Source organism: Erithacus rubecula (genome assembly GCF_903797595.1).
Source record: "Erithacus rubecula genome assembly, chromosome: 3".
NCBI classification, from domain to species: Eukaryota; Metazoa; Chordata; class Aves; order Passeriformes; family Muscicapidae; genus Erithacus; species Erithacus rubecula.
Window position 1 is genome coordinate 41,569,512 of NC_136689.1, and position 64,408 is coordinate 41,633,919.

The following is a 64,408-nucleotide window of genomic DNA, read 5'->3' on the forward strand; positions in this document are numbered from 1 at the left end:
TTTTAATGGTAAATGAAACAGATGTTTAGTGTCAGTTTTTTCCTTGTAAGACTGGATGTAGACTTCTCATGGGCTGGTTGTGTGCTTGTCTGTACTTACATCTGTCTGTGGGGGTGTTCCTATCCTGGTGGCCACGTCCTTTCCAGCTGTGTCTGCATGCCCTTCTAAACAAAACCACCCCTTGAAACATCTTGAACTTCATGTTGTTCACACTGACTTCTTAAGTCAGGTAAGTCACTTAGGGTCTCCTTGCTTGAATCAGTGCCTGGCCCCATGATTATACCTGGAATCATTAAGAAACTCCTTTTTCTCTGGGAAATCTGCAATGAGTTAAGGAACAACTTTCTTCCTGAGACATTTCAGTGTTAACAAAAAGATAATATATTTGTAGGAATAAATATGTGCCTTTAGAGAGGAGCTAACAAAAAAAAAAAATTCTTCTTTTACATAAAGAGCTGACAACTAGAAGGTATTTTGCTTTATTTTTACAGTGACACTTATCTTTCTTTTGGTACTATAATTTCTCAGTGTTTAAAGTTCAATATGTGGGTATATGAGGAGACTGGTGAGGTGGGAGGGTGGAATGGATTCCTCCTGTTTTATTGTTTGGTGAAATCAGGAAATTCCACAGTTGAAAACCAGGCTTTAAATTTGTTTTAGTGAGTGAAAAGGGGATGGTGGAGGAAAGGAATAACTAAGTGGGGCATGTATGCTTGAAGCTTTCTCTCTGCTATATTCCAGGACTTGATCTTGTCTCAAAGACTTCAGAGGAAATGAAGTCAGCATGCAGAAGATAAAGTAATCTAACTGGAGTACTTAAGTAGGTAGGTGAAAACTATGTGATTACATTTATTTGCATTGGTAAAGATGGGAATTTAGGTTGAGACAAGAAAGCTTGTATTTCTTCTGGTAGTATATACCAACACAAGAGGGAAAATGTCTTCAGTCAGGTGTGCATGGAGATCCTATGTGCAAGATGCTTATAAATCATAGGTGAAAAAGAGATGTTGCTTCAAGATCTCCATGCTTTTGACAGTGTGCTTAAGAAGCATATTATCGTTTGAGAGTGCATTTTGTTCTGGCAGCAAAAATCTACAGAATGATTTTTTTTGCCTGAAACATTTAAGCTGCTGAAGATAAGATTGGGACTTCTGTTGGTTGAAAAGAACAAAACAAAATCTATTGGCAAATAATCTTTGCAAAGCACTTAAAGATTCAGGAGTAGTGTTGATCTTTTTCTTCCTTTGAGATTTATATACATATTAGTGTGTCTCTGAAACAAATAAGTAAAATAAGTAAAAATGCTGGCAGTAAAATGAGCTTTAAAATATGTATTATTTTATAATAATTTTCAACTCTTGTCTCCCAGAATAGAATTAAAGTGGAAAGATGTCTTAGATTTTGGAGAATTGTTGCCTTACCATCTTGCATAATTATGCTTATATATATATTTATATAAGCAACTTCAGATATGCATATATAAGTACTTTATGTTAAGACATTGTATATACCATTTTACATTTTAGAATTAGGATGTTGCTAGTGTAATGCTCTGTAGCACTGCATGTTTCTGAGTGAGTTTATTTAGGCTTTGATCTATGGTATACATGAGCAGTATGATGTGAATTTTCCATTCAATTACTTCTCATTTTGCATTAGTAAATAATGAAGAATACACATAAAAGGCCTAAACCACTTCCATCTATGCAGCTTGTAGTGCATGATTGGAATTTTGTATGTGAAGATAAGGCAAAATAAATAGTATAAGTAGAAAAGTTAGTCTGCACATGTTTCTAAATTGCAATGTTTCAGTGTATTTAAAGAAGCTGCCTGATGTCAGTAGGGACTAATTAAAGGAAAACCAAAGCAAGTGGTAAATAGGTTCCCATCCGCACTCATTGTGTAGGAAGAGTGGGAGAGATTTTTCAGATCTAGAGTATCTGACCTGAAGAACAGGGAACATTCTTAGAGAACATTCTTGGGTCATGGGGCTGAGAGGAGCCAAAGGAGGCAAATAGAGACCACAGCTGTTAGGAGGCATGGAAATAGTTGCATAGCTAAACAGTTTCAGACTATTTAGTATATTGTAAGAGCTAGATTTTGGTGTGAAATTTGAATATTTAGAAAATTGAGGAAAGTCTAGCCCCTTGCAAAAACATCAACTGTATTTTACTCATCTGTGTGTGAGCAGCCTTGGGAGCTTGCTGCTGCTGGTGTTCTTGAATTTTTCACATTCTCATCGTCTTGGAAATTTCTAGAGCAAAACACTAATTGGAGGCTTTGGAAATACTGGCAGCACTTAACTGTCTTTGAACATGTACATATCTAGCTGGGTCTATAGATCTGTGTGCAATGGATTCAAACAAGAGAGTTCAAGATGTTAATGCTGCTCTGGCATAATAACCAGGTTATCAAAGCATGAACTGTGTAACACAGTAATGAAAATTAGTAATCATTATCATTTTGAGGGGTACCATTAAAATATTTAATTGTCTCTCAGTATAAAGTTTGAGCTTATTAACATCTAAAAAAGAGACTCATATAATGAAGTGTAGAAGTGAAAATAGATAATAGGGTTAAATCTCTGTCAAAGTGATCAAGGGGAACTCTTACGAGATTTTTTAACTCTCAGGAATATATGCAGAAAAATTAATTAAATTCAAGACAAAATTTAATTGTGAAGATGACATGCAAAATGGTTGCAAAACCGTTTCCTTTATGTTAGAATGCTTATTAAAGAATATTGGGATATGCAGGTGCATGAAGGAGGTTTCCTCAATGGACCAACCCCAGTATTACTTTCTGTTCTTGTTGAGGACTACATAATACCTAGAACCTCTTTGGTTGTATAGGGACCTCAATTGCATCTGGAATTTCTGTGTTACTGCAGTTCTAATAAAAGTGGAAAGTGCCTGTATCTGATAAATGTCTTGAAATACAGGAAATGTGGTGCTTTTTTCTCCCAAAGGCTCCAAAGAACTCTTCAAGAGCTTCAGTGGAGCTTTGTGTGGCAATACTTGGAAATGAAGTTTTGCTCTTGCCTGAGGTGAGAATATAGATTCAATAAGATAATTTCTATTCATTGCCTTTTGTTGTTTACAAGACTTAGGGTAATATTATGTCCTGTTACCTTAAGAATCTGGACTGAACCCTGTCCTTTGATGTTATACCAGCTGTAACCTTTCTACTAAGTTGTCTTTGCAGACCCAAGATACAGAATAAACAGTGTAATGAGTTGTTAAAGGCAGAATCAAGTGTGCTTGTGTCCTAGAATAGAAAGTTATTCAGAACTGTTTTGTTCTCATTTGTTTAGTGTGTTTAAGCTCAACATGCCTTAATTTTGTACTTTCTGAGAGATTTTCATTCCCATTATCCATAGCACTGAATTTTGGCTTTTGGGAAATTTTTATACTGTATTTCCATTTTTCTATGACAAGTGTCTTTATTACTGGCCCACTGGTGTATTTAATTTGTAAATGTATGCTTGTTCCTATCTATGTGTATCATACATAGATAACACCATCAAGCTTTCCTTTAAATTGATGTGGGGGTGGGAAATTTCAAGGCTAAAAGGGAATCTTAAAGGCATAACTCCCATTAATCTTACATTTTGAATAGCTTGCTTTTAGTTGAATTTTAGATCATGGTAAATATAGCTGTGTGAATCAGAACAAAGCATGACTGTGAGAGCAAAGCTTTGAATAGTTCATTTTGGTTATATGCTGTGTACATCAGTGTCAAACTCTTACAGTTCTGTGTTCAAAGCCTGTATGTTAAAAACGAAGGGGAAAAGTTATGAATTTAAAGTGCTACTTTAAATTGCATACAGCTAGAAAGCCTGCATGTTGTTAATAAAATGCACATGCTCTATTCCTCCACAATTAAAAGCATTTTTTTTAGGGAATTATACTCTGTATTTCTTATATCTTCGGCTTTGAGGTTTTTTTTCTTTCCCCTAGGAAGGTTTTCAAAATGGATGCCTGGAAGCTACTTCTTCTTCTCTACATTTTCACCTTCTCTACAGAGGCAGAGGAGTCTGGTAATACACTAAAGAAATTACTCTTCAAGTTGATAGCAAAATTGCTTTTTTGCATTAATACCCAATGTCAGAGAGAGATGAAGAACTGATGAAATTTTTTTCTAACTATGAATTATAATTAAGGATAATGTGGTCTGTTTTTATGAAACTTATAACTACAATATGAGCGTTTCCCTTAAAAATGCAACAATTAATGCAATAGCTCATGAAATTTTGGGTTTGTTCATGCATGCTGAGGTTTCATATTTGCAAAAGTAACATAAAGCACTTACAATTGTAAGACTGCCAAAAGCAAGGTAAGTCACAGTATTTAGCAGGTCCATTTTGGTAGTCAGGTCTTCTGGAAAATCTGTTTGAGAAGTGTTCTGCCCAGTTGCAGGATATTTTCTGCATTACCATTGAATTTTGAGGAAAATATAACTGTTCCATCCATGCTCTACTAGTGTTATATTCTTCTGGAATTTGTGGAAACATGAATTTAATACCTACTGCAAAGAAATGTGCTTAGTACTCTTTAAGTTGGTGTGAATTAATTTTTTTCTCCTCAAAAAGTAAATAGTAATTAGTAATGTATGCTTGCAGAATGGAGCTCAAAGTGCATGACTAGCTTTTCCTGTGCTCTCTTGAGAGCAGGCCAACACATTGCAATGGTTGTGTTTTGCATACAGAAGTGTTTAATATGTGTTTACTACAGATTTATTCTGAGTGGACTGTGAATGAAAACTGTGTTGTAGATTTCAGCATCTCTCCTTTTCCTATGAATGGTGGTACAGAAGGTGTATCTTCCGACCCTCTGTATGATAAACAGGGGAAAAGAAGGAACTAGTGGGTGATGATAATTTAGCAGAATAGATGGAAGGGTTTTTCTGCAAAAGCCCAATAGATTTTGGATTCTAAAAAGCAATTAGGATTGCTTTTCTATCAGATTACACAACCTTTAGGGAAAGAGAAAATTTATAACATGTTTCTTCAATCAGCAGGAAAGCTTCCATGACCAACATATTTTTCCTGATAGATGGATCCTGGAGTATAGGGCAAGGAACTTCAAGATCATGCACAATGATCAATGACAAGACAAAATCTGTGTTAGTGTGATTCAGCACAGCAATATGACATACACTGAATTCTTGTTGAATACTTTTTATAACAAGAATGATTCCTTATAGAAGGTACAAAAATTACATTACAAAGAAGGAGGCAGCAAAACAGGACAGAGCCTCCAGTGCCAGAAAATCACTTCATAGCAAGTGCTAGTAGCCAAAAAGAGGCTTGTCCAGAGCCTCTGCTGACAGGGTAGTGGATGCAGCAATGGATTTGAGCAGTAATGGGATCTATGCCTTTGAAGCTGACATAGGGGTGATAAAATCCCCCTTGAGAGCTGTTTTTAATAGCTGGTGATAGAGAGAGAGTTTGCAGTGGAAAATCCTGATGCACCAAAAATCATAAAAAATGTCAGTCAGGTCTGTCAATGCAAACATCTCCCTGGCCAGGATAAGGAATAAGCCTTTTGTTGGGTGTGTAAAGAGAAATATCCACATGGCTTTCTGCAGTCCCTGATAAAAGTACCTGAGCTAGCTGCACAGCAATGCAATTGTTTTAGCAAAAAATACTGCCTATGTTTGCAACTCACAACTTGTACTTTGCTTCAGTCAAGAACCACTACACTCCTTGGTATGGTAAATAGCTTCTGAAATAAGACAGTGCTTCATGTTAAGCCTTCATATCCATAGTTCTTCAGTGTCTGAAAGGAGCCAGAGCAAATGCCCCTAGCAGGTATCTTAATAAAAAGAGGGAAACAGACAATTCAGTAATATTTTAAAAAGAACCTCCTAGAAATACAGCTTTGCCATCTCCAGCTGACCATATTGCTTCAGTGGGATTGTCAGCAGCCACTGTCTGTCAACAAAACTGAAGTCTCACAGAGACACTGTGCAGAGGCGGTGTGAGAAAATCCATCCTTGGGTCTGTGGGAGATACTGGCAAGATGTGAACAGCAAATCCATGATAATTCTGAGGTGCTACCCAAGAGTTTTCCTAGATGAGCAACAGAAAGTAGTATCTCTTACTACATTTTTGACATGGCAGCAGTGGCTTGGATGCCACACAGCCTGAGAGGCTACCAACCCAAAGTTCAGTAGTGCCTTTAGTTAACGTAACAACTTTTATTCAAATGTCACATGCTGGTTTTGGGGCTGAGTTTAGTCTGACTTGGTGCTGCATTGCCAGTTGCCTTATCATGTGGGAAGACTGAAGTACAGAACATACACCTGCTCTTTAACATTACATATTCATGCCAGCTATGTAGATTGATAATACTGTAGAGGTGTTTGTTAAATTGTGAAAAGAAAAATGGAGTGCAAGACAAATCAAAAAGCTGCTCTCTTCTGACTGTGGTGTAAGTGCATGTAATTGATTTGGTATGGCAAGAAGAGACAGTTCTGGAGCAATTCTTCTCTCTTTGCTTATTCTTATAGGGACTATGACTGTCCTTTAAGGCTCATTGTTGTCTTCCTGTGTGTTGTGTTCACATAGAGGTGATATTTTACATGTGTTGGATGTAGGTGCTTTGTTCTCCTTGTTATGCCATAAAATTGATTCAACCCAGTTCTCCAGGTTTCATTCCCTTTGTGATCAGAAACTTACTGAGAAAGGAACACTGGGATGACCACACTGCTTGTTTAAGGCGTTTTGTAATAACAGCTGAGCCTCTCATGCATCTTAGGCTGGTGAGATCTTGAACATCCCAAAACTGGCTGGTGGGGCTGTTGGGATACTAGGGACTAAAATGAAGAGCTTAACCTTTCTTCCTAAAGACAGAAGCAACCCCTTGTGAATTATATCTGCTCAGGTGGTTTGCAGAGAGAACAGCTGGGCCTGATTCAGTATGAGCTCTGCACTCCCACCCACTCTTTTTCAAGAGCTGAGCAGACTCCCAGATGAAAAAGCATCCCCTGGCTCCTGCAAGCAGAGAGAGAGGAATGCTGTGGAATTGGAATGCACTGCCATGGAGCAGCATGACTGACTGACACAGTAGCACCTCCTGGTGTTTCATGGCAGGGAACAGGGAGATTTAATGGGAGATACAGCAGTAAACTTAATATATATACAGCACACTTGTTTAGAGAGAGAAGTTAAGAAAAGCATATTGGGTTTAATCTCAGTGATGCATGTATTTATTGCTAAACTCTGCATAAATTTGTCACATATAACAAAGATCAACTTTCTGTGAGTACTGTTTTATCTTGTTCTATCATCTGTTTTAATATATTCACTGACCTTCTTTCCTGTGATAAATCTACTCATTCCCTTTTCTCCAGTCACTTTCTCTAAAACTGACAGATTTTTCAATTTAAATAATTGCATTTCAGGGACAGCATATTGACAGGAGGAAAAAAGATACCTTTGCAGCAGTAAGATAGGGCAGCTTAGCAATGAGGATGCTTGTAGGAGAACAGGTGGTGCGAAAAGAGTTTGGCAACACAGAGGTGTTTACTTCTGCCAATAAATAAAGATTATCAACAAGGTATAGAATACCTACTAGTAGGTGCTTTTCACCTTCTCATGCACAACATAGTAGCACTAAATATGAACTATTTACTGCTGTTTTGTTATTATTGCTGGTACACTGAGGACTTGGCAGAGAACATTTGAAGAGCTGAGAGGTGTGGATGACCAATTGTCAGGGCAAAATTACTTACCCTGCACACTGCCTCCAAATTATATGACAAAAAAAGACCCAGGTCTTAAAAGAATTTCATTGTGTACACGTAGCTGTGTGCTGTACATACTGGAAGAAATATCCATTAGATTTTGTGTTCTTGTGTGTTTAGACATGTATGCATGTATAGACATATTTAACCGATTGTTTTGTTGTGAGCTAAAAAGATAAGAGGCATAGATTTTTGGTGTTCCCTTGAGGTCTGAATGTCAGATTTTTTTAGCTCTTGTTCAGTGTTACCTTTTACATTCAAACATTTTCACACTGCTTTCTGGCAGATCATACCCTCTAGGGGGCAGTTTGTACCACAAGTGAAAATATTGAAACATAATGATGGTCCCTCTGAGATGTAATTATTTCTAGAAGTATTTGGTTAAAGAACTGAACACATTTATCTCTTTCATAAGAGAGGGAAATAATTTCACTTATGTGAAATAATGGAAACAAGCCCAAACTAGCAAACACAGAAAGCAATCTTGTGATTGCTAAGAGTTTCAGAGTCAATGAGTGAAAAGAGAATAAAATTAGGTAGAGTGCTGTTTTACAGGTAAAATTGCATGCCTCTGACTTCTTTGCAGAGCTACAACAATGAACAGTAATTCATCTAGGATCACAGAATAAAATTCAGCATGAAAAATGAATAATCAAGGTAGAGAAGAAAAAAACATGTGATTTAGCTGAGGTTTTAATAAGAGCAAGATAATCACATCACACTATTGGTTGTTATTATAAGGAGCAATGCAAGCAATTCCATGACTGAGGTAGCCATCACCTCACAGCAGGTGTTTTTCACAATGGTTATGACATTTCATGTAGGCAAGGCTGCCTCTCTCATGTTTGTTTATTTGGGCTGTTCTACATTTGCATGTATCACCTGTTCTTGTGACGAAATGACAAAGCACAGTCAGTCATCAAAGTTCCCTTCACAATTGGAATTTGTGTTGTACATTCTCAGCTGGTAGCAAAGCTCACGGGGGCATTTTCAAGGTTCGGCCCTTTGAGGACCCTAGGCAGCTGGAGAACAGACATGTTTTCAGTTTGGGTATGTGTAGGTATCAAGTAATTTAGTTCTTAGTATTTGCAAGTTCACCTGGATATACCAGTGGACTGATGGTGTTTTATGTTTATGAAAAATCTATCTCACTGATTCTTATTTCTGGCTTTAAATCTACCAATATCAAATTTTCTTCCATGATTCTAACAGATAACAAGATCACAAAGACTGTATGTTTATAGTTTCCTGTTTCCTATATTATTTTTCAGAATGCAGCATTGATCTTTCTATAGCAATTGATATTTCAAGGAGCATGCAGCCAGCACCCACAATGCTTGTGAAACAAAGACTGAAAGCATTCATCCCCAGACTTCTACTCCAGATGAAATCATTGCCAAATACCAGCTGTAATGCTCCAGTCAACATTGGGTTCAAGTTCCAAGTATTGGCACAGAACAAACAACTAATCTTTGACTCTGGTTTTGAAGACTATAATGAAGAGATCATCCACAAATTCTTAGATGCACAGACCACTGTGGACACCTACATTAATGCAGACTTTTTGCAGGCACTTGAGGAGAACTTTTTTAATGTGACCTCTGCTAAAGTTAAGGTAACTTAATGGTATGAACATATGTCTTGGAAAAAGTAGGCATTTCGATATATACTCTGATGCTGGGTACTCCAGGAAGACAAAAAATAGTTCAGGAATAGATGATGCTAATATGCAGAATCACAGAATGGTAGACATTAGAAAGAGTCCCTGGAAGTCACCTTCTTTCATCCTTGTGCTCAAGGAGAATCAACTAGAGTGGGCTGTCCAGGGCCATGTCCTGATGGCTTTTGTGTATCTCCAAGAATGAAGACTCCTCAACATTTCCAGGCAACCTGTGCCAGTGCTCAGTCACCTCCATGTTTTCTTAAGTTTATATAGAACCTTTTGTTTTTTAATTGACCTGATATAACTTGATATATCAATTCCAATTCCCTAGGGACCCCTGTAGTGAGATGGTACCCAGAACATTTGGCTTAATATATGTGGTGATGAATATTCATACAGACAACCTTCTTTTATCTACCATGGAATGATTGTACTTTGGGCAATGGAAAGTGGTTTTCTTTTAGGAACTCTTATTCCTAAAATGAAACTATTTTCTTATTCCTGATTCTGTATCTTTGTCGAGAATAGTGACAGCTTGAAGCAGAAATCTCAGATAAAGGTCATCTGAGAAATTTGTTTGCAGAAGTTTAGTCATGTCATTAACTTGTCAAATAATTTCAAATAACAAAGCTGGGTTCTACTTACAGGTAACTGATGATCAGGAAAATCTGCCTAGATGCTGCAGTTAATTCACCCATATTGAAGTGAGGTGAAAGGAGAAGCACAAAACTTCATCTAATCTTTTCTGAAATGAGTGGGAATTCTTTCAACTTGGGTTCAAGAAATTCAGATGTCATTGGAGTGTTTCAGGTTCAATGCCTTGACAATTTATTCATGTTAAGGCACTGACTCTGTGAAACACTGAGCTTGTCCTGTGGTAGCTGTTTGAATATTAGCACTTCCTAAGTGCTTCCTAAGTGCAGGAAGACCTTCCTGCTTAGTTCTTGCCAAATACATAAGGGGTTTCCTCTTCCAACTTTATTTTTGCTTTTCTGAAACACCAATTTTAATCTGACACGGAGTGAGGAAGCCATATTAAAAATTCCTCTGCTTTCAGAAGAAAGTTGGCATTCCATTTTTTACAGCATTTGCATAGGTGTTTGTGACTTACCAATTTAACTTGTCATTTGGTGTGCATTTAATGAGTTTTTTCGCAAAGATTTCTTTAAATGTCTAAACAGGGAACATGACCACATAAGATTTTGCTTGTTTTGAGTCTCAGAGAAAGAACTTTTTTGACATAAAAGTAAAAACAATGCTTTTAACCTCCTAATTGGCAGTTCTGGAGATCAGCATCAAACAAGGCCTCTTTCTGCTTAGGCTTATTATTATTATAAATAAATATGCTGCATATCTCATCACTTTACCAGTGGATTGATATTCTTCTCTGACAGTGTTTATGTACAAATTGAAAGTACAAGGCTTTAGAATGCACACGAAATCACAATTTAATCTTCCCAGGATCCTGAGAAATAGCATGCTTGTTCTGTAAAGATTATTAGTTACAAAACTCAACAGAGACCATGATTCTCTGTTGGTTGAATTTCTTCTTTTCTTTGTTATTTGTTTGCTTAGCAGCCAAAAAGTTGGAAAGGGAAAAAATATATAAATATCTGCATGGGGGGAGGACTAGACCCAGAGAGGATGTGCTTCCTGGTGTGACTCAGTCGACAGCCAATGGGAGCTGCTCTTGCAGAAATGGGAAAATTTGTTTGCTCTAAATTCTTTTCCACATTCACATATATGAGAACTCTTCAGATATCAGAGAAAGTTTTTCAGTGCAGAAGTTAAAAAAGAATTTAACCTACCTCCCACCTCACATGCTTAGATGACAGATATATTACAATAGCTGTGGTATATTCAGCAAGAAAAATCCCTCAAATTGAAGTGCTGTCAGGAAAGAGAGGCTTTTGTGTCCTGTTCTCGTTGTTCCTCACTATCATTTTCCAGCACATGTTTCAGATCTACCACAGTGTAGTGCAACTTGACCTTCTCATAGCCATTCTCAATGTGAACTCTTACAAAGACTGAACTTTCAGTTCCTTTGCAATTGACTTGTCATTGCTTTCTTTCCTGGCAGGTTCTATTAGTATTTTCAGATGGACTGGATGATTCACTGGAAAACCTGAAGAAAGCAGCAGACTCACTTCGCTTTAAAGGTATTACAGTACCACATTGATACTTCAGCTTCCTACTACCACAGGCCTGATGTACACCTCCCCCATTGCAACTTTTCCACTTAACACTGCCTCTCCATGCTCATGTGGCATTGCCCATGAATCCCTCAGAGAGTATTTGCCTCTCTGTGTGAAGCAGTGTACATGATGACAGCAGATCATGTCAGAGACATGCAGGGGTGCAGAGGTTCTAGCTTCTGGAGTCCAGCTCTAATAGCTGGAGCAATCCAGGATGGACCTCTCTCTCTGATAAGAACAGCAATAGAGGTTAGATACAACTTTGACCTCTCTAGGAAAAAGAGGGTTTGAATTTGTGTTTAGGTACTGAGTAGCAGTGATTTCTTTTAACACACTGTATTGAAACCATGAAATGTAAGACTTTCAGGGAATTGCTGTTATTCAAGTTTATATTGTTGGCTAAATTGTATGTTTCGGGTATTCACTAATTTATATCTGTGCTTATGTTGGAGGTCTTGATGCACTTCTATTGGTTGGTCTGGACAATACACAGAACTTGACTGAATTTTGGGAAGTAGAGTTTGGCAGAGGGTTTGGATACAATGAGCCTCTGAGTGTTGGATTTGCAGATATTGCAAACATCTTGCAGAGAAACCTTGTAAGTCCTTCTGTGATATAAACAAAAGGGGGTGGAAATCAGTCTTTGTTTTATGATTAGTATATGTAAATGAAATATTTCTTATAATTTTTCAGGATACCATTGCAGAAAGAAAATGTTGTAAGGTTATTTGTAAGTGTCTAGGAGAAAATGGTGATCATGGTGTCCGGGGAAATCCTGGAAGGAAGGTAGGAGGTCTAAGACAGACATTACATAAGAACTGCTTCATTTCTCAAAGTGTTTCTGGTTTTTGTAGTGTTTCAGAGCATGCATGCATGTCCCCATAACATTTAATATTAGAACAGATGAAGGAGAAGCATGAAATGTGATCCTTTCTCTGCTGCATGCTCCTGTGCAAAAGTATTTTTGTAATGAAAATGATTTGTGCATATAAAAATCATTAAGCACTCTACCACACTAATTCAGCAGAAAATGGAGAGGAATTTAAAAAAATTAAGTCTGATTAATCAAGAGGCTTATATGTTGGGAAGGAGAAACTTCCAAATGACAAGCAGAGAGCAGAAAATAGTAATTTTTCACTAGGTATGTGCCTTATCTTTTTGTCACTGGTTATTCCAAATGTCCTCTCCTGTAAGTCTGTTTAGATCCAAAGGAATTACTTCTTTTAATATTTTTAATTGTTTGTTTTAAGGCTTTTTGAATATTACAGATATCATTACTTTTACAGCATACTAGTAGTATTAGTTATTGAAGTTTTAATATATGTAGTCTCCATTTGAATACTAATCATTCCATTATTTCTTCTTATTCCAGTAAAATGGGAGATAAATGGTATCTGCAGTTCACATTCTGCAGTTATGTGATTGCAGTTAAATGAAGTTTTGGTTTTCTCTTAACAGAAGTATAATCTTCTAATACTTCTTCATAAACCAATTTACTGTTTTGTTTGGGATTTTTTTTTCATTATTCTTGATGCTTTTCTTATACTTTTCTGTTTTACTAAAAGGCTAGATTAAGGTGTTTGGACAGTGTTCAGAATGCAAATATAGTTGTTTTGCAACTAGAAATCTCCTTTGTTCAGTTTCTCTCTGCTCAAATTTTGCCCTAAGGGTATGATATTTGCATGACTTCCAATACAAAGTTGAAATGTTCCTATGTGTTTGCAAGGCATTCAATAACTTCATCCTAACAAGTTTCCAACTGCTTATATTTTTCATTTCACCTTAGAATTTTATTACTGTGTAATGCTTCCTTTTCTAAATCACTAGAAATATGTTTAATTTGACCAGGTATCCCAATGAGTTTTATTAAGCCATCAGAGAATTTCCTGAAATAACAACTGAAACTTTATATTAACCATTGTTCTTTTCTTGGGTTTGTGTTTGGGTTTTTTTCCCCAGCCACATCAAATACATAGGACTGTACAGAGTGTCTGTGTAAATGCAGGGATCCTGCCCTCCTGAGCATAACCAGATCTAATTTTCAGGGAATGTTTTCTATCTCTGTGTGCAGAATAATCTGATAGAGATGAGCCCAGTGTGCTTGGAGAACAGCATTACATTTAAATTCTCATTTTTCAGGGAAGTATAGGTTACAGAGGATCTCCTGGCCATCCTGGTGAGGAGGGTGGGATTGTAAGTAAACATTTATCTTCCTGCTATGATGTTGTTAATTGGTGCCTGAACCTGTCTGCACTTATTCATTGAGTACCTATCAATGTTAACCCAAAATTAAATGAACAGGTTAAATGAATGTTAAATGAACAGGTAAATCTGCTCCTCAGTCCCTCTGCACCTCACCGTAGATAACTACTCTGTTAAAAAAGCAGCTCACCAAAAGTGGGTTAGATATTCAATTAAAAATCCCCACCTTCAAGTATAGACACTCCATTTGGAGATTGGTAATGCACTATAAACATGGCATGATAGTGAGAGCAAAGAGCCAGGTGCAACTCAAATTAGTAATTGAAGTTTTCTTATGGCCCATATGAAAATTTCCAGGTGACTTACATTTGTGTCCTTAGTGCAATGAATGGTGATACAGTTCTGTCTTGCTTTAGTCTTATGTGATGAATTAAATGGTGATCATCATTGTATGGATGAAATTGAACATTTTCTTTTGTTTCTTAGGGGGAGAGAGGCCCAGCTGGTTTCAGTGGGACTCAAGGAGACAGGGGATGTCCAGGTGTCAGAGGCCATAAGGCAAGTATGTTACTTTGAAAGATTTCCTAATTTTGTTTCCTACAAATGTGCTATCTGGGAACAAATCTGTGTGCTGTCTTCCTGGAGCATGGATGAATGACAAGATCCAACTTGGAGACGGTGTTTACTGTCTCATTTTGAGAAGTATTTTGTGTAACACAAGCATAGTTGAATAGCTCAGATTTTGATGATTAAGGAGCTTGATGGTGACTTTTTCACCACCAGTGAGGCATTAGTTACAGCTATAAAGCTTTATGGAATGGGAATGAAAATGAAGTCTGTACTGTCTTCTCAGAGGAAAGGAGTAAATCTCATATGTGGCAGTAGAGGGTTTAACAGTAGGGACTTCCAATACTGAGCTTGGCATACCTCTGCATATCAAGCTATTGTGCCCTGATTTTCAAGCTCAACAAAATTACCATAACCAAATTTTATCTATGTTTATTTTCAATTTCAGGGTGCCAGAGGCTATAGAGGAAGTCAGGTATGTGTTTTAGTGTGTGATCCATTTTCTTTGAGAACAGTGTTATGCTTCCTGTTAAGTTCATGTTACCCTGTAAAATGAAATTATTAACAAGGAAGGAAAATAGTGTGAAAAGTTCACGCATTCATTGTACTTTTCCTATGGTTCTTTAGGTATGGATTTAAGACATCTGTCCCATTAATCAAAATCAGCAGTCATAATTGTATTTTTATATGATTTCAGTCATAATTGATTTAGTCTAACTGATAGAAAAAGGATTTATTTATTGACTAGTTTAATAATCTGTTAAGGTGGTAATTCTGCCTGCTGAATCTCATTCTAATTGTTGAGAAAAAGGAGCACAGGGAAAAGAAGGTTGTGACTAATATTTATTGGGGGTTTGGACCGCATTTTTACTAGATCATTCTTGACGTATTTTCAATATCCAAACTTCTCTTCAAGCTGTGTTTGTCATCTCATCTGCTAATATTTAAATTCTGCTTGTTTAACCTTTCAAACATACCTGTTCATCAAGGGGATGGTCACTAATTTGATGATAAAATGTGAAGCCTGGAGGACAATGATCCATAATGGTAATAGTTTCCAAGCTACAGTGATTCAAATGAAATTAACTTGTATTGAATGCTTTGATATAAAACCACTTCTAAAAAAGACTTGTGAGCCTGAAAGATTCAGATGTTTGCCTCCATAACTGAGCAGCTGTGAGAAAGTTCAGAGAATGTTTCTGAAACCTCAGCTCTATCTAAAGTAGTGCTCTGTACTTACATTTTAATCTTCTCACATGTTTCTCTCTGCTTTTCCATTTCTACTCTGTTCTCTGAAGTAATTTGTCCTCTTTCAAATATCCAAAATGTCTGATTATAGAAGAGGGAGAGGGCTTGCTGGTGGTTTTGATTTATTAAAACTAAATAGTGCTGTAGGACTTACCAGTTGCATGGACCCTACTGAAATCCAGTGAATACGTGAATATCTTTATTGTGTCGTTATATCCACAAATTTTATTTTAAATATAAATATGAAACTTTCAGTACATTAAAATGTGGTTCAATTGTGCCACCTTAGTAAGGTTGAAGCAGCTTATTGAAGTTATTGAAGTCTGCAAGGCATTTTATTGTAGCTATTTGAATAAAGGAAATACTGAATGTTTAATAGTATGAAGTTTGGCTCAGGTTTTCTGAGGTAGGAAATGACTGATGGAAAAAATAATACTTTAATTTAATAAAAGTCATGATTACTTAGTGCAGAGAATTTTTCTGGAATGCTTATTCAAGGAATTCTTGTTTGTTATGTATTAATCTAATCAAAATGTATAACCAGCTGTTTTTTCTTGTAGTAGATACAGAATTGTTTTAAATGAAAGAAGTTCTTATTCAGAAATTTTAACTAGGTGGTTTTGTAAAGTCAATTTAGCATCAAAACGTACAAAGCAATTGTATCAGTGGTCTCTCTCAGAGTGAGACTGCTGATGGTTTTAACTTGTTCTTGTGCCACTTTCAGAGTTTGTTGAATATCATTTCAGCTCTCTGGTTAGTTGTGTCTCCTCAAATAATTTCTTACTACAAATTAAACCACCACAGTTAATTCCTTCATTTTTATCCTAGTAAAGGAAGATGGAAGAAGTTTCAAAAAATCCGGTAACAATTGAGTGTGTTATTTGGTTGAGTCTGAAACATTGTGGAACATGCATATATGAAATAAGATTCTCATAGTTATAACTTTATTTAGATGCCTCACACAAGTTAACACTGCAAACTCCTTAAGTTTGATATGGGTATTTTGTGGGAAAATGACTTCCATAAATGTTTGCAATGTGCCTTATCATTTTTGCAGGCAAAGGGAAGAGAAAAACAAGGTGAATTTGAAAGGAGACTGATATTTATGTAGCACTGGTATTTATGTAGTCTTGCTGGAACAGTTATGAACTTTCTTTAAAATCCTAAAGTCTAAGATCAGTCTTCTGTAATTATTTTTTAATCATGGTTATTCTTTCTGGCTTTTCAATCCATTGTTCATGTTATAAAAATATGTAAAAAAGCAAAAAAGAACAGTACAAACACATATGATGGTTGAAATCGGAATTACAAGGTTATCAACATGATAGATCAAATACTAGTAGTTTATTTTGGAATATATTTGGATTTTGAAGGTCTTGCAGCTGGGAAAAGATTTGAAAGCTAAATGAAGGAAAAGCAGAATTTAAATCCTGATAGAAAGCTATAATTTAAATAGCTGTTTTTCTTATTAAGTGTCCTTGACAGTTAGTTGTTTAGACATTGTTAATTACTTAAAAATATGAATTAGTAATTCAAATTTATAGTTATTATTCTTAATTATTCTTGCTAACCATTAACACCACAGATCTTATTCAAGTTTTCAAATGCAGGGCAAACACTTCTTTCTTTGTTCAAAGAGACAAGTGGACTAATGCTAATTGGCTTTTTTTTTTCCCCCTAATTGTTACAGGGTGAGCATGGTGAGAGTGGATTTGATGGCACTGATGGAGAACAGGTAAGCATTACTTTAAATGTGCAGTGCTATTAAAGACACCAACCTCAGGGTTGAAAGGTGCAGATTTTGTGCCTTGAAGGGCTTTAATGCTGAACGTGAGTTCTGTTGTTGAACGTTTAGAATTGTGTATCTGATTGAAGCTGGATTCTGCCAGAAAAAAACTTGAGAACATGATTTAGCAGAAAGAGCTAATTTTTTCTTCTTTCTCTCCCTTTTCTAACTCTAGGGAGAACGTGGTCTTCCTGGACCTTCTGGAGAGAAAGGCAGCAGAGGAAAATGGGTGAAGTACCCCCTACAGTAATGTGTAGATTTTATGGAAACATCTTTTCAAAGTGTAATGATGTCTGTAATGCCTGTGAGTTGTTTTTAGTAGCTGCCTGTTCTCTAATATGCTCCCACTCCTCTTCTAAGTCAGTCTAGCTCTGACTTCAACAGATCTGGCCCTCTGCTGCCACAGATACTATTTATACTTGTATCTGAATTGTTTGTGCTCTTTTTATGGATTTAGGGCAGAAAAGGCCCCAGAGGAGAACCAGGTGAACAAGGAGAATCTGGTCTAAGAGGAGATCATGTAAGTTCATTCCTTTATTTTATTTATATTTCACTGATTTGCACCGTGATTTTGTGATGGAGATGTCTGAAATATATGTAATTTGAAGAGTTTTTCACAGTCCTAGAAAATGCAGTACTCTGCAAGAAGAATGACATATTCTAGGAGTTTTGAACTCTTTAGATGTAGATGGACTGATGTGTTTGGATGTATTGCTTGGAAATGAGTGTTTAAGCCTTAGATTTTCTGCTTGTTTATGATTGTTTGTTTACTTGTTTGATTGTTTTCACCATAGGAAACATAACTCATTTTGGAGCTACTTATCATAGAATCATAGAATGCCTTGTGCTGACAGGGACCTTAAAGATCAGCTAGTTACTTCCACACTCCCTGCCGTGGACAGGGACACCTAACACTAGACCAGATGCTCTGGTGGAAAGACCAGGTGGACTAGGTCAGCCTTCCCTGTTGGTTCCCACCCTACAAAGGAATTCTGGATCACTTGAAACCCTATGCACTGACTCTTGGTTAGCAATTTATAATGATGCATTCTTCATGTTCACATTTTTTTCTTGCATGGCCTAGAGACCTACATAAATGCACTCCCTGAGGCTGTAATTCCAGTGCCGACACCACAATTCTTGTCTTGAAAAGACAACTTTGTCTTTTTACATATATTTTAAAGACTTTGTTCCAAACAGTCATATATTTTGCTGACTCCTGTCTTTAAAGCTTATATTGAAAAAAATGCTCAGGTGTCATGGTAATTTGCCTCTTAGAAAGATCAGGATTTCACCTGATCTAGCATTAAGTGGCAAAATGGAACTCAATTCTAGTGTAACCCCTCATCTGAAACTAATGAGTTGTGATCTTAATTAACTGTATCAAATCAACCAGAACAGCTTCACATTTTCAGTTTAATTTGTTGCCCATTAGTAATTTTGGTTTTAATCTCTGTGGAAAAGAACTTCATGGACTTTGCAGAACTTCCTATATAGTGTTCTTACAAGCATCTTCATTTAAAATAGCCTTTTTATTTCTTGCTGTCTGCAATTACAAATCTAATTAATACTATTTCTGTATTCTGCCTCTGTCATCAAAATAATGTGTGTAACTGAAAATGCTGAGCTTTCCATTGATCTTTTTCAGGGAGATCCTGGGGCTAACAATAATATTACTGGTCCTAAGGGTGAAAAGGGAAACCTAGCACCACAGGTAAGCAAGTTGTTCTATTTTGTGGAGAGAGGATTTGCATGATTGCTAACTCCTATTGGCTGTCCAGTGACCAAGGAGGTTTTTGTTTGTTTGCATTTTGCCTTTAGTGTTTGTCTGCAATGCTGAAAGCTTTAGGAAGTGCTTGATACAGAAAAAAAATAAAATTAATAAATGTTTGCAAACACAGTGGAAACATTTTCTTAATAGAGAGCTAAGGGAAAATAAGGATTTAGTATAAATACATTATTCTACCACAAATTTGCATCAATAATGTAAGAGGCTTCTAGTAGTGGATTGTAAGGATACGTTAAAAATCATGCTGGGAAAAACTCACAGAGTATCAACAGGTTGTACTCATTTTGCTATGGAACTGCTATTGCCTCAGGGTGATGGGTGAACTCTATTTTGATCTGTAAATAGAATATAAGAGATGGGATATATGCTTATATAGTGATGTTTGAGTTTTAACAGGCATTTTAGCAAAACTGCAAGGAAAAAAACATGGTTTGCATTGCTACTACAATTTGTTTGGAAAGAATAAGCAAAGCTGAGATGTAGTTGGACAGTAGCATAAAAATAATGGTGAATGAAAGCTTAAGAGGATGGCAAATACGTGAGAAAAATCCACTGATTTAGAAGTCTTTTCTCTCTGAATGAGTAGAATTTATGCATACACGTATGTCTATGTTGTGTGTGCTGAAAGCAGTGGAAAAACTCTGAAAGTTACTTTTTGAAAAACAGTTGGGTTTTGATAACTGTTTGGTAGCAAATCTCATCTTAAGTAGTCCAACTGAAAGGCAGAAGTCAACAAAAATGATTTCACAGCAGCCTTGACTTAGTATGGGTTGTTAGTAATTGGAAATCCAAAGCAGATGTGATCTGTTTGGTTTATAATTTTTGAGTATTAATGATTTGTAGAAAGTAGGAATCAATGCTAGTATGACACAACTGATTGTAATGAAAATACTGAGAAGAAGAAAAAAAGAAGGAATGTATAAAGAAGAATGTGCATGTACAAGAAAAAGGAAAGTGTGTTTAAAGAGCTTAGTCATGACTTTGTTTTGCAGGGAGACCCAGGCCCACGAGGACTCCAAGGACAGCAGGGTGATGCTGGCTTAGATGTAAGAATGACAATCAATATGTGTGGAAATAACTGATAAAAGATACAATGGGGTGCCCAGCAAAAAAAATAATTTTGTCTTCTTCATTTTTATTCCACCCTTCAAACTCCTGTAAGGAGAGGGAAGAAAAATCTTCTAAAGTTTCCAAAGAGAAAATGTTTTGCTTCAAATTTAGTAGCTTATATATATTGCAATATGTTTTCTTTTCTTTAAAATCAGGAATTTGCATTCCTGTTAATTCCAGGTCTGATTTAATTCCAGGTCTGATTAATGTGAAACCACAAAACTTAAACTCAATTTCTTTTTCAATGAGCCTTAAATGCTTCACAATTCCACCTTAGATGAATCTATCCTTTCTTTCTGCCCACAACTACAAGTTTTCTATGTCTGTTCAAGCATATAGGTAAGCTCATTGGCAGCTGAGCTGCTCTTTTTCAGTTCACTGGAGACCGGAAATTGTGAAGACCCTTCTTCTAGTCTGTCAGAATGGTGCCTAATGCCAAAGTCTGGCATGATCATGCCTCAGACAGGCTGCAAAAACATCCTAAAGGCCTCCGGTGATGTGAGGTATTCACTAGAGCTCCTGAGCAGTGTGCAGCAGGAAGTGAAGCAAACCTCTGGGTCACAGGCAGAGAAGAGGGTTTTTGTTCTCTTTATTTTAGCCAAAGGGCAACTGACTGGGAACAAGTTTTCCAGAATGTTGTTGAAATGTCTTCTCTCTGCACTCATTAAGGATCTAAAATATTTTTTCTTTTTGGAAAGGCTAACTTGTCTAAGAATTTCTGTCACATATCCACATTTTTCTCATTTTTTTACCTTAAATCTTTCTGTGAAAGCAATCTCTGCTTTCTTTAAACTGTGTTTGGTTTGATTGTATGTATAATGTGTTTTTTGATGAACTGCTGTATGATGAACTAATCAGTATTCTGGATGTAATCTCTCATGCCACTCCTTCCTAGGGTGCAGCAGGTCGAAGAGGCCCTCCAGGTATAAAGGTGAGTGGCTGACACTGCTGCTACCTATTTATATGCAGCTACATGTCCAGCCTTAGTGTTTTCTCCTCTTAAGGGAAAAATTTCATTGTGAGCCAAGACACAAGTGTTTAACAATCAAAAGCCAGGGCAGCCTTTGAATCTCAAGTGGATGTAGTAGGGACCCTTCTGACTTGAAGGATTTAGATAGAAAGTGAGTTTCCATCAAAATAAAATGATGCTTTTACTATTAGGGCAAGTATGGGAATGTAGCTAGAGAAAAGACTGTCACTAAAGATGACAGGAATGAGTAGTCAGGCTGCAAAGTCTGACAGTTTATTTCGCCTTTGCTGCATGCACACAGATATGTGTGATACACACATGTGGCACAGATAAAATCAGGGCAAGATCTACATGATGCTTTGCTCAAAATAAACAGTGTTAAATGCAGCTCTGAAAACTGGCTCAAACATAAAACATAGTCAAGATCTTGGAAATAATTTCCCAAGTCAATATCTAGAAGAATATAAGATGTACAGAATAGGTCAAATCCCCTAAGTGCTGACTGATCATTCCAGGAATATCAGCTGCTAGAAAAATCTCATGTTGTTAAGAGATGACAAAATCTCAATCACAGTTAGGTGATAGCCCTGGTTTTCCTAGACTTATACCCCACAGAGTCACAATGGAAGAAAACGTTCCTGAGACATATTTAGCAAAGACATCACTGCAATTCTCTTAAATGATGATTCAGATAATATTCTTGGAAAAGAAAACTTGTTTGTTCCAAGGTGTGAATTACAAAATACAGTTATCAAAGCAAATCTAAAAGCAGCTATATTCAAAGGTGGGTTTTAAATTCCAGTCTATTAAATTCTATTCTCAAGTATAGGCTACATGATCATTCTAGAAAACCTTGCTTTAGCACAAATGGCTCACATTTGACCCAGGCTCTCTGCCAAGCTGGTAACACAGGTAAGATGGTATATGCCATGATACAGCATTTCCCACTTTATCTTAGTGCATATAAACCCAAGGAAACATTACCATTTTGTGTACAACATTGTCAGTACTAACAGGGAGGAATAAATCTTGAAGTACTGCTGTGTATCAGAGTCTGGTGAATTGGTAGACTTGTAGCTTCTGAATAATAGTGCCAACCAGCATTTTGAGTAGGCCAAGTGTAAAATGTTAATAAATAATGGCAAAAATAATCATAGTGATGCAATATAGAACATTAATTTCAGTGAAGGAAAAAGACTGTCTTTTATGGCAGTAATATTTCTTCAGCAGCTCAGTGTTTGATTTGTCTGATTTCTGGGCTTCCTGTCCCTCTTCTGTTGAGAGGTTTTGCTATACCTCTATTACTTTTTTCCTCTGCATGGCAGGCAGGTAACACAATTTTTTTTACATTTAGAATGATTCAAATTAGAATTTCACTGGGAAATGTTAATCAGAAGTGAGAGTCCTGCAAGTTCTCTAAATGACAGTCTGGTCACTTCTCAAGTTTTTGCAATACACTTGTATGGCGTGTGCCAAACCCCCTGTCCTTACCTGGTTTCTGAAAGCCCCAGTTTGGATTTCACTTTGAGAATCCAAAATATTCACTGAGGCATCGCATATAGGAATATACTGGATGATTTTGGTACTATCTGCCAGCAGGGAGAAAGCACCATGCTTTGGCTATTGCCAGGATCCGCATAAATTGAAAGAATATGAGCATTTTGCAGTTGTTTCCTATTTCTATCTCAGAAATTCTTTATAGGGTTTATGAAGATATTTTAGATTAAAAATTCTGAAGAATATTCATGAACTCTGCCTCTTGATTATTCCAGTCCCTGCTTGATCACTCAGAAATCCATTCCTTAGGTAATTAGGAAACTTTGTGCTTTTTTTTTTCTTTTCCCTGTTGGATTGCAGCTGAGATCTCATGGATGTTTGCATTATTCTCTCAGGTACCAACAAAAAGGAATAATCCAACTAAACTGTAGTGGTAACAGGACCAAAACTGAAGTCAGTGGAAACAGATCTGTACTATATCTTGGTTGTACTAACAAGCACAAGAACTCTTATGTAATTATAAAATAAGAATGTTCAACTTTTTTTAGTAAATTCACAGAGTACAGAGTTAGTGGAACCTTTTGAACTAATTGAACAATTAGTTGAAATTTTGTTGAGAAATGAGTTGAGATTAGTTGAGACAACACTCTTGATCTCCACAGAAGACCTCCTAGCCAGTGAGGTAAAATGGCAGGGAACAAGAGAAATGAATGAAACTCACAGCAACAGAGAACTTTCAAAATGTTTTCATTCAAGTATACCAGATGATCAGGTTTGACTTTTAAAAACATATAATAAAACATATGTCTGTGTCAGTAAGCATTGAAGGGTAGGTACCAATCAATGATCAAATGTAGGTAATGTAAGTATCATTCATTGAAAAGCAGTAAAAATTGAATTGCGATGAGCATTGCACACTTTTGTCTTCTACATCCCCTGGAGAAGCAATATAGAACACTAAACCCTGCAGTACAACAGTGACATCCATCCTTGGGTGAAACTGTGGGTACTTTGTCCTTCCACTGAGATCTCTTGTGTGGCAGGATGTTACAAAGCTGCCACAGGGGATAGCTGTATCAGCAGAAGTTATGAGAGCTTCACTCTGAAGGTCTCCTGGTGTCCCTGGGCTAGGAAGCAGATCTATTTAGTCTTGATGTTTGAGGCATCCTCAAGGGCTCATCTGTGGACCACAGTATCCTGCTTTGTAATGAAATGGGACATGGCCAGTCCCTCTGGAGGAGGACTGAAAATGGGGTAAAGAACAATCTCTCTTTCAGGTAGATAAGACAGATATTGGTGGTGACATACTCAGAGATGAATAATCAAATTAGAGACAGAGCCAGAATTCACATAAGGACTTGTTTTCGGTTTAGATGTTAATAAATGGCACTGAAATAGCAATGTCATCAACAACGTTAAATTCCCTTGCAGTCAGCATGAGCACACTGCTGTTCACCATACCCTAAAAAAGGCTCCTCCCAGGACTTGCAATTCCAATTGTCTGTGCCTTTCTATGATGAAAGGAGACTAATTTTTTCAAATAGTTGAAACAACATAAGAAGCACAGCTAGCTATTCTTAACAGTCAGAGTTAGTCAGAGGGCAGAAGGAATAGAAGGTATGATGTGGTGTCAGAAAGCTGTTCATCACAGACAACAACAACACTGCAATCTGTGATCTGGAAATAAAGCAAAACAGTGAAGAGAGAAAGGAGATTAACTTAAAGGAAGGCAAGAAAGAGAGGAAAAGGCAAGGGAGAATAAAGGACTACCACTTTCCTGGGTTTTGATTCAAAGTAAATTTAAGTAGCTGAAAACTTTAAATTGGTTTTGGATTTTAGTAGAGTATGCCTAAGAAATGTATAAATTTTTATTATGGTCAAAATTTTTTCTGTGGAAATATATTTCTACTTGATTTTTTTACATCTGGTAATATCATATACCTACTGATGTTCCATTTTACAGTGTTCTTACTCTGGCTATAAATTAATATTCTTTTTTGCTTTTGGCTTTTTTTTCTTGCTGTTTTCTTTTGTTTCATTCATATGATGCAGAACAAAAGTTCAGCCTTTAAAATTCATTTTTCCTGAGAAGATTCTTTCCAGAACCATCTGTTTCCCAAGAATCTTCAGACATATGTTTCTGATTTCTCCAGTGAAAGGGGGTCTGCATGGCCTGTAATGTCTTGATGTTAATAGTCACCATTTTACTCAATTCAGAAGACAGTGAGTATTTCTTATGGTCATCAACTATACTGACTCCTCCTCAGATAGCACCTTTATGGAGATTGGTTTTTTTCAATCAAGGCAGATTTGATTTGCCTTACTGAATAACCAGAGTGAAGGACCCCTGAAAGGGGTCTAATTCTAGTTTGATTGTGAAGTCATTATTCCCCCTCAGAACCATTACCCATGGAAGAGGGGAAAGAGGATCTGCCCTTGTGGCCTGGCTTTGAATTTTGATCTTAGCAGTGGACAAGGACAAGGCACAAATATTGCTGAGACATGGTGTATTCAGCAGAATAAAACTGACCTTTTCTGCTGCAGCTTTTATATTCATCACAACCCCTAGAAAACCAAAGAAAAGCTATTCTTTTGCTTTTTATTTGAGTTTTCTTTAACAGGAATTTGATGTTTGAAAACTGTTTGAGTGCATTGAAAAGCATTCTATCAGCTGATACTCTTAGAGATATAAAATCAATATCTTTTGATGTACAAATAAGAGATACTAATTTGTCTGTGTTTGCTGTTGTTTTCTTGGATTTTGTTCTGGCAGGGTGAGCAAGGAGATCTAGGAGAAACAGGCTACTCAGGAGAAACTGGTCTTCCAGGCCCACAGGTAATAATAGGTCTTCTGAGTTGATTTTATGTTAGTTACAGAGAAAATAAATTGTCAGCCTTGATGTTTGGTTTGTATTTTGGAAAGCTTTGTTAACTTCAACTAATGAATATTATGAGTAAGACTTCCCATTTGAAAATGTTTTCTGTAACCCTGAGGAATAAAAAGTTACATGGGTGCAGCTTCTAATGAAATTAAAAGAGGAATGTGACTAGCAAAAATAAGTACAACACACCTCCAACCTACATGGTATTATCAAGCCGGTATCTTCAAAATGAATTAATCATAAATTTCTAGCAATAAATATATAAAATCTACTGCATTGACAAAACTAATGAGAAAAGCTTTGTGTTCAGAAAAAAATTGCTGGGTGGAGTAATTTTGAATGAATTATCATGGTAGACTTCTTGCAGTAGCTTCTAGTTTAAAGATGCTCTAAAGATGTTTTAACTTTACATTTTAAGATGAAGGCAGCATACCTAGTTTATAGTAGGCTGCTTATGGCTTTGTTGGTATTTTAGATTTAGTATTTTAGTGGGCCTCGGAATCAGGCTGGCAGACAGTGGCCATCTCAGGTGCTTCACACAGGCAAGTCCATAGAACAGCCAAAAGTTTCACCTGTGAAATAAGGCTTCTGAAACAGGCCTTGGGATTCTAGTCATTGCAGCAACATGATTGTCATTGAAAAGCTGTCAGCATTGAACTGACATTTTGTTTCAATGGTTTCTTTAAATCAGGGCCCAAGAGGACCACAAGGGATCAGAGGACCTCCAGGACCACAAGGCGTGTCAGGCCCTCTGGTTAGCATTAAATAATATATTCCAGCTGAATCCATTAGGGCTCTTCATTCTCAGTGTTGATGTTGTTCTTATTAAAAACAAAGCGGAAATTGAGGGCTGTTTGGGGTAATACTTCAGAAAGCTGATTTGCAGTCTCATATGATAAAATAGCAACCTTGAAAATAAATTCAGGTGTGTGAATAGCAAGTGCTAGAGTGTGATGAGGCTGTAACTATTGAGCACTATCTGCTGAACTTCTCACTTTAGTGATGCTGTTGATTTCGGGGATCCTTGCTCTGGAATTACACCATTGTAACTCAGGACTGGAATGTCCTGTGCTGTCAGCCTTGGTCATCTGTTTCAAGAAATGATGCCTGTGCTTACATAACCAATTATGCGTGTACATTAATATTCACTAGGTATCTATGTAGATAGAAAATAACATTTATGTGATACCTGATGACATTTTGAGAATTTTATGGCAGTTATACAGATGACAGGAAATAAGTAGAATGATAGTTTGACCAGTAGCTCTTACTTGTCCTCAAAAGCCCAATATTTTTACTGATTCTGTAGTAATTTCAAGTGGCAATGAATCCTTGAGTGCAGTGAGCCTTTGCTTTTTTCATTATGCACCTTTTAACTAATACTTCTTATTACAGGGTAGTCTGGGGACACCTGGTTCACCTGGTTCTGCTGGAAAACTAGGTGCAAGAGGAGCAAAGGTCAAGATTTTCAAAGTATCTAATCGTAGCAATTTAACTGTGTCTCATTCATTCAAGACTGACCAAAGAAGCGTGGATTAACAAAGAGCTAGTTCCATGTTGTGAAGCACTTGCAGAATGATAAGTTTTTAAGATATTTTTTGCTTGCATGGCAAGACAAGTGATGTGCTGTGGCTAATCTTACATATATCAGAACTATACTAAGACGTTTTTAGTGTTGCCATGACCACTGTTGTAACTGCTCTTGTGGTAATTGTTCTGAATGGGACCTGGCTTCTCACAAAATGGTGCAGAAATAAGGCAGTGCTGACCCTTGAGTTTGTTTTAAGATTCCTAGAATCTGTCCAATCCATTGAAAATACCAGTTAATCATAGAATATCTCATCTTGAAAGTGATCCGTGAGGATCATCAAGTCCAACTCCCTGCTTCTTGCAGTAATACCTAAAACTAAACCAGAAAGACTATCATTCAGATGCTGCTTGAAGTTTGACAGGCTTTGTGCCATGGCCACTTATCTGGGAAGCCTATTCCAGTGACCAACACCAGATCAGTGACTTCACCCTTAGGTGAAGAACTTTTTCCAAATGTCCAATCTGACCTTCTCAGTTCAAAGAAGCATAGCTGCTTATTTTTAGCTTGTTTTTCTAAAGACTCCAAACCAATCCAAGGAACCTTGACTGTTATGATGTCTCTTTTGGAGGAATGCACATGTTGAGAAGAACTGAATAAACATGAAGTTTATTCTCTTTCAAACAGAAAGGCTTGGGCTAAGATTGTTATCCTTACTTCCCTTTCATTTATGTGAGTTGATATGTCAGATTTTATTTAAAAAAAATAACTCAATTTAGGTGCTGTTGTATCTTTGAGTCTAAAAATCACAAATAATACCAGTCAGCTAAGCCTTTCCATCTCCTTGAAGGGTTGTAACCCATAGTGACAGAGAGGTATTAGAAGGTGAAAGGGCTGCCATTAAAAAAATCATTGTGTGAAAACATAAATTAAAACAGTGATGAAGATTGAGAAGATATATGGGAATTTCCATCATGCATTCCGTTTTGTCAGTCTGATTTTGGGCTGTTTAATATTAGGGTCATTGTTAGAAGAATGTTCAGTTAGAAAGTGAAAACAAAAACAGAACTGAAGAAAATAAATCCTGCAAGAGGGCTAAGAGCAGAGCGCAGACAGCCTGCATGAGAAACATGATTTTCTATCAACAGGTGCTTCAGGCCAGTATATGTTGCAGAGTATGTTCTGCTACCATTAATATAACTTTTTCTAAAACCCACTTTTTTTTTTTTTTTTTTTTTTTTTTTACTTGTAATTCTTTATTACAGTGGGAGTTTCATTGAACAACACTTTTTGGGTTTAGCTGCATAAATGCTCAGCATATTCTGATTTGCCAAGTCCTTTCCAGTTTGATCACCAGAAACAGTCCATGAAACATGTAATGGAATGCTTTTACCCAGCATCAAGTAGTCTATCAAATGTATAGGCAAATTTCAGTTTAACAGACAGGTTTGCATTTCAGAAAGAAGAATTCTCCTGAATGAGGCAAACTAATGGCTTTTGTGTTTCAATTATAACAGGGTGAACCTGGTGACCCTGGAGAGAAGGGCTTAGCTGGACCACCTGGACAGAGAGGCATTCCTGTGAGTCTTTCTGCCCTAATTCAGGACCCCTGTAATTCAATACCAATCCATCTGAATCAGTAATGTTCATTCTCTTCTATTTTCTCTATTTGATACAATTAAAATTATTTCACCTTTGGTTCTCAGTTTCCTTACGGACACCAGATTTCTTGTGGGCTAGAGAGAATATCTTTCCCCTCAAATTGTCTAGAAGAGAGAAAGTATGATAAAGGTAGGGCACACAGTGAAAGGAACTATGACTTCTATCCTTGTTTTCCCTCTACACTTTTGCCATCATTTGCTAGATTGTATTTTGATGCCTTGTCCGACTTCATCAGGCTTAACAGCTTGGGCACCTCATTGTAATGGGTCATCTTTATTACAAAATGAAACTGGGTATAAATCTAATCCTCTAAAAAAAGCTAACTCATAGTATATTTAACCTAACAGGGCATGGATGGCAGAGATGCCTATGGTCCTGAAGGAAGCAAAGGAGCAAAGGTATGTGCTTCAAGTCAGAGAGTCTCTCAGTCTCCATTCTACTGTGTTATCAGACATGGCCATCCATATTTGATTAAAAAGAAGTGTAAGACATGCAAAGCGCATTTCTAAGGTTCAGTGAGAGGCTCAGGATTAACACAGTCATTGTGAGACATTCTTCCATAGGATAGTCTTTTGAGGACCACTCCCTCTATCTCTTTCCCTGATGTATGTATATATGTATGTGAAGGATTGTACTTGCAATACATGGTGCTTTCTTCCCACTTCAGTTTGCCTGACTGAACATTGTTATTGGCATGTATTGGTGGGCCAGTCACTATGGGCTCTTTTAATTTTTCTTGTTTCAGAGGAGGGATTCTTTAACTACCAAGGTGGGGGTTATACTCTCCAAACATCCTCACTGTTTTCATGTGAAATATTTTTCCTTTTGCTCCTACAGACGGCAGTAAGATCTGAGTATTACCCTCTGGATTGCTAAGAAATTCTTATAATTCACAGTGCCGAAAAAAAAATGTTATGAAATGCCTTCCTCTCTTAAATTGTATAAGAATTCAGCTAAAATAAAAAGTATACAGAAATATGAGGTAAAAATCATGACACCGGTGGATCAGTCCATGAGCAAAGTGGTCAGGATGTCAGAAACAGCTGTAGTTCTCCTTTCAAAGAGTTTATGGAGTTTTGCAACACTAGTCATTTTTTGTTGCTTGAGAAACAGAAAGGGTCCAGTGAATCTTACTGGTAGGCCCATCTGTTTCACTCTCCCTTTCTGTGCTGTGCTGCAGAAAGCTGCAGAAAATATATTGAAGGCTTTCTAGGAGCCTCTTCAAATACATTAACTCCTTTTTCTTAAATGACTTTTTGGTAAAATGGCTCTTGATACTTCTTATTTTCCAATCTCTTTTCTTACCTTCTTAGCTCTAACAATATTTTTGATGGCAGGGTTTCGTAAGTTACAAATATGTTATATACAAGAGGACAAGGACATATATAGGTGGTGTGAATTCCGATGTTCAGGGAAGATACATTTCACTTCTGATTGGTTTTTGTGAGCGCTTCCATATATCTCATGGGTGAAAAACTAGAAACTGAAGTAACTGAAAGCAGTTGATGAATTGACTTCTAGTTTGGGTGGTATAAAATTTTAAGCTACATTCAAACACTGAGTTCTGAATCTGAATTCACATGCTACATGGAAATTCCTCAGCATGTTATTAGGAGGCCTGAATAAGTTTTGATAAAACACTTACTTGAGATATGGAATGTTCTTGAAAATTCTTAAAATACTCTTTCTTTAGATGTACAAGGTATTAATCTAAAATGATATAATTTGAGACCAGAGTAGCAGCCACTATTGCTCAGATGAGTTGTAAAGCTGAGAATAATTTAGAAATTGTTTTTGTTTAAAGGTATCAAACACTAAGCAGAGCACAAAGTTCTAGATTCTTATAAAGTCTTTGTCCTTTCTTTTGATAGGGAGAATCTGGATTCATAGGGTATCCTGGTCCAGAGGTATGACTAAATGGGCATGTTTGCTTTGTTTTTGTCTTGTTTTATGTTATTCTTATTTGGAAGAGGTTACCTGTGTTTCTGTCTGTCTTCTCCTTTCCAATAAATTCTGGATTTCATTTATTTTCAGGGAGAAGAAGGAGATCAGGGCATTCCAGGAGCTGAAGGATCCAAAGGAATTAGGGGTAGAAGAGTAAGAATGATAAATATGCTAATTCTGTGAGAGGTATAAAAATAAAACCCTTACACCCAAAGTGTTTCTTATCAAAAGCTTAAAATTGGTTACAACTCTGATCTTTTAGAGCCATAATTTGTGCAAGAAGTCTTGAGAAAGTGCAGGTCTAAATCTTCAGAAATGTTAGTTGCTAATAACTCTTAGGAGTGGTAGACTGTCTTTATGAAAATGCAGGATCCAACTCAAAGTATCAATACAAAGTTTTTTGGATTATTTTTTCCCTAATGAAATTTGGTACCAGTGCATGCAATTATAAAGAATAAAACTTGTATTTCTATTTTTAGGGTAATTCTGGCCCACCAGGTTCCTCAGGAGATCCAGGTGACCAAGGGCCATCAGGACCCATGGTAATTTTTTTTTTTAAATGATATTTTCATTTTTTAAAAAATTACCCTTAAATTGCTCTTTAAATTACTATTAGATTAATGGAATATTTTATAGTATTTCACACTGTAAACTATCCTTAATCAGTCTGGCAGCTGCACAGAGTTATATCTTGCCTGTGGATGTGTGTGCACAGGAGCACCTGCTGCTGGAAATGGAACTGCAACAATACAATGGTGGCCAGAATTTCTTCCTCAGTATTTGGTATTGTCTGTAGACTGTGTGCATATGTAATTAAAAGAACATAGAATACTGAAATACAGAACTGGATAGATCTGCTGAAAGTAAATGTATTTTTTTTAAATCTAAAAAGAAAAGTAATTTGAAATCAAACTTGCAGTAACAGGCACTTTTTTGGAACTTAAATTGACTATAACCTGTTAATCCATAATACAAGTAGATGTCTCAATGTACTTTTCTAGTGTCTGTGTTCTGTGTTTTATACAACAAAGTGTTTCGAATCTAGCTCAGGAGGTGAAAGGATTGTGGATATCTATAGGATTTAGGACTAACCCTTCAGGTGGCTAGGAAAATCCCTGTATGTGTCTCTCCTGTGGCATTTCTGAAAATCAGCTCCATAGTGACCAGAAACAATCTCTACTGTTAATGATTTTCTTCTTAAACTTTCTTAAGCTTACTCTTTCAGTTTAAATATGGAACATTATTGGTAACATTATCTTTACCTGTATAACATGGCCACAGGATGTGTGCAACTTAGAAAACATTTTTCCCTTTCTCATTACACTGTGCTGGCTAATGAATATACCTGTCCCAGTTTATTCTATGATGCTGACACAAGAATGGTTAAGAGTGCCAGATGGAACTATATTGCCCTTTCTGCTGCTTGGCCACTCACAAAAATTACAGATAAATCTTCTGAGTTGATGAGCCAGAGCTGTAGGCCTTGCCAGTCCATGGTCCAAGTAGTTTTCAGAGATATTTCAAGTGGGAATCGAGCTTGGGATGTATAGGCTTAGTGGGATTATTGCTGTAGCAGTGCATCAGTGAAATGAAAAAGTGGGAACCCTGTAAGAAGTGGAACAGATAGGAATGCTGAAAGAGGTACAGGTAGTAGTCAGGGCCAGCCAAAACAGGCTTGATTTAGCTATCCTTGGTGATTTGATTATCTGTATGTGTTAAGTCTGCATAGCTCGGTCACCACTACTGAGCTGCTGTAAGTTGCATTCGTTAGGACCCAGGCAATTCATAATTAACTCTTGCTGAACAGTACCAAAGAAGAACATGGACCTGCTGGGAAACATAAAAAAAGCATGGAATGGCAGTGATAGTGCTAGCAGCAAGACAGTAGAGAAGGTGAGGGAGATAACCTTCCATTCCTCCATCTGCCTGAGCTAATTGAAAGGGGAAAGAACTAAAATAACAGCTGTATTTTGGAGGTGAAACGACATATATAATTTTGGTAAGCTGTAGTGTTATGGTAGAGAAAGGGTGAGGAAAAGAAGGAGGATGTGGAGTTCAAATTTTTGTGATGTTTCTCAATGCAGCTCCGTAGGAGTAAAGGAAAATTTTCAGTAGACTTGTACATCTGAAATGCCACATGGTGAATACTCAAGCTCCCCTGAAAATTAGTTCTTTTCCCTATATTTCATTCCTGTTATGAAGATTAAGCAATACTTTTATTTTGAAAAGAAGATGCTGGGAGTGCTGTCATTCTTCCACAGCTCCCAAGGAGAAAGTTGTGGAGTAGGCAAAGGTGTCATGATGCATGTATGGTCTGTAGGATCTTTCAAGGTAGAACTTTGGGGATTGTACTGTGCAAGATGAGAGAGAAAGCTTGTTACACACCAGATGTTGGAAAGTATGTGAAGTGCAAATAACAGAACCACAACACAGAAACTGCTGTTTATAAAGGAACCCAATTCTGAATTATACTGTTCCTCAAGGGCAACAAGTATTGAACATTTAAAAACTATTGAGGATAATGGACTGAGAAATAAATCTGACAAGTAGCCTGCAACTCTGAGCAGGTTCACAGAAATCTGTGCTGGGAACTTCTGTCTCCTCACAAATTCATAAATGATTGCTGGGAAACCCTGTTTTCCTGCATTTTATTTGGACTACAGAGTAATACATAGAAATACATTATCAGGGTCTGATTGTTTGGACCTGTGTTTAATTTGTTTCAGGGTGCCAAGGGGCCAGCGGGCACCATTTTAATGGAAGTAAGTAATCACCTTACAGCTAACTATACTGCATGGAATTATCTGGTTTAGTTTCTGTTGATAATCACTGACAGCAATGAGCACAATTAGTTGTTATAAAATAGTATATTTTCCATGTGAGTGTCAGAGCGTGCAGTGGGTTCTTCCATTCTTCAAGCAACCAACAAATGAGAAACATTTATGCATGTGAATTAACACCATGTCCAAACTTTTATAAACTGTTGGACAATTAATATTCATTGATCTGTTTCTTCACTCATATCAGTTTACACACCAGCTCATGTTAGGATTACTTTTTCCCCTCTTGTAAAGGGAGGCATTTCTTCCACTATAGTTATTTTCACTGTGAATAGAAGTGCAGGATTTCTTCAGAATACTAATCCCATGTATGAGCACTTCTGAGTAAAGACTTCATTAATCCTTGCATGGATGACTCTCTGGGCAGTACTATTGCAGGTATGTTCTCTGTCCAGAAGGAATCCTCCCCTCCTTCATGGACCTCTCTTTTTCTACGTGAGTCACTATTAGAATGCCCATTGTTTATGGAAGTGCCATTGACTAGTGACATCTTAGATCAGTTTATTACACAAAATAAAGATGGCATTCATTCATAAAGAATGGAATTAAATTAAATGTCAACAAAACATGTCTAAAACAATGTGACTAGTTTCTGCAGCAAGGGAACAGAGTCCCTGCACTATCTGTTATAAAAAGAAACTGGACTGTGTGATTCTGGATTTACTGTAATGAAAGTTATTGTAGCAGCTGGGATACAACCTTCAGCTCAAACCAACAGTAAGATTCTCAGTCTGGGGTGATCTGTGATTTGACATTAATTAATTTTTTTATTTTGAACCTACAGCCTTGTGAACTTGTGAATTTTACCCGAAAAAACTGCCGTAAGTGGGGAACATCTTTTACCTCTGATTTCACCTAGAAACTCTTCCTAAGTGGAATAGCCTTCCTTGGAAACCCTATAAACTGGTAGTTTATATCTGGGTTCAGCTTGACTGGCAGTTGTTAATTGTGAGGGGGTTTCAGCAGATGTATGAAGCAGAATTATGCTTTTTGCTCATTTTCCCTATCTATATATTACGAAAATTTTAACAAATATCTCTTACTCATTAAAGATTAAATAAATCTTTGGCGTTGTGCTAGCACCCTTTGGGGAGTTCTCTGAGAAAAGACAGTATTTGTATATCAGTTGTCCTCCAGATTAGGTGTTTTCATTCTCAGATATGTATGCTCAGCAGAACCCAGGACAATTTTAAAAATTCTTATCCAGTAAAATTGCACTGCTTTGAGTATTTCATTGTAAAAGAGGAATGTCATCTTGTGCAGACAGGCTCTGTCAGTTGTCTAAACTTTGAGCTAGGCTCTTAACTGAAAGCTAGTGAATATGTCACTGTTTTAAGTCCAAAATAATTCAATTGCTCTCCCTCTCTTCCTTCCAGCATGCTCATCAGGTAAGCCCGTTTGATCTCTGCACATCCATTCTTTGATAGACTTGAAAAAGAAACTAACAATGTTTGTGTTGTGGAAAGGTTCTCACATAACTTTTCTGCTTCGATATACAGACACATGTCCAGCTTATCCAACTGAAGTTGTTTTTGCCTTGGATATGTCTGATGATGTCACACCAGCTGCATTTGAAAGAATGAGAAACATTGTTATGGTGTTGCTGAAGACCATTAAGATCAGTGAAAGCAATTGCCCAACAGGCGCTCGTGTCTCTGTTGTTTCTTTCAATACCAACATGCACTACCTCATCCGATTCTCTGAGTTCCAAAAAAACAACTTGCTACTACAAGCAGTCCAGAGCATCCCTCTAGAGAGATCCAGTAGGAAAAGAAATATTGGGGCAGCCATGAGATTTGTTGCTAGAAATGTCTTCAAACGTGTTCGTCAAGGCATCCTCACCAGAAAAGTTGCCATATTTTTTGCTAATGGTCCGTCGCAGGATGATGTTGCCATCAACACAGCTGTGCTTGAGTTGAGTGCCTTGGATATCACCCCAGTGGTCATTGCCTTCAGTGAAGTGCCAAATGTCAGACGTGCCTTCTCTGTAAGTAGGCAGCCTATTGAAAACTGAGCCAGTCACCCACTGATGAGTATCTGCTAGGATTTGAGTGAATATTGTTCTCAAACCTAAATTCTATAGGAGCTGTCCAATCCCTTAGTACATTAAAGGTTACTATTTTAACAAAGTAACCGTGGTTCACTTAACCACTGTGATCACCATCTGACCTTTTTCTGAACATGAATTATTAATTATTTGTGCTTTTAGGGCAAATCAGAGAAATTTCCATAAATTTCCATAATGTGTAATTTCACTCATTTGCCTATGCCTTTATACTTCTGAAGTTGTGACATATAGTAACTATTTGACTAACAAATTCTGGCCCTAGTTTCTAGAAAAATTAGTAGAAGGCTTTGAGCACGTTAGTTTTTTTTAAAGAAAATTAGGTTAGCAAAGCCCCTTTTGATATCTTTATTGCCATTTGTACAGGAGATAATTATGAAATTTTGGTTTAAAATACAACTTCATCTAAAAAGATAGTAAACAAAAATAAACAGTCCATTTTACAAGGTACAAAAAGAAAGTAATTATATATCTATTTAAGGTTTCATTATATAGATTACATGTTCTGTCTTTTCAATTTTGTTTTAATATCATCTGTGCTCAGTTTTAAGTTTTTCAAAATAAAATTATTTTCTTTGCTGTTTCCTCAATATTGGCCTTTTAAATTTACTCGTACATGATAAAAAGTGCACAACTTGGAGTCTGACTTCTGATCTAGCAACATCTAAGTCAGTCCTTTATTATCTTTATGATATTTATTCTCATGCAGCCTCATATTTGTTAGTTGACTAATGTATTTTTCTGGCTGAATGATAATGTAGCAGAATAAATTTCTGCTGACATATGTGAAGGAAACTTATGGTTTATTGCCTGGGTTGTTCCACAGGGCCAACAGGAGCGAGAATCAGTATTTTCTTTATTTAGTATAAGCAGATTACAACTCTCAATGCATGATATCTAATAACTTCACATAAATCAGTCTTCAGAGTAGAAAAGTTTAAAAGAACTGCTTATCAGGGGAAAAGGCAAAAAATTCACTGTCCAGCACTCCTCTAAGTTTACAACAATGGCAAGGCAACTAACCTTTCAGATGAATTTCTGCCCTTGCAGTTGAGAGATAGTGTAATCTTTATGATCGTACAAGTCTGCAGCAACAGATATTTACTGGCTTTACTTTGCTTTAGGAGCTTCAGTTTAGAGACCACACACTTAGCGAATTCCTTTGAAGAGTTCTATCTGTAACATGATTTACAGATATGAATCAAAAATTAATTATGTGGTGTATAACACATAAAGCCAAAGTTTAATGCACAGAAGTAATTATTTCTTTGCTTACCATTATAGCTTATTCATAGATGTTTGTTTCCTGTAATACTGTGATATTTTAGAGCCATTTTTATTTATCCTAGTCCACAAGGAGATGCTTTTCCGTTGGATCACAACTGGATGGGGTTGGGTGGTGGTCAGTGAAATTGTGGAATGTTGGAGTATCTTCCAGAGTATCTTCAAGAGTTTCTCAGGCTTTTCTATGGTCAATCTTCTACTGTGTAAGAATATCTTTCTTCAGATGATCTCAGGAAACACACAGGTTGCTCTCATGCTAAAACTTTCTAATGTTAGATTTTCCCTCCAAGAAATCATCTTCATTCTTTGTCCAAGAAAAAGCTGAGATATCCTGCTCTTTTCTCTGTGGAAAAATATCACCCTGTTAAGGAAAGAAAAAAGTGATAATGCTTTCCTGGCAGAAAAAGAAAAAAAAACAAACAAAAGTCTTAATATATTTTGCCTGTCTTCTTAATTTTGCTTTTGTGTCTGCTTTAAAACACAGATTGATGACACAAGAAGATTTCAATTATTTGTTTGGGAAAGACAACAAGATGAAAATTTGGAGGGCATCACATATTGTACACTTTGCTTTGGTAAGATATTTTACAAATTGTGTCTGTTGTATTGGTCTGTCTACCATTTCAATAACAAATTCTATAGCTCTGTTTTTTGCTGTGTAGTGGTGGAGAATTTTTATGGTACACCTTAAACACATCTGCGCTTAAATATAAAAGAAAAATATTAATGAAAAATGCACCGGTCAGAATCATACTGCCATAAATGGTGCTAGAAGGAGTTTGCAGAGACCTTTTAAGAGCTGCATGGTTGGTTGCATGGAGCAACCCAGCCCAGCTCTGCAGCCCATGGGGATGTCTGAGTGTTCCCATTCCAGGATGACTACAAGACAGTGCTATGGCTCTTTCTTATAGTCTCCAACAGAAACTTCACTCCTTTATAGAGGAAACTGTACTCCTTTTCTGTCTCTGATATTCCAGGCAGTTGTACCCTTCTGCTACTGAGTCTTCTTGCCCTCTGTGGCAGATCATTTTGTGGTTAGAGAATACCACTGCTGAGAAGTTAAAATTGTAACTTCCTCTTCAGTGGATGGTAAGAATTAGAATCTCAAAATCACAAAAACTGTTTAATTATTTTCTGTCTCAGCCATGTAAAATGAATTATTGTGTTTAGCATTTCCTTTTTAACTGAAATGCACTGAAAATAACAATATGATTTTGGGAAACCAGGCTCATTTGCTATAAGTTCTATGTTGTAAGAGGGGGAGAAGCAACTAAATAATATGTAAGAATGTTTAACAATGATCTGAATTGAAAAAATAGAGTTTGATTCTGTGTCCTTTCCAATGTTTAGATTTAAATGGAAGAAAGTTTCTCCAGGGGACTGTTGTCTATGGAATTTTACCTTAGTGTCTCTCAGTCAAGAATATTTGCTTTGTCTCTTCCCACATCTGCTCTCCAGACTAAGACATTGATTCTTAGCTGAGGCCTGAGCTCTTTTGGTGCCAGAGATAAGGTCCTTGCTGGGCCTTTCAGCTCCTAGGTTATCTCTTTATGTACCAACAATCTGTGGTAGAGAGGTGTGGGGTAGACATCCTGCCACAACTTCCAAATGGATTAGGTTTTTTCTTTTTTTTTTTTCTATTTTTGTTTGTTTGTTTGTTTGGTTTTGGTTTGGTTTTGTTTGGGGTTTTTTTGTTTGTTTGGAACTTTTTTGGTTGGTTTTTATTTTTTTGGTTGGTTGATTAGGTTTTGTTGGTTGGTTGGTTGGTTGGTTTTTTTAGATCAAAGTTTAGGTAAAGATTTTGTAGTGGGTTGACCCTGTCTGGGTGCCAAACACCCATCAAAGCCTCTCTATCACTCTCCTCCACAGCTGGACAGAGGATAGGAAATACAATGAAGGGTTGATGAGTTGAGGTAAGGACAGAGAGAGATCAGTCATTAAATACTGCCATGGGAAAAAAAACTCGAATTAGAAATATTAATTGAATTTGTTAGTAACCAAATCAGAGCAGGATAACAAAAAGTAAAATTAAACCTTAAAAACACCTTCCCCCCACCACTCCCTTCTTCTCAGCTCTATTGTCTTCCTACCAGCAGCATATGGAGATGGGGAATGGGGGTTGTGGTCACATTGTTTCTGCCGCTGCTCAGGAAGAGCATGGGATCCCTCCCTTGGTAGATAGCTCTTCATGGACTTCTCCAGCAGGAGTCCAACCCATGAATAACAATTCTCTGCAAACTGGTGCAATTTAAGTTCATCCCATGGGCAGCAGTCCTCTCCAAACTGCTGCAACCTGGGTAACTCTTCCCTGGTGTGCAGTCCTTCATGCACAGGGTCACAAGTCTTGCCAGAAAACCTGCTCCAGCCTGGGCTCCTCTCTCCATGGTGATGCAGGTCCCTGCCAGGAGCCTGCTCCAGCATGCACCTCCCACAGGTTCACAGCCTCCTCTCAGGTGACCACCTGCTCTAGCATGGGCTTCATCCACAAGCTGCAAGTGGATCACCAAGGATGACCAAGGATCACCATGGATCTCCAAGGGCTGCAGGGCCATAGCTGCCTCTCCATGATCTTCACCATGGGCTGCAGGGGAATCTCTGCTCCAGTACTTAGAGCACCTCCTCTCCTCCTTCCTCAGTTATGTGCATAGTGGTTTCTCTCGCGTATTATCCCTCTGCTTTTCTCTGACCACAGCTAAATCTGCACAATAACTTTTTTTCTTTTTCTTCTTAAATATGTTAGCACAGAGTCATGTCCACCATTTCTAAATGGCTTGGCCAGTGGCATGTCTCTCTTGGAGCTAGCTGGCATTGGCTCTGCTGGACATGGAGGAAACTTCCATCAGTTTTTTACAGAAGCCACGTGTCTCTGTAGTGCCCCCACTACCAAAACCTGGCCATACAAACCTAATGCAGATCTACAGGAGTTTGTGACATTTTTTTAAATCATTGCTTTTGTTGTATTGTTAAACAGTTCACTGCCTATTGGCTCTTCCTCTCTAGATAAATGCAACCCAAGAACCAACTGTGAGGTGCCTTTCTCTCCCCTGGTTCAGATGGATATGGATATAGCTTATATCATGGAGAGCTCTCGCAGCATTAGCAGTGAAGAGTTTCAGAGAGCCAAAGACTTTGTGAGCAACATGTTGGATCAGTTTGTCATTTCCTCACAGCCAAATGAATCATATGGAGGCATCAGAGTGGCGCTGGTGCAGCAGGCTCCCAGGGGCTTCCTGCCTGACAGAAACCAGACACCCGTGGCCTTGGAGTTTGATCTAGTTACATACAGCAATAAAGACTTGATGAAGAAACACATCCAAGAATCTGTTCATCAGCTAGAAGGGCCATCAGCCATTGCTTCTGCTCTACAGTGGACAGTTGAAAATGTGTTCTTTAAAGCTCCCAGACAAAGAAAACACAGGGTCATATTTACAATAGTTGGAAGCAAAACAAGCTCGTGGGACAGAGAAAGGCTGAGAGAGATTTCACTCGGAGCCAAGTGCCAAGGATTCACCTTGTTCACTCTCGCACTTGGCAGTGATGTGAGTGACAATGAGCTGATGGAGCTGTCCAGCTCCCCCACAGACCAGCACTCGCTGACCCTGGGCAGGGTTTCTGCACCAGAGATGGTGTATGCTCAGAGGTTTAACCGGGCATTCCTAAATCTTCTACAACGTAAGTAACACCCAGTTGCATTTGCTTCGGTTATGGAAAGAAAAACAAAATGCTGTGTAGAAAAAGGTAGCCAGTATATATGTGCTATCGTTCAGTTCCTGGTCATAACTTTGCGGTTAATCTTTCAGGATTAGTTTAGCTCAGATGCTGGACATCAATTAAAGTGCTAGTCATGACAGAACAGCATTGTATTCTAAAGTAGTCTTTTTACCTTAAGTTTTTATTTAATGTGTGGTTTAGTGTACTCCACTTTCACTAAAAACAGACCATTCTTCAGCTAAGAGAACACTGTCATATTCCTGATTTAGGCCCACATTTCTCCTCAGACCATTGGCAAGTCCAGATGTACTGAGCTGTTTATGCCTATTCAGACTTTGGAGCAGGTACAAGATAAATATTTTGCACTTTTGACCTTAACCTCTCTGCAAAGCAGAGAGGTCTAGCCAGTCATAGATGCTTTGATATGGAAACAAGAGACAATCAAAAAGGAATTTGCAACTTATTTAAAATCCTCATCAGAAGCATATGCTTTGATATGCCAAAGTTTCTATAGAAAAATTGATAGTGTATTAAAGAGCAAGACAAAAGTATAAAAGATTGGTTCAGGAGTCATTCTCATCTATCTAATCTCTATAATAATTTCCATTTTTCTGGGCATAGTTTCAGTCACTCTGGGCATTGTGTGTTACTTATTGAAAGATGGAAACTCCAGTTCACAAAACCAGCCATGTAGTGTTTTTTATTAACTGGGGTTTTGAGGACTTTAAAACTCATCCTATACCTGTGCTTTCTCACAGAAGAAATGAACAGTTATCCTTCACCTGGACTTCAAGAAGAGTGTGAAAACTTAGACCGGGGAGACATACAACAGGAAGCATCCATGACTGAAAGGTTGGAAATTGCCTATTTAACGTTTTTAAGTGCATACCTCTGAATGTAAGCTTTATCCCTTTGGGTTAGTTGTTACATTCAAAGTAGTTATAACATTAATGGGATTGGGATCAAAAGATTTTTTTCATGTTTTTCAGAAGGAATGAAGCAGATGCATTTTCTGAGGTCATATTAGTACTTAAGTATTTTTTCCCTCCCTCTTCTTGGAAGGATACCTTTTCCTGAAATGGCTGAAAGGAGCTCCCATCAAATTTTAGAAGACATGGGAAAAAATGGAAGTAGAGTCATGAATAGTATGAAAGAGAAGGCCAAAGAACCTGTATACACAATGCCAGAAATGAGAGATTATTATGAGGAGAATGATTATTTCACAGACGAAAATGCTAAAAGGAAAAAGCCTCAAGAGTGTGGAAAAGCTCAGGAGAAGAACAAGAAAAACTTAGAGACAACAGCAGAAACTAGAGGTGCCTGTAATGATTATGGTATGATTCTAGAATATGAAAATCTTTTTTAATTCAGTAAAAAAGACTAAACTGTGAAAGGTTAAATTAATTTTTTTTACCAGATGAAGAATTTCCAATTACATTTCTCTAAAGCTTTTAGTCACCATGTTAGTATTCAGTCCAAACCTATATAGTAAAGGCTAAACTACAGATGTCATTATAACTTCACTTTTGATTTATAACTATTTGTAATAATATCATATGAAGTTCTAATCCCTCTTACTAAAATATTTGATCATTTTAAAATCCCCAAGTTGCACTCTAATTAGTGAGTTACTCCTGCTGCTAATTTAGCTGAACATGGAAGAACTAAATATATCTGCTACAGTCTGTTCCTGTAGAAGAACAGGAAGAAGAGGAACAATCAGCAGGGGCATCAGAAGATATGTTCTTCATGTTTTTAAGTGCTTCCTAATGATACATTTTCATTGCCAATTTGCCATTAGATATAGGTATGGAAAGCTGATTGTGAGATTATTTGTCACTGACATTCTTGTAACGCTACTGAGTGCTTTTATTGTATAAACTACAGTTAGAGAGAATTAATGTGAAAATAAATGAAATAGTGTCTGCATAGTTTTGGGTGTGGTAGCTCATTTCTATAGCTGTTATCCCTTTGTTTTTCATGCCACTCCACTCAAGAATGGTTCTGGAAATGTCTGGTAGCCTCATTCAGGATGAGAGAGGATCAGTAACAGGGAGATATGTTACTGTTTATACTTGATAAATAAAATAAAATATTTCCTTTGAGGAAGTAGTTATGGTCACTGCACTTAAGTGAGGAATTACCTACACCACTTATGAGAGGTCTATGAACTGCCTTCTGCAATCCTGTGCTGTAATTAGTGACCCAACAATTTACTTCTAAAAACGCGAAGCCCAGTTCCAGAACTTGCCTTCTGAGAGATGTCCTTTTGCTTATCTCTTGGTTGAGGTTTTTGCTTTTCAGTTGATTAGCAGAAGGTTATGTAATTTACATCTTTAAGTTGTATCATTATATTTTTTTATTTCTGAGTTCCTCCTCTTTAATGTTGTACTGTCACCAAAGTCTGGAGCTGCCTTTCTGTCTTCTTTTGAGTAACTCTGAATTTACATTGGTGAAGGATGATTAGATCTGTTCTTACCAAGTACCAGATTGCTACTAAGTATGCTTCTCTCACCTACTTTGCTAATTTATGCAATTTAAATCTGCAATACTCTTGGATTTGGCTAAGAGACTAGTATGGATAGTTTAACAACCTATGTATATTAATTTATGAAATTTTATTGATGGATACCAGTATAAGAAGTTGGAATGAAGAAGAGAGGAATTATTAAAAAGTCTTTTATTCTAGTCCCTATGGACCAAGTATAGTTATTTTACAATCATTTTAATAAAAATTTCATGCTAGAAAACTGAAGAAATTTTAGCAGTCCTTCTGTTTATGGTGATGGAAATCTACTCTGTTTATGGCAATGGAAATCTACTTGTTTCAGACATTCTTTCTGGGTAAAGCAATCACAAAAAGAGTGTTTTCACACTGGCACTGTGTATTTATAGATGATTCAATTAGTGAATCTGTGTAAAACCTTGAACACTGGCTACTCCTTTTGTCTGACAGTTTGCACTGAATGTTATTTTCCCCTGAATTTACAATGCTGATAAGGATGGATTTTTCTTTCATTAAATCTGTCTCTTATTTCCCTTTTCCAGATGCATGTGACCTTGTTCAAGATAGTGGAGAATGTCAGAATTACATTTTGAAGTGGTACTACGACAAAGAGCAGAAAATGTGTGGTCAGTTCTGGTATGGGGGCTGTGGAGGCAATAAAAATAGGTTTGAAACTCAAGAAGAATGTGGATTCTTGTGTATAGGGTCCTCCTAGTGCAGAGACACTCAAATGACTTTAACTCTTCAGTTAGACTATCAGAAGGAAGCTTTACAAACCTACTCGGCTCTTATATTTCATCTGAAATAAATACTTGATTATAAAGTTATTATCTGGTAATGTAATTGTGAAAATAAAATTTAGGTTATTTCTCCATTGATCTAACATGTTGAGTATTGAGAAACTTGTTATCCAACGGTGCCTTGTTTAAGAGGCATGAAATATTGAAACTTGACTTTCTTCCATAAATACCAAAATGTGTACTTTCTGAATATACTGCATAAAACAAAGCAGTGCCTCAGAGATTCACATGAAATAATATCAGATGCAAGACACTGACATCCATATGTTTTAATGTGCTTGCTTATATTTATCCTGCTTATAGAAAATGTCATAAAGCATTTAGATCTTAAATAACAGAATTCCTATAATTTAATTCACTTAAAGGATTTAAAATATATGTTACCATAGCATAATTTTTGGTTTCTTCTTTGTTTTATTTTTCTGAATAATCCATCACATGAATAAAATCAATCATTCCCAAATGTTTTCCTTCTGCTATTAGTTCTTAAAACAAGTGGAAATGTATTCTCATGGTGTGGCTTCCCATTGGTAAATAAGCATTGGTCTCTTTTCCTTGTTACCAGATGTTAAACAAGTGCTTTTATTTTAGAACATTAGATTTTCATGATTGCTCTTGAGTGAAAGAAAAAATCCTGAGGACATCTCATTGAAGATAGTAAATGCAGTGCCCTGCAGAAGGGTTGGATTTAGCTGAACTTTCATCCTCTGATTACTTACCCAGATTCTGTTGTTCCCTGTTTTATGGCTGTAGCAATCACAGTGCATTTAACTTTGTCACCATAGGCCATTCTGCAGAGGTGGTTGTACTTACCTGGCCTTTTGTTCTTCTCTGGATTCACTTACAAGCTACAAGAATAGATCTAGCAGCATCTTTCTCTATGCTCCCTTGAAAAAAGGGGAAAAAAAGAAAATATGAAACTGGAAGAAAAGCTATAAAAATTATGCAGAAAATATTTCTTACTGAAGAAACAAAGTGAAATAATGACATATATTTCATATGTGAAGGTGAATGCCGCTGGATATAAAGCAAAATGTGCCAGCTTTCCTTAAATAGAATTTAAAATTTCTCTTTGAAAATATAGGCTTTGCTCTGATTCCGAGGAATCACATGCACAACACTGATGCCTTCCTAGCAGAATGGAAGGGCTGGTTATACTACTGACTCTATGTAAAGAAGTTCTTGTCCACTTGTACAAGAAATTAGGAGGGAATTTTATGAATAAATCATTCTGATGCTGCTGCTCAGTGCCACTGGACCAGACAAGCTGAACTTCTATATGAACTGTAGTCAAAAGCAGCCAAGTGCAGTGCCACAACTGACTCTGTTAATGCCTTTTTCTCAGTCTCTTTGGTGGCAGAGTGCAGGGCACACTTTGCTTCCACTTGGAGGGATGAATGTACACCTGAAATCAACTGCCCCAGGCATGGAAACAAAGCCCTACTGCCATGGACTGATCAAGTCAAGCACTAGAACAGGGTGAAGCTCCAGAATACCTACAGTACATTGATGATACCATTGTGTAGGGCAATACAGCAAAACCATTTTTTGAGAAAGGGGAGAAAATAGTTCAAATCCTTTTGAAAGCCAGTTTTGCCATAAAACAAAATAGAGTGAAGGGACCTGTGCAGGAGATTCAAATTTTTAGGTGCTTCTCCCAGCATCCTGATTACCCATGTTAGATTGGATGCTCTGAGGGAGGCTTTCCTCTGCACATCATGCAACTAATGCTACATGGAGTAAGTAGGTCACACTGATCACATAATGAGTTCAAATAAGAAACCCCAGTCATCCAGGAATCTTGGAAGTCATCATAGGCTAGCCAGAAGGCAAAGATTTTGGAATGTCACCTAAGAAGGAGTTAGCACATGCTGATAATGCCCCACTATATAATAAATTAGCAGAATGTGAGAAGCAGTATGCCTGGTTTACTGCTGGATCCTGCCATCCTGCGGGAAGGCATCAGATATGGAAAACCACTGATGGAGTCCCCTACTACAAGCCACAGAAACTACTGAAGGAGAAGGTGAATTGAATCAATTTGCAGAGGTCAAAGCCATCCAGCTGGCTTTAGATGCTTTAGAACAGGAAAAGTGGTCAATGCTTTATACTGATTTCTGGATGCTGGTAAGTGCCTCATGGGCCTAGCTGCAGCAATGGAAGCAGAATAACTGGCACCATAGGGCTAAGCCCATCTGGGCTGCCACACTGTGGTAAAATATTGCTGCCTGTGTGGAGGATCTGGTTATACAGGTATGTCATGTAGATGCTCATGTACCCAAGAGTCAGGCCACTGAAGTACATAAGAATTACCAGCAGCTGCCAAGACTGAGGTGGCTCAGGTGAATTTGGACTGGCAACATAAACATGAATTATTACTTTCTCAGTGGGTCCATGGTACCTCAGGACATCAAGGAGGAGATGCAGCATATAGATGGTCTCATGACTGAGGAGTGGACTTAACCACAGACATTATCCATGACTGTGAAGAGTGCACTGCAGTTAAGCAAGTCAGGCTGTTAAAACCTGTTTGGTACAGAGGACAATGACTAAAATGTAAGTATGAGGATGCATGGCACATTGACTATATTACATTCCTGAAAACCTGTGATGGCAAGAGTCATGTGCTTAAAATGTTGGCAGCAATCACCAGATGGCTGGAAACACCCTGTGCCCCATGCCACTGCCCTCCTGGGTCTTGAAAAGCAAGTCTTATGGGACAGAGTACTCCAGAAAGAAATGAATCATTGGAACTCATTTCCTAAACTATCTTGCAGACACTTGGGCCAAAGAATACAGCATTTGAGTGGGCATATCACATTACCTATCATGCACCAGACTGGAAAAATCAAACAGTGTAATGGACTGTTAAAGACTACACTGAGAGCAATGGGTGGTGGGATTTTCAAATACTGGCATTTAGCATTTAGTGAAGACCACCTGGTTAGTGAACACTAGGGAATCTGCCAACCAGACTGGCCCTGACCAGTCAAAAACTTACATACTTGTGAAGGGAATAGAATTCCTGTAGTGCAAATAAAAATGTGCCGAGGAAAACTAACACCTTTGCCATGTACATCCTCTGTTTCCAAAGTCAAGTAGTGTAATGAAGCATTCTTTTCTGCCTAGATTGCTTTCTTTTTCAATGAGTACATGCTTCATGTTCCAGGGATGCCTGTCAGCAGTTTTTAGGATCTTAGGGAACATCTTTTAATTTTTTTACTTCCAAATCCAATTCCTTATTTGAAGGAAAAAAAAAATTAAAAAGATAAAAGAAATAAATAAATAAATAAGAAAAAGAAAAGCCTAAAAAGCCTTAGCTCTTAAGTGTGTCTAATGGAAAATTATATCAGTTATATATCAGTTTCATCTGAGAAATATGGTATTTGATTGTGAAAACCAGGGACTGCTTGATGCCTTCTTCAAATTAAAACGCATTTTAGAAGGAAGCTGTGTATTACACCTTTCCAGATATTTATTGCTAACCTGCAGAAATAGCTGAGAACACAGGAAAAACCAATTAACTGCAATCTTCAGCAAGGGAGGTCAAGGGTTTGCTGTAACAGAGATGTGAAGGAAATGTTCTCTAGCAGGATCTAAGGGAGAAATACCTTTTATGTCCTCTTCTTTAATTAGTTTTCTCGTCTAATTTAATCCACAGCTTTAAATTCTGAGATTCTCTTATATTTATACTTTCTTTGACAAGAAATCTCTGAGCTGCCAGAGAATTCCCAAGGCAAGGCAGTGCTAGCAGCCACAGCCCCAAGAAAGGACGTCTAAAGTGCCATTAAGAGCCGACTCTGTAATTACTAAAATGGATGTTGAAAGTCAACTGCCAGAACTGACAAAAAATAAGATATTCTTGTAGTTGAAGACCATGTTGCAATTGTCTTATTCCTGTTCTTATCCTGCCTCCCTATCTCAGCTGTGCCTAGATTACCCCCAGTACCTGTAATGGAGTGCAGGTGACTTTCCCAGAGTCTTTGGATCAGCAGAGCCTGAGCTCATGAGGAGGTTAGGTGCTTGGTTGTAGCCTTGCTGAGATTTTAAAAAAGCTACCAGCTTTATGTCCAGAAATATTGCACTGCAGTAGTTTGCACTGGCAATTATTTCCTAATGACTTGAATACATGTGTTTTATTTACTTTAGTAAATAGTGTACTAATAATCCTGCAAAATAAATGTTTTCTTGCAACAAATGTTCTGTCATCAGTAAACTCATAGGAATGGATTTTTCTCAACTAAAATAAGTTCACATAAATCAAACAATAGAGCACAGACTTGCTCCCACCAAAACTGGAACTAAAATCACCACTCAATATCCTGTAAAAAGATTTTCGTCACATATTACTTTAAAAAGCAAGATGAAAATATTTTTTTGAAAATAGTGATATAGCAACATAAGATATCCAGCCTTCTTGAAATTGCGAACATGCCATTTATTAAGGGTTAATTACTGTTCAAAACACATTTTAAAATATTGTTTTGATCAAAAACTGTTTGATTAATAGGTGGATAGTTAAGTGTTTTCCACTTTCCTTCAAATTAGGAAAAAGCCTCAGGATGCATGTGAACTTCAATAGAGCTGGCTCTTCCTGGTACACATGCATGGTTAAAAAACAGCTTCTTCAATTGACTGTAGCCATTCTTTTCACCTCCCTCAGAGAGGATGCACAGAGAGACCCACCAGGATCAAAAGGAAGACCAGGTAATATGGCATCTCCAGGTAAAGGAGGTCTAAAGATTAAACAAAAATTCTGAAAATACTGTTTAATTGTTTTTTAGAATAATTCTCCAATGTTTTTATTGCATATTTTTCTAACTTTTGCCATAATTTGTCTTTTCATGGATGCAAGAATTTCTTGAGGAGAGGGTACAATATTACTCTAGACAATCTGAATGTGTGAATGCAGTATTCTTTAGGGTTCTCTCTTGCAATAACTGAAGATTTTGAGAGATTTGCTGAGATATCAGTGTGTGTTAAATAAATGTTACCTTTTTTTAAAGCTGTCTGCAGGTAACTGCTGCAGTATCTAATTTGTGGTTTTACCTAGGAAACACATAGGAAATCTAACTGAAAGCATTAATTCCTATGTTTAGGGTTTTTTTTCTTCCTTTTTCCCCTGTTTGCTTGATTGGTTGTTTATGTGAAAAATTCACGCACATTTTTATTTTTTCAGGAACAATGGGGAGGATGGGAGTGATGGGATTAGTGGAGAAGAAATACATTATTTCCTTTCTTTTGCCTTCTTGACCTCAAAGTTACCAAGTGGTAAAAATGAAATAATATACTATATTTTGTCTCTAAGAGATCTCTTGGGGTTCCTGGAAAGAAAGGAGAAAAGGGTGACTTTGGATATCAGTAACACTTAGTCATCTTTTATTGGTCAGGGTTTGGATTTAAGAACAATAGTATGGCTATTTCATGACATTGTCCCTGTGAAAAATGTCTTTAATAATCTCTCAAGCACAAGGCACAACTTTGTACCACAAAGTTATTTGCCTATCTTTTTGTTTGAAATTCTGTCAGAAGAGATATTATAGGAATTAAAATACTTTTATTCCTCTGAAAAAGAGGAAACTACTGATGAACAGCCAGTGGGTAGTTTTGAAAACAGGGTATAGATTCATTAGAAGAGGCCAGTGCAGGTCAGGGGAGAAAACAGACAAGATTGTTGTAGTAGTCTTTATCAGAAGGTGGTTTTTACTACATGCTTGGTATCTCACTTCCAGATGAAACTTTCCTACCTTTTCTGTCCTTATAGAGGTGCTGAAGGATACACAGCTATATGTGCTCCAAATACTGTGCAGATAAAACAGCAAGTTTTAGGTATTTTTAGCTTGCATGCATTGCTAGATATATAAAATTTCTTTTTTTCATTTATTTGTGTCAGCTTCCACCACCAGGCCTAGTGCTCAGCAAGTCTTTCCTGGTGGTTACAATATTAAATGATTTTTTACTGTCAAGATTTTATTTCAAGAACTTTACCACTGCATCATTTCAGGAGTACCGTCTTTGAATTATTTTTGCTGTGTGGATTGCTAGTCCTTTCTGTGTCTGCAGTGCTCAGTGCTGAAATCAGACTAAATAGATAGATCCTCTGGGATCTTCATTGACATCTGTAAGCACCAGGAAGTATGTTCCACATAGGAGGAAGATGTAAAGAAAAAGTTAAACCTTTTTGACACAATTAGTCCCAAAATATTACTGTCTGCTAGGTCACACAAAAGAGCCTTAACAAGACAAAGATTTGTTGTCATTTTGAAACAGATCAGTTGTGAACAGCCCACTTACAATAGCTTGCAGTGAAAACCAGGATACAAAGAACCTCAGGTGAACATTTTTAATATTCACAAGTGGACAAACCCCAGCATTAATGATTTGGGTGTGTTAACAGAACTTTTTTGCACACATTGATTTTTAGGGTCAAAAATGACAGAAAAATCAGGAAGTAAGTCTTCCAGTAATGAATGTACTGAAAGCATGCTATGTTGTTTAATTATAAGGTACTGGACATTTAACCAGCTGAGGATTGAAGTCTGAATATTTTCCAAAATTTTTAAAAATTCTTATAAGCACATGTTTTTAACCAGAGATACATATTGCTAAGAGACAAAAGCAATTTTTAAAAATTCATCAAACTTCATTATTACCAATAAAATATCAGATTTATGATAATGCTACCTTCCTAGAAATAATGTAGAAAATAAGTGATAGTGTAAGGCACTTCTCCTACACCAGTACTTTTTCAAGCTGTGATAAAGTCTACAATTATATCTAATAAATTGCTGTAGTTATCTGTAATAAGCTATTAGCAGAACCTTGACAGTTTTATCACGGTAAGTTAAGACAGAAAACAAGACGAAAGGTCACAGATTTGGTCATGCAGAAACTATCAAGTATGAATCAATGCTATTAATCTAATAATTATCATAGTTTCAGTTCCTAGGAATTCTAATTATTTCATTAGTGAAAACCCTCCCTAAAAAGGTTTTCTACCTTTGCTCCTTGGTTTCCTTTCTGTGTGTGTCTTGTGTTCCAAGTGCTGTGGCACAGGGGCTTTTGTAAGAACTTATTTTCAAGAGCAGTTGGAATTTTTGTAGGTGTGTATTACCTTTTTTATTGTTCATGCTCATACTTCCTACAGTATTCCTCCACAGTACTCTCAAATATTCTGTATCATTGTGGTTTAGTACAAAATTAAAAAGCAGAGTAAATATACTGATTTTCACAATCCAGTGGAATAATTTAGCCAGACAAAAACAGAATTTTTTTTCAAGCTAAGTGTGAAGTATGAAACCCCAATCAGTTCTCAAAACAATGAAAATTGCGTAAATAGGACTGATCTGTGAAATTGGTGCTACACTTAAGGCTTCAAACAAAAGGCTGTTTAATGTCTATACTCTCTCTGGATGCAGAGCTATCACCACAGAAAAAGCAGGCTCATTCTACTGAACACCACGGTTTGGTGACACTGTGGGAAGATCTCTGACCCAAAGCTTTCTGGTAAGTTGTCATTTGTATATGGAGTAAAGAAGAATATAAAAGTACTTCATGTTCCCACACTTTGCTGACTGATGTACATTCCCCTATAGATGCAGAAAATCTGCCAGAGGCTGCTCTTGTTGATATCACTGGACATTTGCAATGTTCTGTGCACAGAAATTGCCTGTTAATATTTTCTCCAGTATTTGTGCTTACACAGCAATTAGGGAGCAATTAGAAGTTTTGTTAAATAAATTGAGCTGACAGCTCTTCACTGTTCTCATGGGAAATCAGTGTGTGCTTCAGTAAACAAGTAGATAAATCACACTTTGGAAGCAGCCCACTTCTGCCACAGACAGTATTATTTGGAGAAAATACATCAGTTAACAGGAAAGTTGTGGCAGATTAAAAGGAGGAGTACTTTCAGTTCTGTGAAACAAGATGTTGCAAGTCTTTTGTTATCTTGTGATACTGCAGTAAAGTAACAGCTGCATCTCATTTTCCTTTTCTCCAGTAAAAAATTGACTTGTCATTGTGCAAATTTGGTTTGACTCTTTTACACAAATCTAGGACTAATTTTTTTTTATTCCATATCCTTGTGTTTCAGGGGGAAAATACTGTCATAATTTCTTGAGAAGCTTGCATTTTTATCAGTGCAACTTTTTGTCGAATTTTAATTGCATTTTTTCCAACTAACTAGGGTAAAGCTAGAGACAAGAGATTTGCAGAACATGGACTAGAAATATAGAGAGAAAGAACAACAAGCACATCATCATTGATATTCTTCAATAGGTTCCTCCTTTATGTGTGCTGATTTCACACTTATATTGGTTTTTAAATATTACATCTCTCATATGCAAAAGCTATTAATAATCTGTGTTTGTGTAAGTCACACCAAACAGAAGCAATGACCATCTCTGAATATCCTACTATATGGGTTCCAGCTCATCTTCCTTTTTTGAGTAAAAAACAGCTATAGAAGAAATAAGCTGATTTAAGAGCAGTGAGATGATCACTTTTATTCCCCATTAAATTCTTTGTCCTGTTGTCTTTTGGTTTTGGAGGTTTTTTTTCTGGCTTCTTATGTGTTTCTTTCTCCCTTTTCTTCACAAGCTTTTCCATGGCTGAATAATAACTTCAGATGTTCTCTGCTATGACAGGGACTGACAAGGGCTGGCTGCTTCCTGCTGAAGCATGTGCTAATTTTATTTTAAGGACTGTATTTTTAAATGGACTTTGAACATATTGGATGAATAACTCAGTTAACAAAAATGAGCTGAACTACTAGAAGAAAATTGGTGCTTTGATGTTATCCACCCAGGCTGTTCATCTCTTATAAGTGAAAATGGTGTCAAACCTGATGCTCTTCTTTCTTATTTCTCACTTACCATTTATTCAGTGGAACTTAAGCATGTAGCAAAGAAGGGAAGATGGAAAGAAATCTGCTCATTTCCAATAGAAGATTAAAATTTGATATTGCCTCTTTATGTTGTTTGAATTCCACATATGTAACATGCTACTATTCATAATAGGAACTATTCCAGGACCTGCTGGTCTGGAAGACAGTTGAAGTGACAGGGGATCTCTAGGATGCAGGGCAAGACCTGGACTCCAAATATTTTGTCATTACTGGAAACTATGTTTGTTCTTTTTCACTTTTAAGGGAAAATAAGGAATGAAACAGAACATTTTCTTCATGTTGTGATGGTCTGGAATAGTTATTTGTGCAGTGTTCTGATTAATTCCAAGGAAGTGTTGCCTATATATTGTAAATTGTGTGACTGCATTACTCTGTGACTTTCAATACCTTATTAAATAGAGAAGACAGGGAGTCCATCTGTATGCAAGTACAGATCAGGTACTTCTGAATGCAAGTGGCTGATTGTATACCTATAAATGTAATTTCCAGAAGTCACCATCTAAATGCATGATTTGTGCATGTTTGAAAAGTGTACCTGACTCGTACTTTGAGCCTCTCCTTTTAACTAATGCAAAAGGGAATGATTACTGCAATTTTTGGTTGTCAGTAGCACCATAAATTTTGTAATTATGTGTTTCTAACAAACTCTCTAGAAGTGCCATGGTGGGAATTCAACAGCATGTATCTTTAGTCTCAAATGAAATATTTATTTCCTCTTTGACTTTCAGCTTTGCAAGTTCAACACAGTATAAAAGACAGATTGGGTTCATTTTTCCTTCATTAATTGTTACCATTGAAGAAGTCTGCAGCTCTTGCTAAGATGGTATTTTCCCTGAACATCTTTGTCCAGATGACATCCTGTGAATTTTTTAAAGCTTCAAAATAGGATTAAAGGTGAAATGAATTGCAACCATCATGTTCAAAAATTCCTAAAAGCACTAGAGGTTGGTTCTTGTAAACAAAAAACCATATATTTTCCTAACCTAAATGGAATCAAGATGATAATATATATATATATTTATGTATGGACACACATATGTGTATATATGTGTGTGTATATATACTTATATATAAAATATAAATTAAAATAACAGAAAATGTAGTAAAACCTTCAATTCTGCTGTGGAATTTCAACATCCCCAAATCATAGCAGACATTAAAAAAAATATAAAAAATAAAAATAATCCTTGACTTTGATTGATTTTTCCCCTGATTAGTAAAATATCTGAGAAATTAAGTTACATAAAGAGAACATAACTTGAAATTTTTTCTTGTTCTCTTTTATTAAAGGACAAGCCTGATTTTTCTGTACATATCTCAAGCAAAGTCTGTTACAAACACATATAATGCACGACTTCAGTAAGTACTCATTTGCTTGTGTATGGCTTTTTGTTCTTGTCCTTAACCATGTGAACTCATTACCTACATTCAATTGTATTTTGATACTGTAAAGCTAATTGCTTGCTTTCTTCTCTGATTTATTAATATCACATTGGTTCTGTGTTCAGCACTCCTGTGAATGTATGATCTTAGCAGGCACGTGTTTGAAAAATGATGTTAGGGCTGAGAATGCAAAAGTTTGGGTTTTTTTCTTGTTTAGGTTACTTTATTTGTAGTTGCTGTATCATAATTTATTAGAAATAATAAATAATAGTAAGTATATTGTTATTCAGTGGTTCCAGCTAGCATGAGGTAAGTTTGCATTATTTTTCCTAGTCTATCTATCCTATTTCCTTAGGAGGTGACTGTGCCAAATAGTGTGAGTTTCTACAACAAGAAGTATACTAATATCTGTAAACTCTGAGAGAAAACTCTCGATGAAAATGTTTGGTGTGGAGCAGGGCCAGGTCCTGCATGTCCTTTTACTCCATTCTCCAGTAAAACCAAAAGGAGTTTAGCAAGCATTCATAGCAGTGGAAGACAGAAATACATCTTCAGTCACTGGAAGATTTAAAATCTGTAGAACTACAGAAAATAAATTTAGTGTGTGCTCCAACAGTGATTTCAGCTTTTGTTTCAAAAACTCTTCAGATGCAACATTTTTCAACTAAACTTTCTTTTTTTTTGGCTTTCTGGGATGGTGAGTACATTTTACTCCTATGTTACTGATATTAATGGTGTTGTTTATTTGTCAAATTGACCGAGTAGAGATCTGATAAGCTGTGAACTACTTTGCCTATGTAATGATAGGCTCCACTCAACCAAACATCCTGAGGTGTGTGTTTCCTTCACAGGGGTTAAATCCTTCATTGAGTCAGGTGTTTACTGATCTGCAGCTTCAGCTTGCTTATCCATTTGTAGGTAAGAGAAAATGAAAAACAACATTTAAAACTGGATGTGGTTTCTTCAAATCTTTTATACATCACTAATTTCTATTTACAATAAAGGTCATTGGTCTTCTTAGAGACTTGCACCATTTTTTTCCAGTGATATATTATTTAACACACTAGTAAGGGTATTGTTGGCAATAATGAAGTAGTCATTCTTCCTCCTTTGTCATTTCCCCTTATTCTCTATGTTCCTGTGCTTCTTATTTTTTATTCTTTATTTCTGCTTTTTCCTGAGACATACAGCTTGCATTTTGCTTCTCTGACCTTTCATAATTCTAATTGTCTTGCAGCTTCAGCACTGCAGATTGTCTTCCTTATCCCTTCTCTGATCTTCTTTTCTGTTTAACTTCACTCCCATCAGATCTTCCATTGCTTCACAGTGAGTTGATGAATAATATTATCACACCCATTATTTAAAACTTCCTCCTCTTTATTTGTTCTGATTTCAATACTGCTCTCCTTTTTTTGCTTTATGCAGTTTTTTTGCCCCCTAACTATTGTCAGTACTTGGTGTGTGCTATACCCAAACGTGTCTGATACCAGTTATGTACAGGAAATGATAATGGAACCCCTGCCCTACACTGAATTTGGCTGGAGTAGTGAGTCAGTTATCTCCTCACTTCATGAGTACTAGATAAATGATCTTATTGTTACTGTAGTTATGCTGCCTGCTGTAGCCTGTGATTTTTTTAAATTACTTTTTTCCTCATGATGCAGCAGATTATTTTCTTCAGCACAATTCTGCTTTTCGATGCAATATAATGGCTGGAGTAATTACAAGATGAAATATGTTTCACTACAGAAATGTCACATACATTATAAAACCTGAACTGTTCTCTTAGTAGTAATGCAGTAATAATAGCATCAAATCAGTATCTGAGCCACACATCAGTACTTGAATTAGTGTAGGCTCTCACTGTGCCACAAAGGAGCTTTAAAAGGGAATATTGTATGCTGAAATTGCAGGGTACAGCCATACACCCCAACACTCACTGTTGCAGGCTCACTCTGAGGTCAGTAGTGCAGGTCCTTCCTCAGCAGGGGGGCTCAGCAGGGGGGATCAGGCTGCAGCAGATTTGCATTACCAGAGGTTCAGAGTGCAGGTGAATGTGGGCCTGCCAGACCTTGGACAAAACCCAAAAACAAAACCCTGTTGTTGTCCTGTGTTTAGGTGGTGCTGGAAAAGCAAATTCTTTTTGCTGCTTTAGCTTTTCCATCTGTTACTAGTGCTAATAGAATTTAGCACTGTTTTTCAAATATCTTTGTAAAATCTTTCCACAAAAACAACAATTTGTATTCTTCTGTGCTTCACTTCAGTATACATTGGGCAGATTTTTGTCTAGCTCCCCATTTTTCTTCAAGCTTCTATCAAGTGTGGGATGCAGTTCATCATTGTGTTACATAGCTTTTATGTGTCTCTCTGTGTCTGAGATGCAAGAACACAAAATAATTTGGGGGTATTTTTTGCTTCCTGCAACTCTGTTACCACCACCTCATCTACTTCCAAGAGTTTCACAACAAAACAAAGCTACTCAAATCGCTAAAAAAAAATTTCTCACCAGAGATCCTCCAGTGAACAGGATACTGGATGTGTGATGAGGTTTGTTGCCATGAATATTTTTGGGAGAACTGTACAAAGTGCTAAAGTGAAAAAAATAGCTCTAAGTTACAGCCATGGACCAGCTTCTTCTGTTAAAACAAGCTGTTATGGAGAGTTCTTATGGAGATGAGTGCAGTAGAAGTCATTCCAGTAGTTATTATGAAGTTTCTTGTTTTGAGGGATTGAATGAAGAATGAATGGGTGTGGAGCTTCTGCTACATGAGGAAAACTGCAAAATGCCTCTACTTGTCTGTTCTGGTGCAGAGCCATAATCTTGTATGAAGATGTGTCTGACCTACTTTTACCTATGAGTGAATGCAGATTCACTTTAGAAAATGAATTCTCAGAAATGAGTAGCACTCTGCCACTGGATGTGCTTTCCTTATGTGATCTTATTTCTAATTCTCTGTCATTTAATTTAAAGATAATAAATGAAAGGCTGATAACTGGGCTTTTTCCATTTTGCTTTAGGAGCACAGAGCAGGGAAACTACATTGGAAAAAGGCACCCTGTGAGGCAGTGAAACTGATACAGTTAATGCACTGTTTTCAGGAAAGAGAAATGGTGAAACAACATGAGCATAGGAAGACTTTGGAACTGGAAGACAAGGACCAGCTGAGCAGCCTGGCTGCTTAGTTGGATGTTGTCATCCAAACTACAAATTTCTCCTATCCTTTGTTGCAAAAACTCCATTTGTTTTGTTGTTAAGGTAGACTTTCCTTATCACTGATGACTTCAAAATCTCAAAACAACAAACCATTTCTCTTGTAAAGTTTGAGGTAAGATCAACGGTGCCCATAGTGCAGCTAATGAGTTTTCATTACAAAACCTCTTTGGAGGTGTTTGCTACCTTTTTTCCTTCATATTTTAAGTAATAAAGCTTAGAAGTATTAGTAGTCACATTGGTCTTAATAGGGCATTTTGTAGAATTACTATAGGTACAATCTACTTATAAATTGCTGCATGTTATAAGTTCACTAAGGTATGAATTATTTTTTATTATTTGGCTGTTTAGTTTCTGAAAGGATTTTATACTCTTGTCACATGCTTTAAAAAAATGAGAGGAGTTCATAACTGTAGTGGTTTATTTATACTGTCAAGTGGCCTTACAGAGAAATGTGATCTGTCTATTATAAATGTCCTAGAAAATAATTTAATTTGATTTTAGATGAAAAAAAACAAATATAATAACATATACTTGGCATTAAAGAACATGCGGTAGAATGAGGGTGCATTTTTGTGAAAAAATGTTTAAAAGTATGTACAATAAATATAAATTTGGTGTTGAGAGTAAATTATTATTCTGTCTGATTAGGAATGAATAAAAGGATATATGAAAAACTAGCTGTAAGAAAGACATGGAAGATTTTTACAGTAAGAAAATTGAGTTTTAGATTCTGCAAAAATACTATGTGATCTTGGGAAATTATAATAATACCACTACATAGAAAGGATTTTATTAATTTAAAATATGTATTCTTTATTTCTGCCCTGTATTATTAAAAAAACTCTTAAAAAAATTACTAGGTGTTGTTTCTCTAGCATGCAGTTGAAACTCAGGGAGCAATGTCCATGATTATTTTAAGTGATTAGGTTTTCATTCTGACTGGCACAATTAAATAGTGTTAACTGGGAAAAAGACTTCCATGTCACGCATAGACTATGAAAAGTCTATATTAGGTACAGTGTAACTCGTGTGAAAAGCCCCAGAGGGGAACTGTGTTTCTCATTAAGACTGAATTATTTAGCCCCATTCTGGTGGTTTCTATTGCAGATTAGTTATTTGAAATGGAAACCTCTTCCTTTTCCTCAAGTGTCATGCTCAGCTTAGAGGTTAACAGATGAGAGACTGAAGCTTACTGAAAATCTCTGTTCTTGTTCATATGCCTCAGGCCTCCTCATGAGACTGAGTCCAGCAGGATCTGACCTGTCACTTCTTTCACATTTACTGGATTTAACTTATTTCGCAAAGCACCTTTTGTCTTCATCCAAAGAGGTATGACTTTTTTCTAAAACCAATGAATTAAAAAAAAAAAAAACAACACTTAAAAATGCCACAATAAAAGATTATATAATTTAGTAAAGTTTCATGTACTCTGGCATGCAGCACAATTTTAAACTTTGTTCATCTTGCAAAATCACCACAGGTGCCAGTGATCTCTGTTGCTGCTTCCTCTGTGTCACATCCTGGGCAGATAGGGAGTTTACTGTCTTTCTTGTAAAAATATGAGGAAGTTCATTTCAAGCTGCATCTGTTAGAGCAGAGTCAGTGGTGAGAGGGCAGACAGAGACAGGGCACTGCAGAACTAGTTTTGCTGTTTCAGATCTTTCTGTGAGGATAAAGAATTATCTGGAGACAAAGTTCATAAGCAAGAACATAAATGATCCAAAAAAGCTGCCACTGAATGACCTGGAAGCCTCACGGGGCTTCTGTCCCAGACAGGTGATATTCTGCTCATTGCATTCCCTGAATATATGATAATGAACTCAAAGTATTGCCTTTGTTTATTCTGAAGAGTTGTTGGAATAACTCCTGAAAGATGTTCTGTCAGATATTTGGTATCATATATTGTAGATTCACCATATAGCTAGAGAGGGAATTCAGCCATCATCAGGGTTGTTTAAATACAGACAATACAAATGCAACTGAGTTCAGAATTCATTCTAACACCTGATTTCTTGCTGCTGTAAAAATATAAACTCTGCCTGTCAAACAAGAGTGAGAACAGTCTAGTGATTGTCTGTATCCTTTACAAAGTGTGTTAAATTGTAAATATAGACCATATAAAAAGACATTGAGCAAAAAGTCAGAACATCTTACTAAAGAAATCAATAAGTAAGGTAAAAATATAGCTCACATATCCTCACATTCATTGAAATTTAAGTTTATTTAGGTCCTTCATTTTTCATTCAAATTTTTCTATTGATAAATGCAGAATCAGACCACCACAGCATTCACATACTAGTGTTGGCTGTAAGTGTGTAAAATCAATGAAGTAACTTAATTTGCAGCTATTCTTGGATAAAGGGTAAAACTTTGCCAAAATCTTCTAAATCCCATAAAACTAATGAATTTTATCACCTTTTTCTGAACAGGAAAGGACAACTGCATACCAGAAGAGCCCAAGGAAAGATGCAGTAGACTCCACTTTCAGAATAAAAGAGATGTGTAAGTCCACTAAATAATTATTTGGACATTAAGAGTAAATAGTGGATAAGATTTGTTTCAGAGCACTGTCCTTCATGGGTATTTTCAACAAGTTTTTTGTTTTATTGGTAAAATTCTGCTTGATTGGCAAAGAGAAAGAGTGTAACTGAACTATAAAAGACATATTAGAAATTGATGTCATACCATGTTTGAAAAAATCTAAAATCGTTGTGCTTAATTGATAACACCCCTTGTATTATTTCTGTGTTTTAAACATACCTTTACAGTCACATGAAGCTAGTCATTGGGTCCTTCTGACATTTCCAAGTGCCATAACAGTTTATTATTAAAATGCTACTTTTTTTGTTGTTGTTACAAGAAGGCATAAACACAATGGAAAAAGAGAAGTCAAAACTCAGGAAAATAGTCACTAGTGGCAGCCACTTTTGTGATTTCTCCTTCCAAAGGCACTAGTTGGTTCTGAAACTGAGTCAAAGTGCAAAGGGCTCACTCTGAATGCAGAGATTCACTAGAGAACTGACTGCCAGGACACACATTGGGAAGTGCTGCAAAAGGACTGCAGAGTCAGAGTTCTGATCAGCAAAAAAAAAGATGTAAACATTATGAAACATGAAGTTTCCAAGCCATTGTCTTCAGAGTTATTCCCCTGAAGCACAAATAAAAAGTGTGTGAAAGTTCCTAATGTTTTTCTGATTCCCATTACTACTGTATAGAAGGATCACTGTTATGTGGGCAGGCACATTGTCTTCTTACAGCTACTTGTTAAGGCAGCTTTAGCATGAACCTGGAGAAGAAATGAATTCTTGCATTAGAAAAAATAGTGATAATAATGAGCAAAACCAAAGACCTTGAAAGCCTACTCTTGGAGGGAAAAAAAAAAAAAACAGAACAGCTTGTTGAGAGTTCTTGTTTTGATTTTCTTATGGTTAGATACACCATCTCTTATCTGCAGTTACCCTGTTTTGAGTTTTCTCTAGCAGCAGTTCACATCAGCACGGATCGTGGCTGCTAATAGCACTGACTTGTAACGATCAACTTTGGTTTTGCTCCTGCTTCAAGCTGTTCTTTTCATTACTTTTCTCCTTCTCTATTTGCAAGTGAATCAGTCACATAAGCCTCCATCCATTTTCTAAGTGAATCCTCTCTAAGTGGGACAAGAAGCCTGATGGTTTTCCATTCACCTGCTGAGAGCTAGCCTTTTAAACTACAAGAATGTGTTTTGGTTTCTCTCAGCTCCACGCTGTTTCCACCAAGATTTAGGTGAATAAAAACTGCAGAGTAGATATCAGAATAGTCAATAGCTGCATAGCTAAAAGGAATACATCTTCAAGAAGTCCTACAAATCATTTTTAGCTTTTTCTTGGATTGCATTTCCTGAGAATTGGTTTTGGGGTTTGCAGTCAAGTGTTAAAATATTCTTTGTAACTTTCATTCTGAATCCTTTCCAGCTTCCATACTTTTCCCAAGGTGCGAATTTCAACTACAGATACAATGTTATAAGAAGAAAATTGTCAGCACCATAAAGAGATGAAATGCCTTTTCCTTGCAATTTTCTGCTATTTGTTGTCCCTTCACAATGCATCAGCAATACTTGCTGAGATCATGATCCCATGATGCTCTTTTAAAAACTTGCCGATAAGAAGTCATTTTCAGCAGTTCTCTATGAAAAAGGAGACCAGAAGACAGGGATTTCAGTTCTTTCAGACAGAGTCTATCAAATTAATTGCAGGTGGAGTACATGGATTCTCCAGTTTCCATATCTTCATATCTTTAGCTTTTCATTTTTTCTTTTCTCATGCAACTTTAAGAGGAGAAAGGGCTCCATAGTGCTGCAGTTCACTACAGTGCTCCACAGTGATGAGAGGTGTTTTATTCCCATCTCTTTCCATCACAGGCTCCTAAAGTACCCTTTATATCTACAAGCTCATTCAAGCACATGAATTGGGAAGAGATTCCCTCAACAAAATATTTGATATCTTGAAAACAAAGAAGATGGGAAGAAATAACCAAAGAAATAAATTTCCGTCTTCATAAGCAGATGTTTGTGGTTTTTTTGTCAGATGTGTGGGAAAGAGAGAAGGAATGCTCTTAAAAGCACACAGTAACCTGAAGACAGGCAGAAGCTGTTCCTGATTTTACTCTGAAAGTACACTGCATTCCAGAGAGATGTCTGTTTCTCTTCATTGTTTCCAAGAGTTACAGAGACCAAGGTCACTAAAAAGATACTTTGCATACAGTACAGTTTTGAAATTACAGTACCTGTTTCTCATGCCTCAGAGAAATATCTCCATTGCTTTCAGAAACCTGAAAATATACTTGAGCTCTGATGTTACTATGTAGCCTCTGTACTGCACAGGTGAGACAATTGAGAAGCTGCATCCTACCACAGTGTTTATGCAGTTGGGTTCTTTACTGGTCTTAGTTGATTTGCAAGGCACTGTGAAGTTTGTTTCTTACTTTTTGTTTTGTTGTTATTGTTGTTAATAAACTACATTGCAGGATTTCCATTTATCCTGATGGCTCTGCTATAACATGTATATCCTTCCTTATTAAAATCTTCTGCACAAAAATCATCCACAGGACAATTTCTTTCAGATGAAAGAGAATTGTGAAGTAAAAATTAAATTTGGCATAACTGTGAGATAGCATGTGTGTATCCCCTTTGCAATTTACAGCCTCATCTATATTCACAGCATGGAATTGTCCCCAACAGGTATAGAAATCTAGAAAATGTGAGGACAGAGTGCAAGGAAAAGAGAGAGTTTTCTTTATCTTCCAAGAAACCTTGTGAAGAGCTGGGCTGTAATGGAGTTCTGATATAAAAAAACAGAAGAGATTTGTAGGGAGACAACTGTAGTTTAATTTGAGTTATGTAATTTCAAGTCATCATACAATTGGAAAATGTGTTAATTGGTCAAAGGTTGCACTTTTCATGAAGTTTCAGATAATTATTTTAATAAATTAACAGCAAGAAATGAGCATGTGCCATAATTCTTTAGAGCCTATTAACTATAACACATTCAACACAGAATATCATCTTCTTCTTATAGATTATTCAATTCTGATATTGTTAAAATTACCAACCACTTCACATATTAAACTCTTTAATGTGGAATTTTGTTGTACCCAATATGACACAGAAGAATTGTACATATAACTATCAGAATTGCCAGTAAAAATATTTTAAATATATCATATATACTGGATATCTTGCTGATCTAAACTTCTCTTAAATATAAGCCACTGAACCTATTTTACAGAAGGAGACTAGCATTAACTTTGTAAAAGAGACTAATTTTCATATAATTACTGTAAAAGAAGAATTGGATCTGAATATTCATACAAGACTGGCTACTATTTCCTTCATTAAGCTGTAAGGTATGGGAGAATAAGGAAACTGCACATTCTCCATTCTAGAGTTCAAGAAGTCTTTTCTAAAGTATTTGTTATTTGTCCATTCAAATGGTGGGGAAAAAAGATGATACTCTTATTGCAACAGTTGTGTCCTCGGCCATGCTGGGCAAGTAAGAAGGAAAAAGATTGAAGGAGGGGCTCTCCCACTCTGTTCTCTGTCCTGATTCTTTTTGTTATTGTTATTATCTGATGTGTTCTCAGAATCCTTTCCTCTTCTCTCTCCTTGCTCTTTCACAGCACAGTTAAACATTGAAATCCATTCAATTCTACTGGTTCTTCTTCTTTCAAACCCTTGTCTTTTTTTTTCCATTCAAAATACTAAAAAGGGAGATAGTTTTAGTAAGAAATTTACATCTATTTTAACCATTTCACAAAAACCAAAACCAAACAAAAAATCATCAGGCTACTTGGAGACATCTTAATTATGTGGCACAGCTGAAGTTGTTTGATCCCTCTGCCCCTTCCTTTGTGAAGTTTACCTTGGATTCTTACTTCACATCTTAGCATGTCCAGCACAGAAGTATTTGGGCTTTCTTGGTAATGACTGCACTGTAAAATACAAGGAAGGTCTAAAATGACATGATATATAGAATTATCCATTGCCATGGCTGGGTATATGTGGTGTGTTTCCTGGACAGCGCAGGCTGTATCAGAGCTCACACCCTGCTTTTTTCTCTTAATAGACCATTAAATTCATCTCTAAGCTCTGTACTGCTGTCATCTCTCTAAAGCCTGCAGGAACTCCAAAACTTTGAGACCTCTACCTTTCTGTCACATTTAGTTGAAATTGTCCAACCTGTTCATAATTCTACTGTGGCAAGGATAAACAGACAGACTGTATAAATATCAAGCTCATTTTTGTTGGAAAGAAGGCTAGAAAAGAACTGTAGAAAAAGCAAGACTGGTATACTCCACCCTTCTCAAAGTGGCCAGATTTTCATTGTGCACATGGAAAACTTGCTTTTAAAACCTTTCCTCTTAAAACTAGCCCT

General features: G+C 36.8%; 1 protein-coding gene across 1 annotated transcript; it reads left to right on the top strand.

Annotated features, from left to right (window-relative positions):
• Window positions 1–2,970: 2,970 nt before the first annotated feature.
• On the top strand, window positions 2,971–43,913 carry COL6A6 (collagen type VI alpha 6 chain; the record flags this gene model as incomplete). Its single annotated transcript, XM_079302841.1, has 31 exons — window positions 2,971–3,046; window positions 3,960–4,039; window positions 9,021–9,364; window positions 11,493–11,571; window positions 12,060–12,205; window positions 12,301–12,393; window positions 13,747–13,800; window positions 14,296–14,367; window positions 14,825–14,851; window positions 17,315–17,359; window positions 17,586–17,639; window positions 17,868–17,930; window positions 19,059–19,124; window positions 20,192–20,245; window positions 21,205–21,240; window positions 25,550–25,612; window positions 26,350–26,412; window positions 27,054–27,116; window positions 28,704–28,766; window positions 29,196–29,246; window positions 30,720–30,755; window positions 30,883–30,945; window positions 31,272–31,334; window positions 33,519–33,554; window positions 34,417–34,453; window positions 35,132–35,619; window positions 37,466–37,556; window positions 39,982–40,653; window positions 41,451–41,544; window positions 41,755–42,026; window positions 43,741–43,913. The coding sequence occupies exons 1-31, from the start codon at window positions 3,024–3,026 to the stop codon at window positions 43,911–43,913; spliced, it is 3,564 nt and encodes a 1,187-aa protein (XP_079158967.1). The 5' UTR covers window positions 2,971–3,023.
• Between the last annotated feature and the right edge of the window lie 20,495 nt (window positions 43,914–64,408).